Raw genomic sequence first — 72,089 nt, 5'->3', positions numbered from 1 at the left:
TACGTCCTGTGCCTGCTCCCCGCACCCGCCCTGAAATGTGTGTCACCAGTCCGGTGCCACCTGTGCCAGCTCCACGCACCAGGCCTCCAGTGCGCATCCCCAGTCCGGTACGTCCTGTGCCGGCTCCCCACACCCGCCCTGAAGTGGGTGTCATCAGTCCGGTGCAACCTGCGCCGGTGCCCAGTCCAGGCATGGTGTCCAGTCCCGCTCCATGGCAGGGGCCTTCCTCTGCGCCGGTGCCCAGTCCAGGCACGGTGTCCAGCCCAGCTCCATGGCCGGAGCCTTCCTCTGCGCCGGTGCCCAGTCCAGGCACGGTGTCCAGCCCAGCTCCATGGCCGGAGCCTTGCTCTGCGCCGGTGCCCAGTCCGGGACGGCGGCCAACCCAGCTCCATGGCCGGAGCCTTCCTCTGCACCGGTGCCCAGTCCAACTAACACGTTAGTTCTATTAGCTATGCTGACTATGACATTACTTTAGCTAATATGGTGACAACAATCTAGGCTGTGTGTGGCATTTTGTCTTGGATTTTTTTTTTGGCCAGGTCACATACAGCTGATGTGTTGTGCATTGAAGTCCACAAGCAGAGGAGGAGAGCGCATGGTTGCGAGAAGGAATACAACGTGGCTGTGTGTTTACGTGTGATCAGGGGTGTATTCATTCTGCCGATTCTGTTGAAAAACGTTTCTTAAGTGGAAGCAAACGGAACAAAACGGGGATAAACATACTTGAATTTGTCCGATAGAAACTCTTGTTTGCAACTGTTGGACTAATGATTACATCCTATATCAGCTTGATGCAGGCAAGAGTGTGCAAGGCGGTATTGAATGTCACTGTCTGTCCATGTGTCAAATTTGTCTCTCTGTCCTATGTGCACCTGCGTTGTAAACTGTCATTCATAGGCTAGGTTGTAGCGACCTCATGATGGGTATAGGGAACATTTGAGTATCATGTAGTAGCCTAAACCTGTCCATGTTACATTGAGCTGGGTGAGTGGAATATGAATGACAGTCCTTCAATATGCTGTAATAGAAATAAGGCCATGCGCATGACATCTTTTTGTCATCCCTCATCTTTAAACTGCACTGACCGTCACTGGTCCAGTTTGTATCGTAGTGATTGTACGTTCGCCAATAAAATGGAGGGTAGAGGCAGTTTACTTACTCGTCGACGTAGTCACGTCAGGGGTCCAGCTCATTTTCCTCTTTTGCTCGGTTTCTTCCTCTTTCAAGTCACAAGGGTTAGGGCCTGGTCCAGAGTGAGCAGTATGTCCACTCTGCCGACTCGTTGAAGTAGAAATCGTCCAAATCGAGGTTAGTGATCCTGTTCTGATGCCCAGAAGCTCTTTTCGGTCATAGGAAATGAAAATATTATGTACAAAAAAGTTAAGATCAGTGTAAAAAAACACAATATAGCTGAATTGGTTAGGAACCTGTAAAATGGCAACTATCCACTGCAGCACCATCCTTTTTTAATACATGTGTAGATTGCATCTCACATTCCAGTGTTGTAATTTGTAAACAAGGCTACATGCAATTTCTCTTAATGTGACTCCATACAGGCAATGGCAATGTCCGCTTTAGGTTTAATGCTGGGAACCACTTGTGGATTTGACAGCTCTAATGCAGTTCCACCTCCGACACCGTCAAAACATCAGCAATGTTTTGTGGATATGGGCCCAATTTTCTAACATAGGTCTATAGTATTGCAATACATGATTGTCTCACCTGAGCTTCAAAACCAAAAGGTTACGTGTCTTGATTGTCGACAAATAACCAGTCATTAGCATCAGCGCACAAAGGCAGACATGCATATCCACATTAGTATATACAAAGCATCTCAGAAAAGGTCCTAGGAATCCTGTTAGGCATATTTGTTAACAACTTGACGCATGAAGTCAACACTGTGTATCACATTGTTAAAAAAATATGCCTAAATTGGGCAATTAAAGGCATCTAGGGCTTATGTTCACTTTGTGTTCTAAGAAAATTATAGATATTTCAAACGTTGATTGCAACGTTGTATGCAGCATTATTTGCAGGCGACTTGATACCTACTGTGCCAACGCGATTTAGAGTTAAACAGTGTGTTGACATAACGGTAATATTGTGAAAATTCCGCTTTTAAAAACCATCAGAATTAGTTTAAAAAAGGTCATGCATGCATATTAGGCAATAATTAGGCATCAATTACGAGTAGGCAAAGCGATTGTGTTAGGCAAAAATGATATCAACGTTTTTATCATTCTAACATTTAATGTACATTTAATGTACTCCTCCTCTCCTCTGTATGTACCTGTCTGAAGCCTGCTATGGAGTTCAAAGTTGGCGATGCCTCATCGCGACAATGTCAGTGAGCTTCATCACTATCTTTCCTTTGCGGTACCTCAAATTGTCATGATTACCATCTGAGAAACTTTTATGAGTTGATTTTAATCATTGTCTGAGCAGTGTCTTAACATCCTAAAACCTGCTCTGAGCTGGGAGTTTTTTTGTCTTAAAACAGTTTTTTAATCCTAGGAGATTTTCTGAGATGATTTGTGGATAAGGCCATTGTACTCCAGAGAAGTGACATGATATCCATACTTGGTATTGGCTGCGAACATGATTGATTTTCATCAAAAAATGAATGTGTAAAACTGAGTTTATTTTTGTATCCTGCATTTTGAAAATGCATAGCCGTTTATGGCTGTAGGCTTAATTACATTTTCTCGAGGTTTGAACCACTCAATTTTGGGGGTCGCGGGGCTAGAGGTTTGAGAACCCACTGCTCTAACTAACCACCATATACTAAAATATCCACACAAGCCACTAGCCAGCCAGCCATATATTATGAGTTAAAAAATAATAAATATTAGGCTATATTATGAAGTGATTATTTAAGAGCATAGAAGATAAATCACAATCAGTAAAAACATTTTTTAGCTAGCTAACTTGCAGATTTACATTAGTCGTCTCCTCAATGATCAACTGATAGCCTATCCTCTTTTCCCATGTCAATCATGTCTTTAGGAGGCACTGTAAACTAGCTTGCTTACAATTTGTGATGAGAAATACATGTAAAAAAGTTTGCTACAGATGCAGTTAGTATGTTCTGGTATTTATTTTATTTTGATCACCTGCCCCCTGAAAGGTTTGTGGAATGCCCCTCAGCAGCATAGGGTTCACAGATGAAAGAACTGTCTCCTTCCTCTATGCAAGACATACAGTGCAGTGCTCCAGTTTCCCTGCCTGCCTGCATTCCTAGTCTCATATTCAGGAGATCTCTGCTCTACTCTGCTCTGGGCTTTGACTGGGACCGGTGCCTCCGCGCTGCCTACTCCTGCGTGTAGATGGGGCTGGGGACAGGGATAAAAGATACAGACGACTGGTGGTATCTGGGGTGGATGGATGGAGCTGGGCTTGTTTCATGCCTTTGCTGTTTGGCATCCGCCCACCTTCTCCCTGGATCCACTGGCAAGAAGAGAAGTCTCATACGCCTTGTGTTCTGTGGGACTGAGATGTGGAAATCACACTCTGCCTTGGCAGCATAAGAACAGAACCTTTCTGGAGGCTTAGAGAGAGCATGAAAAATAGTGTGTGAGAGAGAGAGAGAGAGACAAAGATCATACTTTTTGGAGAAATGTCCTCGGGTCTGATGAAACAAAAATAGAACTGTTTGGCCATAATGACCATCGTTGTGTTTGGAGGAAAAAGGGGGAGGCTTGCAAGCCGAAGAACACCATCCCAACCGTGAAGCATGGGGGTGGCAGCATCATGTTGTGGGGGTGCTTTGCTGCAGGAGGGACTGGTGCACTTCACAAAATAGATGGCATCATGAGGCAGGAAAATGATGTGGATATATTGAAGTAACATCTTAAGACATCAGTCAGGAAGTTAAAGCTTGGTCGCAAATGGGTCTTCCAAATGGACAATGACCCCAAGCATACTTCCAAAGTTGTGGCAAAATGGCTTAAGGACCTCAAAGTCAAGGTATTGGAGTGGCCAACACAAAGCCCTGACCTCAATCCTCTAGACAATTTGTGGGCAGAACTGAAAAAGCGTGTGCGAGCAAGGAGGCCTACAAACCTGACTCAGTTACACCATCTCTGTCAGGAGGAATGGGCCAAAATTCACCCAACTTATTGTGGGAAGCTTGTAGAAGGCTACCCAAAATGTTTGACTCAAGTTAAACAATGTAAGGCCATGCTACCAAATATTAATTTAGTGTATGTAAACTTCTGACCCACTGGGAATGTGATGAAAGAAATAAAAGCTGAAATAAATGATTTTCTGACATTTCACATTCTTAAAATAAAGTGGTGATCCTAACTGACCTAAGACAGGGAATTGTTCATATAATTAAATGTGAGTTTAAATATATTTGGCTAATGGGTATGGAAACTTCCTAATTCAACTGTACATGTAGGTAGAGTTATTTAAATGACTATGCATAGATTATAAACAGAGAGTAGCAGCAGTGTAAAAGAGGCGGGGAGACAATGCAAAAAGTCTGGGTATCCATTTGATTAGCTGTTCAGCAGTCTTATGGCCTTGGGATAGAAGCTTTTAAGAAATATTTTGGACCCAGGCCTGGCGGTCCGGTACCGCTTGCCATAAGATAGCAGAGAGAACATTCTATGACTAGGGTGGCTGGAGTCTTTGACAATTTTTAGGGCCTTCCTCTGACACCGCCTGGTATCGAGGTCCTGGATGGCAGGAAGCTTGGCCTTGCAGGAAGCTCCGCCTTGCGTTCGGAGGCCGAGCAGTTTCCATACCAGGCAGTGATGCAACCAGTCAGGATGCTCTCGATGGTGCAGCTGTCACGACTTCCACCGAAGTCGGCCCCTCTCCTTGTTCGGGTGGTGTTCGGCGGTCGACGTCACCGGCTTTCTAGTCACCACCGGTTTCATTTTCGTTTTGTTTTGTCTGTATTACACACACCTGGTTTCAATTCCCATATCATGTTCCTTATTTAACCCTCTTGCATACCTTTCTGTTCTGTCCGTGATTGTTGGTGTCTTAGTGGTTGTTGTAGGTGTTAGTTTGTATGTATTTTCCTTATTGGAATATTGCTTGTTTGTTTTATTGAGTAAACTCAGTTGTTTAGCTCTAACCTGTGTCCTGCGCCTAACTTTGCTACATCTCTGCACCGAATCGCTGACAGCAGCTGTAGAATTTTTTTGAGGATCTGAGGACCCACGCCAAATCTTTTCAGTCTCTTTAGAGGAAATAGGCTTTGTCATGCCCTCTTCACAACTGTCTTGGTGTCTTTGGACCATGATAGTTTGTTGGTGATGTGGACACCAAGGAACTTGAAGCTCTCAACCTGGCACCACACGGCCAGGTCTCCCACCTCCTTCCTATAGGCTGTCTCATCGTTGTCGGTGATCAGGCCTACCACTGTTGGTTGTGTCATCTGCAAGCTTAGTGATGGTTTTGGAGTTTTGCCTAGCCCTGCAGTCATAAGTGAACAGGAGTACAGGAGGGGACTAAGCACGCACCACTGAGGGGCCACTGTGTTGAGGATCAGCGTGGCGGATCTGTTGTTACCTACCCACCTGAAGGCGGCCCGTCAGGAAGTCCAGGATCCAGTTGCAAAGGGAGGTGTTTAGTCCCAGGGTACTTAGCTTATTGATGAGCTTTGAGGGCACTATGGTGTTGAACGCTGAGCTGTAGTCAATGAATATCATTCTCACACCGTGTTGAGGATCAGTGTGTCGGATGTGTTGTTACTTACCCTTACCACATGGAGGCGACCCGTCAGGAAATCCATTATGAGCATTTTAAATGGGAAAATATAGTGGGGGTGATTATTTGGTCACTTAAAGGTTATTATACATGAGAAATAGGATAACTGTGCAAGACTAACTGTTTTTGCTGATGCCAATGCTCAGTTGGAACATACTCCACAACCTCAGGAAATTAGACGGCATGCCACACGTCAGCTGGCTAGTTTAGGAAAACTGACAGTAAGGAAGTTGATGAGATGGCATAACTTGATGGTGTATGTGCTTATAGCACATTCAATCATAATTAATATTGGGATTGCATAGAAACATTCCATAGACTTAAAAGATGTCCATCTGAACTGAATTATGAACCATATTTCTTCAAGTTGACGGAGACTTTGCCTCAGTTACATCATGGGGACAAATAATGTTTGTCAGACATCAGAACAACCAAACTGTGTTCTGACTCAATGTTTTTTTAATGTGACTAAGAAACGTGACTAAGAAATGTGAGCATGCGCAGACCAGCTGTCTGATGTGTTTACGGACATATTCAATCGCTCCCTATCCCAGTCTGTAGTCCCTACATGCTTCAAGATGGCTACCATTGTTCTTGTACCCAAGAAGGCAAAAATACCTAAACTAAATGACTATCGCCCCGTAGCTCTCACTTCTGTCATCATGAAGTGCTTTGAAAGACTAGTCAAGGATCATATCACCTCCACCTTACCGGCCACCCTAGACCCACTTCAGTTTGTATACCGCCCTAACAGGTCCACAGACGACGCAAACGCCATCACACTGCACACTGCCCTATGCCATCTGGACAAAAGGAATACCTATGTAAGAATGTTGTTAATTGACTACAGCTCAGCATTCAACACCATAGTACCCTCCAAGCTCATCATCAAGCTGGAGGCCCTGGTTCTCAACCCCAACCTGTGCAATTGGGTCCTGGACTTTCTGACGGGCCGCCCCCAGGTGGTGAAGGTAGGAAACAACATTTCCACTTCGCTGACCCTCAACACTGGGGCCCGATCAAGGGTGTGTGCTCATCCCCCTCCTGTACTCCCCACGACTGCATGGCAATGCAAGCCTCCAACTCAATCATCAAGTATGCAGACGACACAACAGTAGTGGGCTTGACTACCAACATCAACGAAACAGCCTACAAGGAGGAGGTTAGGGCACTCGGCGTGTGGTGTCAGGAAAACAACCTCTCACTCAACGTCAACAAAACAAAACAAAGGAGATGATCATTGGACTTCAGGAAACAGCAGAGGGAGCACTCCCCTATCCACATTGAAGGGACAGCAGTGGAGAAGGTGGAAAGTTTTAAGTTCCTCGGTGTACACATCACAGACAAACTGAAATGGTCCACCCACACAGACAATGTGGAGAAGAAGGCACAACAGCGCCTCTTCAAACTCAGGAGGCTGAAGAAATGTGTCTTGTCACCCAAAACCCTGACAAACTTTTACAGATGCACAATCGAGAGCATCCTGTCGGGCTGTATCTCAGCTTGGACGGCAACTGCACCGCCCTCAACCGCATGGCCCTCCAGAGGGTGGTGTGGTCTGCATAACGCATCACCGGGGGCAAACTACATGCCCTCCATGACAGCTACAGCACCGATGTCACAGGAAGGCCAAAATATTCATCAAGGACATCTACCACCCGAGCCACTGCCTGGTCACACCGGTACCATCCAGAAGGCGAGGACAGTACAGGTCCATCAAAGCTGGGACCGAGATGCCGAATAACAGATTCAATCTCAAGGACTTCAGACTGCTAAAAAGCAATCATTAACTCATTAACGCTGCCTACATTTGAGACCCAATCACTGGCCACTTTAATCAATGGATCACTAGTCACTTTAAACAATACCACTTTAAATAATGCCACTTTAGTAATGTTTACATATCTTACATTACGCATATCACATGCATATACTGTATTTTATACCATCTATTGCACCTTGCCTATGCCGCTCGGCCATCGCTCATCCATATACTTATACGTACATATTCTCATTCACCCCTTTAGATTTCTGTGTATTAGGTAGTCATTGGAGAATTTTTTGATTACTTGTTAGATTTCTGTGTATTAGGTAGTTGTTGGGGAATTGTTAGATTACTTGTTAGATTTCTGTGTATTAGGCAGTTGTTGGGGAATTGTTAGATTACTTATTAGATATTACTGCACAGTCGGAACAAGAAGCACAAGCATTCCGCTACACTCACATTAACATCTGCTAACCATGTGTATGTGACAAGTGCAATTTGATTTGATTTGATTTGAAAATCTTGTTGAGATTAGTAAAAATGCTATACAAATTGCCATTCTATAATGGTGTTGCTGGTTTGACCTTGTTGACTTCTCAATTGCCTGGTAGAGTTCGGTTATTTCCCCCAAAATTATATTGGAAATTTCTATTTTATTTGTTAGTAATAGGAATTTAAGATAAAACATTTTTCATCATGTTTTTCAAGAAGAGACAGTTGAAGGTAAAAGAACCATGATCGTAAGGTTCTAATTGAAACCTTTATGTTGCCATAAAGAACCCTTTCATAAGGTTTTATAAAGGTTCTGGGAACTGGTGACAGGTTGTCACTTATCAAACCAATCAACTATTTTGCATAGATGGAGCTCCAAACAGAGGTTATGTTTCTGAAAAATGTTCAGCAACAAGCTAGCTATCATAAGATACAAAACTAACGGCAAGCGTTAGAAGCCAGCCCTGCCATTGAAATGCAAAATGTGAAACTGAAGTTCTTTAGGCTTCCAATATTCAAGACAACAAAATAAGATTTGGAAGGATGGCCTTGTGAAACTACAGGACACATCATGGCATGTGTCATTTGGCCAGTGCATAAGACAATAACAGTCAGGCAGTTGATAAGACGGAACATCTTTATGGTGTATGTTCTTGTTATGTTCTGTTAATTACTGATGTCCCCTTTAAGAATGGAGCACCCTTGGTCATGCGCAGTGTTGTTCTATGTTATTCTGGTACTAACTGATTCCAGTAAAATGTGAAGCTCCAGTACCATTCTTGTATTCAGAGTCTTTCTTATTATATAAATAAGTAATAAGAGCTAAGACACTACAATGGCGACGAGGATGATTACCTGCAGTGTGCATCACGAATGCATATGGAGCTCGTAGGAAGAGAGGAAGATTTTGACCCTGTAGCACAACAGCTAGCAAGCAGTGACGACGAGGGGAGAGCTAACGAGAACGAGGCGGCAGATCAAAGACCCGTGGAGCCAGAGGTAAAGAAAATGGCTAGCATCGGGAAAATAGATGTGTTTGATGACACGCAAGAAAACTGGGCAACTTACATTGAACGACTGGAACAGTACTTCATTGCAAACGACATTGCTGATAACAAGAGAGTACCAGCGTTGTTGAGTTTAATTGGCCCAAAAACGTACAGTTTGCTAAGAGATCTGACTGCCCCTCTGAAGCCCTCAAATAAAACATTCACAGAGATTGTGGAGATATTGCAAAATCACCTATCACCTAAACCACTCCTCATCGCGGAACGTTTTCGTTTCCACAAGAGAGATCAGAATGAGGGTGAGGGTGTTAGTACATATGTAGCAGAGTTGAAGAAACGGTCTGAACATTGCCAGTTTGGAGAGAACCTAAATGACACATTAAGGGATAGATTTGTTTGTGGACTGAAACATGAACACATTCAAAAACGTTTGCTCACAGAATCAGATCTCACGTTTGCAAAGGCTGTTGAAATTGCTGTGACTATGGAAATCGCGACGAAAGATGCATTTGAGTTGCAAAGTAAAAGAAATACTGACCTATCACAGACTTCCCTGCACAAGTTTTCGCGCAGCCGACAGCGCCCCCGTGTGGCCGAAAAATGCAACAGGTGTGACAGAGATGGTCACAGAGCAGAGGACTGCCGTTTCAAAGACGAAATTTGTCACAAATGCAGTAGAAGGGGGCACATTCAAAGAGCATGCAGAGCAAAATTCAGTCACAACAGGAAAACTGAGAAAATTAAAGGGTCTGTGAATGTACTAGCAGAGAACAGTGGCAGTGATTCAGATGAACGATTAATTGGTACAATGGAGTTAAACACAGTGACTTCTCCCAGCAGTAGCATAATATGGGTGACACCAGATATCGAAGGCAAACCCCTCAAAATGGAGCTGGACACAGGATCTGCAGTGTCTATAATTTCCACTACTGTCTACAAGGAGCACTTCAAAGCTATCAAGCTGAAGAACACAAATGTGTTGCTGAAGACCTACTCAGGAGAGAGATTGAGCCCAATGGGGGCGTTGCAGGTCAGAGTGAGCTATGGGGGGCAAACACAGCAGTTACAGCTGTATGTCGTGCCTGGAACTGGCCCCCCATTATTTGGCAGGGAATGGCTTTCAAAAATAAAGCTGAACTGGTGTGATTTGAAAATGCTCCACACGTTCCAGTCCAAAGAGAAAGACACAGACCAAACACTGGAACACTTGCGGAAGAAATACAACACAGTTTTCAGTGATCAGATGGGAACAGTAAAAGGCTTCACAGCAAAACTTGTACTGAGAGATGACGCAACCCCAAAATTCTGCAAAGCCAGATCGGTTCCATACTCCCTGAGACCAAAGGTGGAAGCGGAAATCGATCGCTTGCAGGATACAGGGATCCTGACGAAAGTGGACAGAAGCGAATGGGCCACACCCATAGTTCCTATTGTGAAGAAAGACGGGTCTGTTAGAATGTGTGGGGACTTCAAGGTAACTGTGAATTCAATGTTGCATGTGGACCAATACCCCTTGCCACGTCTGGAGGACATCTTTGCTGCACTAGCTGGTGGGAAGCACTTCAGTAAAATCGATCTGAAACAGGCTTACCTGCAGCTACCGGTTGAAGAGAGCTCCAAACAGTACCTGACAATAAACACACACAAAGGTCTATACAGGTATAACCGCCTGGTTTTTGGCATCGCATCGGCCCCAGCCATTTGGCAACGAACTATTGACCAGATTTTGCAAGGAATCCCAGGAACCCAGTGTATCCTGGATGACATGATCATAACAGGACGCACCGACAAAGAACACCTGGCTAACCTGGAAGAGGTCCTGAAAAGACTGAAAGAGTATGGTCTACAGGCAAACTTACAGAAGTGTGAGTTCTTCAAAGACAAGATTGTCTTCTGTGGACATGAAATTGACCGCAATGGATTGCACAAAACACAGGACAAAATCGAGGCAGTGGTACAGGCACCACGACCACAAAATATCACAGAAGTGCGATCTTTTGCGGGACTGATCAATTACTACAGAAGATTCCTCCCAAACCTTTCAGCAGTACTCCAGCCTCTAAATCAGCTCCTGGAAAAGAATAGGACATGGCGGTGGACAGAACAGTGTGAAAATGCATTTCTGGAGGCAAAACGGCTCATCACATCTGAACAGGTCCTGATGCATTACGACCCTGAACTGCCAGTGAAATTGGCTTGTGATGCGTCCCCTTATGGCTTAGGGGCCGTCCTTTCACACACACTGAAAGATGGGTCAGAGAGGCCAGTTGCATTCGCGTCACGAACATTGAACGATGCAGAGAAAAACTACTCACAAATCGACAAAGAAGCACTGGCGCTAGTGTGGGGCGTCAAGAAATTCCACGCATACCTATATGGCAAGCGTTTCACACTGGTTACGGATCACCAGCCGTTGCTTTCCATTTTCAGTCCAAAGAAAGGCATTCCGGCAATGACAGCAGCCAGGTTACAGCGATACGCCTTATTCCTTGCCAGTCATATGTATGACATTGAGTTTAAGCCGTCGTCCCTCCACACAAATGCAGATGGATTATCCAGACTGCCGTGTACAAGAGAAAGACAAAGGAGTGTGGATGCAGTGGACATTTTCCATACCGCTCAGCTCGAGGCACTACCGGTCACAAGCACAGTTATCAAACAGGAGACAAGGAAAGATGTGACCTTGTCAAAAGTGTACACCTACACCATGTCAGGATGGCCAGCTACTGGCAGAAAGGAGCTGACTCCGTATTTCCAGCGGAGAAATGAAATTACAACGTACCAAGGATGTTTGATGTGGGGAATGAGAGTCATGATACCCCAGAAATGCCAACATCAGGTTTTGCAGCAACTACATGAAGGTCATGTTGGAATTGTCAAAATGAAGCTGCTCGCAAGGAGCCACTTCTGGTGGCCAGGTCTGGATCAACAGATAGAAAATATGGCAAAGAACTGTAGCGGATGTTTGGAAACCCTTCACATGCCTGCTCCTGTCCCAGTCCACCCTTGGGAATGGCCCACAGAGCCATGGCAGAGAATTCATGTGGACTACGCTGGTCCCTTTGAAAAGCACATGTTTCTGGTTATAGTTGATGCCCATTCCAAATGGCCAGAGGTGTTTTGCACTGACTCCTCCACCTCAGCTCAGACGATAGAGTGTCTCAGAACAACGTTTGCACGCTTCGGATTGCCTCTGCAGCTAGTAAGTGACAACGTGCAAGCTTTTGTAAGTGACGAGTTTACAAGATTCATGTCAGTAAATGGAATCAAACACTCAACCTCAGCTCCGTACCACCCTGCCACCAATGGGCTGGCAGAACGCTTTGTGCAAACCCTAAAGCAAGGACTCCGTGCAGCAAAACGAGACGAAGGGACTTTGCAAACAAAACTGGCCAAGTTCCTGGTCTCCTACCGAAACACCCCACATGCCACGACAAATGAAAGCCCAGCAGCACTGATGTTCGGGAGGCCTCTCCGCACACGGCTGGACATCATGAAGCCTAACAGGCGTAATGAAGTGCTGAACAAACAAGCCAAGATGCTCTCCGGTGGCCGGGAGCGCCATCTCCAAACAGGACAGGAAGTGATGGTGCGAGACTACAGAGGAGGAGGGAAATGGACAAGAGGGACCGTACATACACAAACGGGACCCAGAACTTACCAGGTTCAAGTGAGCCCAGACATAATGTGGCGGCGTCACATTAACCAAATGCATTCCACGGAAAACAGCACAACAATCGAGAGAGAACAGGCACAGAGAGCTCCTGAGAGTGACACACAGGGAACTGTAGAGGGCGGTGGAGCAGTAAAGAGACCCCAGGCTGAAAGAAGGGAACGTGTTGATGAAGGTGCTGCTATAGCAGAACCTATAAGGGAGCAAGCACACACTGAGGATGTTCAGGAGCCTCCAGACAATCCTAGGCGCTACCCAGAACGAAGGCACCGTCCACCAGACAGACTGGACTTATAAACAAACAAACAAAAACTAACTGTTCAAGTTCAATTTAAAAGATGCAAAATAACTACAACAAGTTCTGGGAAGTGTTTCAGTTGTGGTTTGGTAAAAGTAACTCTGATTGTATAAGAGAGGGAATGTTATGTTCTGTTAATTACTGATGTCCCCTTTAAGAATGGAGCACCCTTGGTCATGCGCAGTGTTGTTCTATGTTATTCTGGTACTAACTGATTCCAGTAAAATGTGAAGCTCCAGTACCATTCTTGTATTCAGAGTCTTTCTTATTATATAAATAAGTAATAAGAGCTAAGACACTACAGTTCTAATGGCATTTCATAGGAACATTCCATAGACTTGTACAAATGTCCATCTGAACTGAATTATGAAACAATGATTCAAGTTGAGGGAGACAGTTACATCATTGGGACACATAATATTTGACAGACATCACCCTGCAGTATTCTGCCCAATCATATTGTTTGTATAGTTTGTTATTGTCTCAGATTCCAGAGGGACCTGTTAGCACTGACCTGCAAGGCTCTGTAATAATGACACTTACATCACTCTACCAATTAAAGGTGTCAAACAAGAACACACACACGCATGCGCACACACACACACAGTCAGACACACACACAACACACACACAGTCAGACAGACACACACAAACACATACACACATATATACATCTAGTAACTGTAATTTCATCTCTCTAGCACTCATGATTCTCAAAGAGCATATTGCATCAACAAAACTCAACCTGTGCTCTGTGACTGATGTCACTGGCACAATATTGTAAGTGAACACCTCTTTAATGATGTTAGTTTGACTTAGTTTCTCACATCAGAGGGTCCTGTTATTACCTGTATGTATGCAAGGCTCTGGAATAATGAGGTCCAAAACTCTAAGGAATTTGACCAATTAAAGGTGTTAGAGACACACAAACGCTTTCCTCCAGGGACCCAATAAGGCCGCAATAGAGCATAAACATTCAAAGTGAACCTGATCTGAAACTCGGTAACCTGCATGGAAAATAAACATCTTAATCAATAGTAGGAAAGTTCCCCTTGAACCGAGGCCAAGGGTGACCCTGACTTTGAAGTACCAGGCAGGGCTACGTCATTGTGAGAGCATGAGTCTGACTCACCTCTGCTACACATTTGACATTTCAGTCATTTAGCAGATGGGGGGGGGGTCGATTTCTGAGGAGTGATTTCCGTTTAGCCACTCTACCATAAAGGCCTGATTGGTGGTGTGCTGCAGAGATGGTTGTCCTTTTGGAAGGTTCTCCCATCTCCACAGAGAAACTCTGGAGCTCTGTCAGACTTACCTTTGGGTTCTTGGTCACCTCCCTGGCCAAGGCCCTTCTCCCCTGATTGCTCAGTTTGGCCGAGCGCCCATCTCTAGGAAGAGGTCTTGGTGGTTCTAAACAACTTACATGTATGCATGATAGAGGCATCTGTGTTCTTGGGGACCTTATGTGCTAGAGAAATGTTTTGTTACTCTTCCCCATATCGGTGCCTTTGTAACAGATGTATAATGTACTCTCCATGCGTTGTGTTTTCTCAAAAGAAATCACTTCGGCCAGTGGTCCCAGTTGAGCATCATTTATTTCTGTTGTTAAATAGGAAACAGCACGTTAGTTGTGCAGGGCTTAACGGTATTGATGGCTGTCGATGGCAAAATCTGTAGCATGAAGACAACTGTGTTAGCAGTGGCTTATGTGACCATGACATCGGTGTATGCTAGCTAACACACTTATTTACAGCAATCATATGCCAAAGCACATCCCAGAAAGCCCCTCAATCCCTAACAGGTACCATATACCCACACATGTATAAATCAGTAACGTACAGCAAACTTGTACACATTGTAAAATAGAAAATAGAAAACAGTATTCAGAACGTGACTTACCCCTTGCATCACATTTTCCTACTGGGAAGACCTGACATTCGCGATCTCCCCCTATCTGCAAGCGGGGCCAATCACAACACACCTTATTGTCATCAGAGTTGAACTAACCAATAAGAATGCTTGAACATTAAATACACATTTCTTTAGAGGCAAGTGGAAAGATAACCAACCCTGTTACACCTTGACATAATCCTGTCTCTGAGCTCTACAGACAATTCCTTCGACCTCATGGCTTGGTTTTTGCTCTGACATGCACTGTCAACTGTGGGACCTTATATAGGCAGGTGTGTGCCTTTCTAAATCATGAATTTCCACATGTGGTATCCAATCAAGTTGTACAAACATTTCAAGGATGATCAATAGAAACAGGATGCAACTGAGCTCAATTTCGAGTCTCATAGCAAAGGGTCTGAATACTTATGTAAATAAGGAATTTCCGTTTTTTAGAAAACATTTCTAAAAACCTGTTTTCACTTTGTCATTGTGGGGTATTGTGTGTAGATTGATGAGGAATTTAATGCATTTTTTAATAAGCCTGTACAGTAACAAAATCTGGCAAAAGGGAAGGATTTTTTTTTACACATATTTAACCCCTTTTTTTGCATAGGCACAAAACTACCTCTATACTTCCATTCATTTTTTAAACCGGTAACGGTTACCTTCAGATGAGTCCCATGACTCTTGTGGGGGTAGTAGAGCAAAATGGAGAACACCATGGTGTTCATGAGAATCTTCCCTTTTCACATTAGTTTGTAGCCCAAACGGTTTGGATGCTACAAACAGAAGTTGGCACATTGATGGTACTGACTTCAGGTGAGTCCCCTGGGGTCATATTAATTTGTAGGCCAAACTGTCCGGACACTACAGACTATTTTGTGAGAAGATTTTCGGGATGTCTCATGGTCTGTCAAATACCGCTGTAGATCGGCCACCTTTCACCGCAGCTGTTGATGGCCGCCGTAGGTGGATGCAGTGGATTGAAACGCAGCTCATGCAGACATTCCCAAGAGGGATTTTTTTATTATGTTTCTTACTTTGTCGCACCGGTGCTACACTAGACTCTAGGGGATTTAATCAAGATATTCATGAAGACGTAGGTTTTCAGACTACACCTCCCCTAACGTCACTCAAGTCTCAATCCTACACCCCTCTCTATGGGTTAAGGTTAGGTTTAGGGTTAGACAGATAACAAGTCATTTTCACAAATATAGAACTGAACTGGTATTTTTTTATATGGCCTCTCTCAGTTGGAACATCCAGATTTCATGGGGCATGGTCCAGGATCAACACATCTAAACAATGATATAGGATCAACACTGATATATGACGAGCCAGGATCAACACTGATATATGAAGATCCAGGATCAACACTGATATATGTCCATCCAGAATCAACAATGATATATGTCCATCCAGAATCAACACTGATATATGAAGATCCAGGATCAATACTGATATGTGAAGATCCAGGATCAACACTGATATGACAATCTCGGATCAACAACTATATAATAAGATCCAGGATCAACACTGATATGACAATCTCGGATCAACAACTATATAATATGATCCAGGATCAACATAGACACATCTTACATGCTAAATGCTTGTTTCACAAAAGCAGCACTGATTTCACGACGTGAAGCAGGCCTCTGATAAGGCCTTTTCAAGTTGTTTACTCAAAGTAGACAGTTTGCTTTTTGAGATGTTACAACCTTCATACTGTAACCCTAATTGGTAGCACTTTATAATAACACATTGTATATAGCATTTATAATGGATTAGTAAATAGTTTATTCATCATTTAGTAATAAATGTGTACTTGTTATTTACTTTTATTTTATTTTATTATTTTCTTTACCCTTATTTTACCAGGAAAGTTGACTGAGAACATATTCTCATTTACAGCAATGACCTGGGGAATAGTTACAGGGGAGAGGAGTGGGGATGAATGAGCCAATTGTAAGCTAGGGATGTTAGGTGACAGTGACGTATGAGGGCCAGATTGGGAATTTAGCCAGGACACCGGGGTTAACACCCCTATTCTTATGATAAGTGCCATGGGATCTTAAGTGACCAGAGAGAGTCAGGACACCTGTTTAATGTCCCATCCGAAAGACAGTACCCTAGACAGGGCAATGTCCCCAATCACTGCCCTGGGGCATTGGGATATTTTTCTTTGACCAGAGGAAAGGGTGTCTCCTAATTGACCCTCCAACACCACTTCCAGCAACATCTGGTCTCCCATCCAGGGACCGATCAAATCAAATCAAAGTTTATTTGTCACGTGTGCCGAAAACAGCAGATGTAGACCTTACAGTGAAGTGCTTACTTACAGGCTCTAACCAACAGTGCAAAAAAAGGTATTTGGTGAACAATAGGTAAGTAAAGAAATAAAAAACAACAGTAAAAAGACAGTGAAAAATAACAGAGGCGAGGCTGTATAAAGTAGCGATGCTATACACAGTAGCGAGGCTACATACAGGCACCGGTTAGTCGGGCTGATTGAGGTAGTATGTACATGTAGATATGGTTAAAGTGACTATGCATATATGATGAACAGAGAGTAGCAGTAGTGTAAAAGAGGGGTTGGCGGGTGGTGGGTGGCGGGACACAAATCTCTGACTTCCGACATCAGTGCTTTCAAGACAACTGGGGGAAAAAACAGCCGGCCTTTTCCTAGAGCCCAGACTTTCCGACCTGAACTTCACTGTCGTCTTGATTTGACCTTGTGTTTGTCCAAGTTCCCAGTTGTCTTGAAAGCACCATTAGGTTCATTGTTTAGCTACCTAGCTACATGTCAAAAAAAATACTGATTACATGGCCCATCAAGTTAGCCAGGTGTGTCTAGGGGTATTTACAGTCATCTATTGTATTTCATGAACATGTGTACATGTTTAGACAATAGTGACGCAGCCACTTAGATAGATGTGACTGGGGGGTGGTTACAGCATTCATTTCACATGACCCAGTGTGTTTGCGTAAGAATCATCTAATAATTATAAAATATTTATTCAATATTTATCTGGACACATTTTTGATATTGCTACTATGCAAATATGCAAGTAATCATTTCCCTATACCGTTTACACCTGTATCCTGTGCATGTAACTTTGATTTTATTTGATACAGTCTGTGTTTTCCAGAGACGGTAATGTGAAGTACAACATGACTTGCAACAACAAAGACGTTACTTCAAACAAGGAACATTTTTCCTTTGACCTCATAGAACAGTAATAGAACAGTATGTACTGTGATTATTTTAACTACGATGCAGGATGCTCCTCAGTGGTGCTGTTTCCCTGAAACATGGGGAAGCTCCAAAATTGCCTGACCTGGAAGCCTGTGTTTCAGACATAAGGATGGCGTGCCATTTTCTTTGCTTTTTCAATCACTTTTTTCAATTTTTGCCTAAAATGACATACCCAAATCTAACTCAGGACCAAAAGCAAGGATATTTAAAAATATATATATTTCACTAGGCAAGTCAGTTAATTAAGATCAAATTCTTATTTACAATGACGGCAAACACCGGCCGAACCCCCCGGATGATGCTGGGCCAATTGTGCGCCGCCCAAGGGACTCCCAATCACAGCCAGTTGTGATTGCCTGAATTCGAACCAGGGTGTCTGTAGTTATATCCATATTCTTGATACCATTTGAAAGGAAACACTTTGAAGTTTGTGGAAATGTGAAATTAATGCAGGAGAATATAACACATTACATCTGGTAAAAGATTATGCAATTTTTGGGATGTTTCATCATCTTTGAAATGCAAGAGAAAGGCCATTATATGACTTAGTACTCTAGGTGCACTTTTGATTTTGGCCACTAGATGGGAGCAGTGTATGTGCAAAGTCTTGGACTGATCCATAAGCCATTACATTACTGTTCAAAATGTTGTATCAAGTCCGCCCAAATGTGCCTAATTGGTTTATTGATACATTTTCAGGTTCATAACTGCACACTTTCCTCAAACAATAGCATGGTCTTATTTCACTGTAATAGTTACAGTAAATTGGACAGTGCAGTTAGATTAACAAGAATTTAAGCTTTCCGGCCATGTCAGATATGTCTATGTCCTGGGAAATTTTCTTGTTACCTACAACCTCATGCTAATCACATTAGCGCACTTTAGCGCAATCGTCCCGCGGTGGGGATACAGATCCTGTAGAGGTTTTTAAAGACCTGGAGAATAAATCCTCCTCCTTACAGCTGCTCATGTCCCTTAATGTTAATAATTATGTGGTTGTTACTGACAAGAAGCACATGGCTGAGCTCTTTAAAACCTCTTTCAGCTAGGGGGCACTATTTTTATGTTTGGAAAAATAACGTTCCCAAGGTAAACGGACTATTTCTCAGGCCCAGATGCTAGAATATGCATATAATTCACAGATTAGGATAGAAACACTCTAAAGTTTCCAAAACTGTCAACATATTGTCTGTGAGTATAACAGAACTGATTTTGCAGGCGAAAACCTGAGGAAATCCAACCCGGAAGTGCCTTTTATTTGGAAAAATCCCTGTTGCATTGCTTGCCCATCCTCCATTTAAAGGGGTATCAACCAGATTCCTTTTCCAATGGCTTCCTCAGGCTGTGACCAGGCTTTAGACATAGTTTCAAGCTTTTATTTTGCAAAATGAGCGAGATTTATCAAAACGCGTCATGTGTCCTTTGATTAGTTCATGCGACCGAGAGTTGTAGCTCGACATTTTCTTTCTCTGTAGTATTGAATAGTTTACCGTCCGGTTGAAATATTATCGATTATGTATGTTAAAAACAACCTGAGGATTGATTATAAAAAACGTTTGACATGTTTCTACGAACATTACGGATACTTTTTGGAATTTCCGTCTGCCTTTCAGGACCGGAACGAGCCTGTGGTTTTCTGAACATAACGCGCAAACCAAATGGAGGTTTTTGGTTATAAATAAAATATTTTTTGAACAAAAATAATATTTATTGTGTAACTGGGAGTCTCGTGAGTGCAAACATCCGAAGATCATCAAAGGTAAGCGATTAATTTTATTGCTTTTCTGACTTTCGTGACCAAGCTAATTTGCGGCTAGCTGTTCTTACTGTTTTGTCTAGTGATTGATAAACTCACAAATGGTTAGATTGCTTTCGCTGTAAAGCATATTTTCAAAATGTGACACGATAGGTGGATTAACAACAAGCTAAGCTGTGTTTTGGTATATTTCACTTGTTATTTCATGATTATAAATATTTTTTCTTTTTTTTTTTAATTTGGTGCTCTGCAATTCAGTGGTTGTTTACGAAAATGATCCCGCTAAAGGGATCCGTGCGTCAAGAAGTTAATCGCCACTTCATTAAGTCAGGATTCCTATTTGACCCATGCTACCTTGCCCGTCCAACATTTCCTCATCTCCCACCCCTTCTAATGTGACTAGCACCGATGCTCCTCCCTCTTTTTCCCCTGTCCCGCTACAAAGTTTCTCCCTGCAGGCAGTCACTGAGTCTGAGGTGCTAAAGGAGTTCCTTAAACTTGAACCCCAAAAAAACATCTGGGTCAGATGGTTTAGACCCTTTCATCTTTAAGGTTGCTGCCCCCATCATCGCCAAGACTATCTCTGACCTTTTTAACCAATCTCTCCTCTCTGGGGAGGCTCCCATTGCTTGGAAGGAAGCAACGGTGCATCCTTTATTTAAATGGGGAGATGACTGTTTTCGGCACACAGTCGTTTCTATTTTGCCCTGTTTATCGAAAGAGTTGGAAAAACTTGTCAATAATCAACTGACTGGCTTTCTTGATGTCTATAGTATTCTCTCTGGTATGCAATCTGGTTTCCGCTCAGGTTATGGATGTGTCACTGTGTCACTGATGTCACCATTACCCTTGATTCTAAGCAATGCTGTGCTGCTATTCTATTGACTTGGCAAAAGCTTTTGATACGGTAGACCATTCCATTCTTGTGGGCCGGCTAAGGAGTATTGGTGTCTCTGAGGGCTTGTTGGCTTGGTTTGCTTACTACCTCTCTCAAAGAGTGCAGTGTATAAAGTCAGAACATCTGCTGTCTCAGCCACTGCCTGTCACCAAGGGAGTACCCCAAGGCTCGATCCGAGGCCCCACGCTCTTCTCAATTTACATCAACAACATAGCTCTGGCAGTAGGTGTGATTACTACCTCTGATGGTTTAGAGCTTGAGGTAGTCACCTCAAACGAGTACTTTGGGAGTATGGATAGACGGTACACTGTCCTTCTCTCAGCACATGTCAAAGCTGGAGGTTAAAGTTAAATCTAGACTTTGTTTCCTCTATCGTGATCGCTCCTCTTTCACCCCAGCAGGCAAACGAACCCAGATTCTGATGACCATCCTACCCATGCTAGATTACGGAGAAGAATTTATAGATTGGCAGGTAAGGGTGCTCTCGAGCGGCTTGATGTTCTTTACCATTCGGCCATCAGATTTGCCACCAATGCTCCTTACAGGACACATCACTGCACTCTATACTCCTCTGTAAATGGGTCATCATTGTATAAGGATGACAACACCCAATGGTTGATGCTTATTTATAAAACCCTCTTAGGCCTCACACCCCCCTATCTGAGATATTTACTGCAGCCCTCATCCTCCACATACAACACCCGTTCTGCCAGTCACATTCAGTTAAAGGTCCCCAAAGCACACACATCCCTGGGTCGCTCATCTTTTCAGTTCGCTGCTGCTAGCGACTGGGACGCTAGCTAGGTGGCTTGCAGAAAAAATGACTTACTAGGCACCGTATTTGTCATCTTCCCTCTTGGTGCTGGAATTGACTGTAGCTGAGTTTCTAACATAAGCTAAATCCAACTCTTTGTTTCGAATCCTCTTCGCTATATTCCGGATGAAACATGTATGGTTGAATGTCACCATGTAGCTAATAGAACATTTAAAAAATGCTCCATTGAATTTGTGTTGATGAGAGGAGTCACTTGAAGCCATTTTTTGCCAAAAGGATTGTGTTGTTAGAAACCACCTCCTTTTCAAAAAAGCCTTGGGGGAGGGACCGGGGCCAGAGTATGAACCACCGCCTAACATAAGTTGTAGTCTTTTAGAGACTGTAAAATAATTATCTGCTTGTATATTTAACAATGAATCCGCCAATAGGAACATCGCTGAAAGACGTCCAATGACTCTATCGAACAAAGACAACCATATTGTATAGTGCGATCAGTATAAAATAAAGCCTTCGCGAAATGTCACAAAGCAGGACTACATTTCTATTTTTTTGGCAATTATGTATGAAACACATCTCACTTTCCTAGAAATGCCTCGGACATAATGAAAACAAGCCCACATTCCCAAAGTGTCACGACTTCCGCCGAAGTCGATCCCTCTCCTTGTTCGGGCGGCGTTCTGCGATCGACGTCACCGGCCTTCTAGCCACCGCCGATCCACTTTTCATTATCCATTTGTTTTGTCTTTGTTTTACACACCTGATTTCAATCCCACAATTACTTGTTCATTATTTAACCCTCTGTTCCCCCATGGCTTTTTGTGAGTGATTATTTGTTGTATTTTCGGTCTGTCATGGTGTGCGTGTATTTGTTACTTTGTATATTTGACATTTTGTGCCAAAATACGTTGATTACTCATATCTGCAGTCCTGCGCCTGACTCTCTACACCAGCTACACCTAGGACCCATTACACCCATGCTGAAATTCCCCTTTAACTTCTACTTGGTCACCATCCCGGATCCTGGAGCATCCTCATCAGTAAAAAAGCTGACTAGCATAGCCTAGCATAGCGCCACAAGTAAATACTAGCATATAAATATCATGAAATCACAAGTCCAAGACACCAAATGAAAGATACACATCTTGTGAATCCAGCCATCATTTCCGATTTTTAAAATGTTTTACAGCGAAAACACAATATGTATTTCTATTAGCTAACCACAATAGCAAAAGACTCAACCGCATATTTTCACAATTTTTTTACCGCATAGGTAGCTATCACAAAACCGACCAAATAGAGATATAATTAGTCACTAACCAAGAAACAACTTCATCAGATGACAGTCTTATAACATGTTATACAATAAATCTATGTTTTGTTCGAAAATGTGCATATTTGAGGTATAAATCATAGTTTTACATTGCAGCTACCATAAAAAATATCACCAAAGCAGCCGGAATAATTACAGAGAGCAACGTGAAATACCTAAATACTCATCATAAAACATTTATGAAAAATACATGGTGTACAGCAAATGAAAGATAAACATCTTGTGAATCCAGCCAATATTTCAGATTTTTTAAGTGTTTTACAGCGAAAACACAATATAGCATTATATTAGCTTACCACAATAGCCAACCACACAGCTACATTTATCAGCAGCAAAATGTAGCGATTGCAAAAACCAGCAAAAGATATTAAATGATTCACTAACCTTGACAAACTTCATCAGATGACAGTCCTATAACATCATGTTACACAATACATATATGTTTTGTTCGAAAATGTGCATATTTAGAGGTACAAATCCTGGTTTTACAATGTGAATACGTAGCCAAACTGCACAAAATTCTCCGGAGATATTTTGGACAGTCACCTAATCTAATCAAAGAACTCATCATAAACTTTACTAAAAAATACATGTTGTACAGCAAATGAAAGATACACTAGTTCTTAATGCAATCGCCGTGTTAGATTTTTAAAAATAACTTTAGTACGACATTAAGCTTACGTTATAGCGAGACAGCGCCTGCAATGAGGGCGGAAAATAGAACTAAACATTTTCCACAGAAATACGAAATAACATCATAAATGGTTCCTACTTTTGCTGAGCTTCCATCAGAATCTTGTACAAGGAGTCCTTTGTCCAGAATAAATCGTTGTTTGGTTTTAGAATGTCCTCTTCTCCTGTCGAATTAGCAACCATAGCTAGCCAAGTGGCGCGAAGATGTCCATCTTCACCAAACGCAGAGAACGGAAAACGCCAAAACTCCCGATAAACGTTCAATAATCTGATAAAACTATATTGAAAAAACATACTTTACGATGATATTATCACATGTATCAAATAAAATCAAAGCCGGAGTTATTAGACGTCTATACCGAACGCTTTTCAGAAGCCAATGCTGATATCCTTCCCGCGCCTTGCTGAACAAAGGAAATTGGGGTCACGTCATTCCAAGAGCTCTTGTTCGACCTCAGATCAAGCTAGACACCCCATTCCACCTTCCACTGCCTGGTGACATCTAGTGGAAGGCGTATAAAGTGCATGTATATCCATATATTTCAAGCAATTGAATAGGAAAGCCCTGGAACAGAGCCTCGATTTCAGATTTTTCAATTCCTGTCAGGAAGTTTGCTGCAAAATGAGTTTTGTTTTACTCACAGATATAATTCAAACGGTTTTAGAAACTTGAGAGTGTTTTCTATCCAATAGTAATAATAATATGCATATTGTACGAGCTAGCCATAGAGTACGAGGCAGTTTAATTTGGGCACGATTTTTTTCAAAGTGAAAACAGCGCCCCCCTATTGAGAAAAGGTTTTAATACCACAGCTAATAGTTTGCGTGCCAGAACATTCTATAACAGCATCCCCTTTCATAGACCTAACGTTACACTATTTGAACACCATTTTTAATACATCTAGTGCGTACATAATCAATGCAATGATAATAACATCGTCATTGAGATAAAATCACTATGTCTCTAGTCTATTGTCTATGTCTATTGTGCATTGATTGGTATAAAACAGATAGCCTACCTTACTTTTATTAGTTCAAAACAATCAGCTTGCTTGCAAGAGAAAATGTTGCTCTCAAAAAGACCCAAAAAGAAAGGCTGATTTAGAAAATAGAAGTTTCCCTGAAGAATGGACAGAGACATATCATCTTACCACATTTCTCAGATGCTTAACCAGTGCGTCTTGTTTGCACCAAAACTGTCTCTGCTTGCAAATTAGTCGATCTGTCATATAATTCCAGTCAATGTAGCCTACATTCAAAAGTTACCTTTCCACTCCAGAGAAAGGCCCGATGCAGAACAATTTAAGCTTTAACTGCTGGCTACTCTTCTGTGGTTTAACCCAACAAGAGAAGGTCACAAGTGAGTCCCTAAAAGCTGCCTGGGTTTAAATATCTTGTATTTTACAGAAAGTTTTCCACATTGTTAGGCTATTAGATTACTTGCCAAGCAAAATATATATTTTTTCTACACCATGGCCAGCTAACATGTGGAGTGCCGACATGTCTCCTGATGCTGTGGGTTCTGGTCCAAACTGAGCAATGACAAAACCCAAAACAGTTAGTCTTACACAGTTATGCTATTTCCCATGTAAAACATTGAGCAAATCATCACCAGTACTGTATTTTTTCCATTAAAATGTCAGTAAGGCTGAAGGACAAGCTAGGTGGCAACATCCAATCTTGCCATACCTTACATCATGCTTTCACAAATGATTTGTTTATCCAACCGTTTTTTTTTTCTTAATTTCTGTGCTCACTTGTCTATGTTTTGTGTGTGTGTGTGTGTGTGTGTGTGTGTGTGTGTGTGTGTGTGTGTGTGTGTGTGTGTGTGTGTGTGTGTGCGTGTGTGCGTGTGTGCGTGTGTGCGTGTGTGTGTGTGTGTGCGTGTGTGTGTGTGTGTGCGTGTGCCGAGAGACTCCGGGGAGGGGATTGGCTGTCAGTCATTCAGGGATAAATAGAGAGGCAGAGCTCAGAGTTTGTCAGAAGGCGGACCTGACAGGGTCACACACAGGACCAAGCAGGAGCAGGACCTCAGCATTTTGACCTTTTACTACAAATGGAGAAACATGAAGATGTTCAATACTGTTTTCAAGATAGAAACTCTTCTTGCAGAAAGGCTTCGCTATCGACATCTATCTACATAACACTGTACATCTTCTTCTCATTGATTTCAGCAGTTACAGTATTTTTGAACGTACTGGTGATCATCTCCATCTCTCACTTCAAGCAGCTCCACACTCCAACCAACCTGCTCATCCTCTCTCTGGCTGTGTCAGATCTCCTGGTGGGATTGATTGTGATACCAGTAACGACTGTAGCGATAATGGAACAATGCTGGGGTTTTGGGGAATATTTCTGTGTGTTTTATTTCTACATCACTTGTTTATGTGCGTCTTTATCTCTGGGCAATTTGGTCTTGATATCTATTGACCGCTATGTTGCTGTGTGTGATCCCTTATTGTACCACTCTAAAATAACAATAACAAGAATGATGTGTTGTATATTCATTACCTGGTGTTGTTGTATCATATATTATGCTGCAATTATAAACATTTTTGTAAATGTACAGGTACCAAGTAGGTGCTTGAAAGAATGTTTTATTGTTGAAGGAACAACCTGGGGTAATATAATTGACACTGTTATTACAATGGTTGTCCCTTGCTCTATTATTATAACACTTTATATGAAAATCTTTGTGGTGGCCAGATCACAGGCCAGAAAGGTATTTTCTAAAGAGGCTGCCAGTGTGTCTGGTGTTAAAACTGTACAGGCAAATAAGTCTGAGACAAAAGCAACAAAAACTCTAGCTATTGTTGTTTTCACCTATCTAAGCTGTTGGATTCCATTTCATTTGTATTTATTTTTTCTTTTAATTGACAATTTATCGTCATTCATCATCAGCTTTCTGCCACTTGTTAATTCCTTAATTAATCCAATAATTTATGCTTTCTTTTATCCATGGTTCAAAGTGACAGCTAAACGTATTTTAACTCAGGTGAAGTTAAGGCGTTCATAGTTCCTATGTTTTTATTCCTACATTTGACAAACAGGTTTGATATAGTTATGTTATACTGTTTTGTTGTAATTGCTTCCTTCATGTAACAATACGCTGACATGACTTATCTCAGTGTTGTCATCATAGATACATGTGGTGTTGATACAGAATGATTTGACTGGATTTGAATGGAATGCCTTGGAGATGGCAAAAGAAGGACAAAGGTTGTTTTATAAAAGACATTGTAATAATTTTGGGGTGTATATTCCAAATACCAAAGTCTCTGGTTGTTGCATGTTATTTAATGATAAATGGTATGTAAGATTTCTAAAAGTAAATTTTGAGGACGTCATGGATCATTCTATATGTTCTTTAACATCGCCCTCTAGTGGCTCATGGGACAAAATGCCTTTAACAAATGTAGTAAAGTTGAAATGTAAAACACTGCATGATATCAGGTAAAGTCCAGGTCTCACTCAATGGTGTATTGTAGTAGTTGATGGTCATATGTAAGAATATGCGATTATGGGTAACACTTTATAATAGCATTCAGTAATAAACCATTTCTAAGGTATTTACAGTTTGTTCACCATTTATTATCATTATTATTAAGCCCACATTTGTTAAATGTTAGTCAGCTAGGTATTCTGACATTTATAAATAACTACTATATGCATTAATGATTCAACACAACAGAACAGGAGACCACAGCAGCCACTTCAACCTCAACATACTGGGTATGAACTCTACCACTACTCTCACTACATCACTGCTGCCTGGTCAGGGGTCACACCAGAGCAGCTCTGTCAGATGCTGTTGAGTCTGAAAGAATATAGAGATTAGTAAGACTTTATAATAACACTTTGTAATAAACAATTTATAATTGATTAGTAAATAGTTTATTCATCATTCATTTATCATTACTCCCAGATTTGTTTTAGTAAGCTAGTTATTCACTCATTTATAAACAACTTTTATAGTATGTAATAATGATTCAGAATATCATTCATAAGATGTTTAATAAATGTCCTTATAAACCATTTACAAATCATTAGTAACGTTTTTTTGCAGACTAATCTAAAGTGAGGACTAGTCATACTTTTTTAAATGCTTTATAAATATTTTGAGTGATCAGTGTAATTTATCACAAAAAGATGGACATGCTATTGGTAGATATTCCAGCAGTACCTGATGCTCCTTAAGGACTCAAAATGACCTAGAACATATCAATGGTTAAACAATAAGCACACAACACAGAGGATGTTAAAGGAAATATATTGAACATTTTATTCCAAAACAGTCACACTGTTGTAGTAGTGTGCTGAAGGAAGTCATGTTTTTTTTCTTCTTCAAATCCTAACATTTGCGTTTGTTGGCAGTGACTACCAAAATCAAAGTGTGGATTGCAGTCACTCATTAGAGGAAATCATAGACTGATTACAGAGTAAGGGAACCAATATCTAAATACATAATTGAACTGAACATTACATTTAAACAGAAGGCGCTGTGAATTTTACTACCTTTAATACACTACAAGTGAAGTTGTCCAAATACTTATGACCTTTTCAAATGGGGGGACTAGATCCATAAGATGTTTTCTAAAATGTCACATCATATAAAACATTTTATCTCAAATCCAAAATGCTGGAGAAAAAAGCCTCATTTAAAAACCGTTTTACTGCAGAGTTTTATTCCCACTGGGTACACACTGGTTGAATCAACGTTGTCAGGATGAAGGGGTTGGTGCTGTTCAGTGGGAACGGGCAATCTATGTGGCAGCGGAGCGATGATCCAGTCTTGACAGAAACGTCCTTGAAATTGATTTAGAGGGCCTCACCGGGAGGTCGACAGCGCTCCTCTTCTGTAGAGGGCGTCACCGGGAGGTAAACAGCGCTACTCTTCTGTAGAGGGCCTCACCGGGAGGTAAACAGCGCTCCTCTTCTGTAGAGGGCGTCACCGGGAGTTCAATAGCGTTCCTCTTCTGTAGAGGGCGTCACCGGGAGGTAAACAGCGCTCCTCTTCTGTAGAGGGCCTCACCGGGAGGTAGACAGCGCTCCTCTTCTGTAGAGGGCCTCACAGGGAGGTAGACAGCGCTCCTCTTCTGTAGAGGGCGTCACCGGGAGGTAAACAGCGCTCCTCTTCTGTAGAGGGCCTCACAGGGAGGTAGACAGCGCTCCTCTTCTGTAGAGGGCGTCACCGGGAGGTAAACAGTGCTCCTCTTCTGTAGAGGGCGTCACCGGGAGGTCAATAGCGTTCCTCTTCTGTAGAGGGCGTCACCGGGAGGTAAACAGCGCTCCTCTTCTGTAGAGGGCCTCACCGGGAGGTAGACAGCGCTCCTCTTCTGTAGAGGGCCTCACCGGGAAGTAGACAGCGCTCCTCTTCTGTAGAGGGTGTCACAGGGAAGTAGACAGCGCTCTTTTTGCTGTAGAGGGCCTCACCGGGAGGTCGACAGCGCTCTTTTTGCTGTAGAGGGCCTCACCGGGAGGTCGACAGCGGTCCTCTTCTGTAGAGGGTCTCACAGGGAAGTAGACAGCGCTCATTTTGCTGTAGAGGGCCTCACCGGGAGGTCGACAGCGCTCTTTTAGCTGTAGAGGGCCTCACCGGGAGGTCGACAGCGGTCCTCTTCTGTAGAGGGCGTCACAGGGAAGTAGACAGCGCTCCTCTTCTGTAGAGGGCCTCACCGGGAGGTCGACAGCGCTCCTCTTCTGTAGAGTGCCTCACCGGGAGGTAGACAGCGCTCCTCTTCTGTAGAGGGCATCACCGGGAGGTAAACAGCGCTCCTCTTCTGTAGAGGGCGTCACCGGGAGGTAGACAGCACTCCTCTTCTGTAGAGGGCCTCACCGGGAGGTAGACAGCGCTCCTCTTCTGTAGAGGGCCTCACCGGGAAGTAGACAGCGCTCCTCTTCTGTAGAGGGTGTCACAGGGAAGTAGACAGCGCTCTTTTTGCTGTAGAGGGCCTCACCGGGAGGTCGACAGCGCTCTTTTTGCTGTAGAGGGCCTCACCGGGAGGTCGACAGCGGTCCTCTTCTGTAGAGGGTCTCACAGGGAAGTAGACAGCGCTCTTTTTGCTGTAGAGGGCCTCACCGGGAGGTCGACAGCGCTCTTTTTGCTGTAGAGGGCCTCACCGGGAGGTCGACAGCGGTCCTCTTCTGTAGAGGGCGTCACAGGGAAGTAGACAGCGCTCCTCTTCTGTAGAGGGCCTCACCGGGAGGTCGACAGCGCTCCTCTTCTGTAGAGGGCCTCACCGGGAGGTAGACAGCGCTCCTCTTCTGTAGAGGGCATCACCGGGAGGTAAACAGCGCTCCTCTTCTGTAGAGGGCATCACCGGGAGGTCGACAGCGCTCTTTTTGCTGTAGAGGGCCTCACCGGGAGGTCGACAGCGGTCCTCTTCTGTAGAGGGTCTCACAGGGAAGTAGACAGCGCTCTTTTTAATGTAGAGGGCCTCACCGGGAGGTCGACAGCGCTCCTCTTCTGTAGAGTGCCTCACCGGGAGGTAGACAGCGCTCCTCTTCTGTAGAGGGCATCACCGGGAGGTAAACAGCGCTCCTCTTCTGTAGAGGGCGTCACCGGGAGGTAGACAGCACTCCTCTTCTGTAGAGGGCCTCACCGGGAGGTAGACAGCACTCCTCTTCTGTAGAGGGCCTCACCGGGAAGTAGACAGCGCTCCTCTTCTGTAGAGGGTGTCACAGGGAAGTAGACAGCGCTCTTTTTGCTGTAGAGGGCCTCACCGGGAGGTCGACAACGCTCTTTTTGCTGTAGAGGGCCTCACCGGGAGGTCGACAGCGGTCCTCTTCTGTAGAGGGTCTCACAGGGAAGTAGACAGCGCTCTTTCTGCTGTAGAGGGCCTCACCGGGAGGTCGACAGCGCTCTTTTTGCTGTAGAGGGCCTCACCGGGAGGTCGACAGCGGTCCTCTTCTGTAGAGGGCGTCACAGGGAAGTAGACAGCGCTCCTCTTCTGTAGAGGGCCTCACCGGGAGGTCGACAGCGCTCCTCTTCTGTAGAGGGCCTCACCGGGAGGTAGACAGCGCTCCTCTTCTGTAGAGGGCATCACCAGGAGGTAAACAGCGCTCCTCTTCTGTAGAGGGCATCACCGGGAGGTAAACAGCGCTCCTCTTCTGTAGAGGGCGTCACAGGGAGGTAGACAGCGCTCCTCTTCTGTAGAGGGCGTCACCGGGAGGTAAACAGCGCTCTTCTGTAGAGGGCATCACCGGGAGGTAAACAGCGCTCCTCTTCTGTAGAGGGCGTCACCGGGAGGTAGACAGCGCTCCTCTTCTGTAGAGGGCCTCACCGGGAGGTAAACAGCGCTCCTCTTCTGTAGAGGGCCTCACCGGGAGGTAGACAGCGCTCCTCTTCTGTAGAGGGCATCACCAGGAGGTAAACAGCGCTCCTCTTCTGTAGAGGGCATCACCGGGAGGTAAACAGCGCTCCTCTTCTGTAGAGGGCGTCACAGGGAGGTAGACAGCGCTCCTCTTCTGTAGAGGGCGTCACCGGGAGGTAAACAGCGCTCCTCTTCTGTAGAGGGTGTCACCGGGAGGTCGACAGCGCTCCTCTTCTGTAGAGGGCATCACCGGGAGGTAAACAGCGCTCCTCTTCTGTAGAGGGCGTCACCGGGAGGTAGACAGCGCTCCTCTTCTGTAGAGGGCCTCACCGGGAGGTAAACAGCGCTCCTCTTCTGTAGAGGGCCTCACCGGGAGGTAGACAGCGCTCCTCTTCTGTAGAGGGCCTCACCGGGAGGTAAACAGCGCTCCTCTTCTGTAGAGGGCCTCACCGGGAGGTAAACAGCGCTCCTCTTCTGTAGAGGGCCTCACCGGGAAGTAGACAGCGCTCTTCTTCTTCTGAGAGCGACAAGAGCGGGTTTCAGAGATACAGCCACGAGTGAGAAAAGGAACTCTGAGATGGTTACGATTCACCTGAACGGGACAGCCTTCCCTGGGTGGTGGGACATGAAACTGTCCGTTGTCAGGGTGTGGAGACAGCTCCAGCACCAGTCCATTGTAACGACCCGGTTTACGCCAGTTCTCTGCTTTGAAGTCCAGGGTGAGGGATCCGTGCTCTGCACTGTTAGCCAATTTTGTAATTTTACCACTAACACACTGTATTAATTGTTTTTGCATTGTCGGGAAACGTGAAAAGAGTCTCTGGCTCATTAACATATTTTAAGGTGCGTCCTGTATGATTGTAAATTTGTGGGTTCTGTAGCAATTATTGTTAGTATATTATAATATTTGTTCATCATTTTCTTTACCTTTATTTAACCAGGCAAGTCAGTTCAGAACAAATTCTTATTTACAATGACGGCCTACGAAAAGGCAAAAGGCCTCCTGCAGGACAGGGGCTGGGATTAAAAAAATAAAATAAATGAAAATATACGACAAAACACAGATCACGAGAAGATTGACACCAAAACACGACATAAAGATTGACCTAAAACAAAATAGCATGGCAGCAACACATGACAACACAACTGTCAGTAAGAGTGTCCATGCTTGAGTCTTTGAATGAAGAAATGGAGATAAAACGGTCCAGTTTGAGTGTTTTTTGAAATTCGTTCCAGTCGCTAGCTGCAGCGAACTGAAAGAAGTGCGACCCAGGGATGTGTGTGCTTTGGGGACCTTTAACAGAATGTGACTGGCAGAACGGGTGTTGTATGTGGAGGATGAGGGCTACAGTAGGTATCTCAGATAGGGGGGAGTGAGGCCTAAGAGGGTTTTATAAATTAGAATCAACCAGTGGGTCTTGTGGCAGGAGAGAGAATAAAGTGGACGGTTGATGTCAAAAAGTGATTGATGAGTTTTCCTGTGTCCTGTTTTTATGACCTTTTAAGGACATCCTGTCCGGATGTTCTCACACTATTTAGGGTGTGCTTATGTAACTTGATAGTGCAGCTGTTTCTTTGAAGTAAAGCACATGTCTGAAATGAAAAGTAATGGCCTGGTGATTGATTTGTCGTGAAGGGACCTTGTTGAACTTAGAGAAAATGTGTTTGAACATTTGAAACAGATGGGAATGGTTGTAATTAACTTATGGAGCTGCTGTGTAGTGAGCTTGTGAGTAATTTCCGGGTAGGACTGCATGACTATAAGAAAGTGTTAGACTTTTCCTGGGAACACTACAAGCGACAACTAACCACAAGAGAGATACACCACAGAAAACTACAGAAAACATGTCTCCTAGAGACGAATTCTAGGTGTATTTTGTCCTTCATGTCTGGGCGACAATGATAAAACAGTCGATGCCATTCTTTGTGATGCACCTGATTGTTTTAATGGTAGGATTGATATGAGTGAAGGCCATATGGGTTATATTTTCCAACCGGGCGATTCAACATTGAAGATTTTCACACACAACTTTCTCAGCGACCTTTTTCAGCCAGTGTCTGATAATGGCGACGGAGGAGATGGCTGCCGTTTTACAGTCTCCTAACCAATTGTGCGTCTTTTTTCACATTATTTATAACTTATTTTGTACATAATGTTTCTGCCACAGTCTCCTATGACCGAAAATAGCTTCTAGACAGCAATTACTCACCTCCTAAAGATTTTCTCTTTAAAAGTCGGACGCAAAGGATTTACTTCAGACACTCGGCACGGCCCAAAGGCCAGAGATTTGCATGAGAAAGAGACAGAGATATCGGAGATGTAGGTCGGGGTGCCATGTAAAACTCTAGACCATCTTTACTCCACACACAGACACGCATTCAAAGCTCTCCCTTGCACTCTATTTGGTCAATCTGACCATAACTCTATCCTCCTGATTCCTGTTTACAAGCAAGAACTAAAACAGGAAGCACCAGTGACTCGGTCAATAAAGAAGTGGTCAGATGACACAGATGCTAAGCTACAGGACTGTTTTGCTAGCACAGATTGGAATATTTTTGCGATTCTTCCGATGGCATTGAGGAGTACACCACATCAGTCACTGGCTTAATCAATAAGTGCATCGATGACGTCGTCCCCACAGTGACTGTACGTATATACCACAACTAGAAGCCATGGATTACAGGCAACATCTGAACTGAGCTAAATGGTGGAGCTGCCTGTTTCAAGAAGCGGGACTCCAACGCGGAAGCTTTTAAGAAATCCCGCTATGCCATCCGACAAACCATCAAACAGGGAAAGCGTCAATACAGTACTAAGACTACATTGTACTACACCGGCTCCGACGCTCGTTGAATGTGGCAGGGCTTGCAAACTATTACAGACTACAAAGGGAAGCACAGCAGAGAGCTGCCCAGTGGCACGAGCCTACCAGACATGCTAAATTACTTCTATGCTCACTTTGAGGCAAGCGACACTGAATCATGCATCAGAGTATCAGCTGTTCCGGACGACTGTGTGAACAAGGTCTCCGAAGCCGATGTAAGACCTTTGAACAGGTCAACATTCACAAGGCCGCAGGGCCAGATGGATTACCAGGACGTGTACTCCGAGCATGCGCCAACCAACTGGCAAGTGTCTTCACTGACATTTTCAACCTGTCCTTGACTGATTCTGTAATACCAACTGTAATACCAACGTGTTTCAAGCAGACCACCATAGTCCCTGTGCCCAAGAACACTTAGGTAACCTGCCTAAATGACTACTGACCTGTAGCACTCACGTCTGTAGCCATGAAGTGCCTTGTTAACTAAAAAATATAAATAATTTTGAGAATGCTATTCATTGACTACCCCTTAGCGTTCAACACCATAGTGCCATCAAAGCTCATCACTAGCTATGGACCCTGGGACTAAACACCTAATCTCTGCAACTGGATCCTGGACTTCCTGTCGGGTCACCCCAGGTGGTAAGAGTAGCTAACCACACATCCGCCACATTCATCCTCAATACGGGGGCCAATCAGGGGTGTGTGCTCAGTCCCAACCTGTTCTCCCTGGTCACTCATGACTCCAAGGCCAGGCACAACTCCAACACCATCATTTAATTTGCCAACGACACAACAGTGGTAGGCCTGATCACAGACAACGAAGAGGCAGCCTAGAGGGAGGAGGTCAGAGACCTGGCCGTGTGGTGCCAGGATAACAACCTCTCCCTCAATGTGATCAAGACAAAGGAGATGAAAAGGAGGACCGAGCACGCCCCCATTCTCATCGACTGGGCTGTAGTGGAGGTTAAGAGGTTCAAGTTCCTTGGTGTCCACATCACCAACAAACTATCATGGTCCAAACACACCAAGACAGTTGTTGAGAGTGCACGACAAAGCCTATTTCCCCTCAGGAGACTGAACATATTTGGAATGGGTCCTCAGATCCTCAAAAAGTTCTACAGCTGCACCATCAAGAGCAACCTGAAGTTTGCATCACTGCCTGGTAATGCAACTGCTCGGCCTCCGACCGCAAGGCACTACAGAGGGTAGTGCGTACGGCCCAGTATATCACTGGAGCCAAGCTTCCTGCCATCCAGGACCTCTATACTAGGCAGTGTTAGAGGACGTTCCTAAAAATTGTAAAAGATTCCAGCCACCCTAGACATAGAGTTCTCTCTGTTATCGCACAGCAATAGGTACCGGAGCGCCAAGTCTAGGTCCAAGAGGCTTCTAAACAGCTTCTATCCCCAAGCTATAAGACTCCTGAACAGCTTATCAAATGGCTACCCAGTCTATTTGCATTGCCCCCACCCCTCTTTTACACTGCTGCTTGATAAAAAAAATGTATTTAAGTAGTCTAGTCAGATAAGAACTAATTCTTAATTACAATGATGTTTTACCGCTGCCAATCCCTCCCCTAAACCGTACGACACTGGGCCATTTGTGCGCAGCCCTATGGGACTCCCGATAAAAGCCGGTTGTGATACAGCCCAGGATCGAACCAGGGTCTCTAGTGACGCCTCTGGCACTGCGATGCAGTGCCTTTGACCGCTGCAACACTCTAGAGTCCTACTCTCTGTTTATTATCTATACATAGTCACTTTAATAACTCAAACTACATGTACATATTAACTCAATTACCTCGACTAACCTGTGCCCCCGCACATTCACTCTGTACTGATACCCCCTGTATAAAGCCTCGCTACTGTAATTTCACTGCTGCTCTTTAATTATTTGTTTTTTTATTTTCTACTTATCTGTCTTTTATTTAAGGTAGTTGATATGATGAAACAACTAAAAACAGTTTGTCCACCATCGTGAACACTTACGAAGATGGTCCTTTCTGTCCTAAAGACAGAATTTGGGCTTAACGGCAAGAAAGTTGATCTGTCATCAAAAGGAAACATACAAAACCTGGAAGGCCATGGAGAGCCAGAGTGGAAGAGGCAATGTCTGAGGCCCTCACAGCTTGAAGATGGGGATTTGGAGACTGATGGGGGTGTCGGGTTACAATAGGTCCTGAAAAGGAGGAAAATGCTGATTCATCTTTTTCTCTAAGAAAATAATAATAAACAGTCTTTCCTCCAAAAAATGATTATACATATAAACATGTATTGTGTAGTAAGGTGTTGTATTGTGTAATAATAACATGCATGATGTTTTATTTATTTTATTTAGCTAGGCAAGTCAGTTAAGAACAAATTCTTATTTACAATGACGGCCTACCAAAAGACAAAAGGCCTCCTGCAGGTACGGGGGCCGGGATTAAAAATAAATATACGACAAAACATTTTACATAAAGGTTCAGAAAAAAAACATTAGTGTTACAGTTTCATATTGTATAAGTGTCATGATCGTTATATAAATAATCGGACCAAGGGGCAGCGTGAGTAGAGTTCCACATATTTATTACAGTGAAACCTCAAAACAACAAAGAATTAACGAACGTGCAGTACGTAGCGCACATAGGCACTAAACAAAACAATATCCCACAACGCAGGTGGGAAAAGGACCACACTAAGTATGATCCCCAATTAGAGGCAACAATCATCAGCTGCCTCCAATTGGGAACCATACTCACACCAACATAGAAATTAAAGACAAGGGCTCTCCCGAGGGCTGTCTATGGTCAGGGCGTGACAATAAGGAACTTTTTAATAATAGTAATATGTATGCATTTATTTACTAAAGATTTAGAAGAAAATAAAAAGATTTTAAAAGAAAATTGTATTTACCTTAAATAAATGACAGCTCTCTCTCTCTCTACTCAAGAAAAATTGGTTCGTTGGGGTGTGTTTGTGTGTCTGAGCCCAGGCTGCGTGGATGGTGTCAGGTTACAGTAGGACCATGAAATGGATCAAATGCCTTTTTTCTAAGAAAATAATAATAAACAATATTCATTCCTACAAAAAATAATTTAAGTGTAGTATTTGTTTGACAATAATATATGCGATTTATATCAAAAATGTGAAGAAAAAAAACATTTAAAACAATATGTTCTATAGTCTAATATTGCATTGTAAACTTTTAATAATTGTAATATGTATGCATTTCTGTACTAAAGATTTAGAGGAAAATAAAAGGTTGGAAAGAAAATTGTATTTACCTTCAATGAATAACAGCTCTCTCTCTCTCTCTTTCTACACAAGACAAATTTGTTCGTTAGGATGTGTGTTTATGTGTGTCTGAGGCCAGGCTGCATGGTTGGTGTCAGGTTACAAGCTATGGGTGTTACAAGCAGAGAGGTGGAAGTCACACATATGCCCAGGCCGTGAGCGGGCACACTGGACCAATCCCCACTCTTACACTAGCCCAAGCCAATGGAATGTACCAGATGCTCAGCAGGCTCTGCTCACACTTACTGGCCTGAGGCCAAACCACACAAACAACAACATTGGAGACTTTATGGAACACAAAGCCTTCACTATCTCATCTTGAAATAACCAAGGGCTGAGGTCATCTGCCTTTGGCCTAAAGAGCAGGAACCTGGACTTCATCAAAGAAATCGGAAATACAGACATTGTCCTCCTACAAGAAACATGGTATAGAGGAGACGGACCCACTGGTTGCCCTCTAGGTTACGGAGAGCTGGTAGTCCCATCCACCACACTACCAGGTGTGAAACATGTTATAGAGGAGACGGACCCACTGGTTGCCCTCTAGGTTACGGAGAGCTGGTAGTCCCATCCACCACACTACCAGGTGTGAAACATGGTATAGAGGAGACGGACCCACTGGTTGCCCTCTAGGTTACAGAGAGCTGGTAGTCCCATCCACCACACTACCAGGAGTGAAACATGTTATAGAGGAGACGGACCCACTGGTTGCCCTCTAGGTTACAGAGAGCTGGTAATCCCATCCACCACACTACCAGGTGTGAAACGGGGACTCGGGGTATGCTAATTTGGTATAGAGCAGACCTAACTCGCTCTATTAAAATAATCAAAACAGGAACATTTTACATTTGGCTTGAAATTCAAAAGGAATTTATCTTAACAGAGAAAAATGTCATCCTGTGTGCTACCTATATCCCTCAACTAGAATCTCCAAAACGAAGATATATGGTTAAACCACTTCTCCAATCTTTTTGGCTCTATAATAAAGAACAAACAGCAAAAACATGTACATGATCAAATACAAAATCTTAGAATCAACTATTAAAGACCAGAACCCACTGGATTCTCCAATTACCTTGAATGAACTACAGGCCAAAAATAAAAACCTCCAACCCAAAAAAGGCCTGTGGTGTTGATGGTATCCTCAATGAAATGACAAAATATACAGACAACAAATTCCAACTGGCGATACTAAAACTCTTTAACATCATCCTTAGCTCTGGCATCTTCCCCAATATTTGGAACCAAGGACTGATCACCCCATTCCATAAAAGTGGTGACAAATTTGACCACAATAACTACTGTGGGATATGCGTCAACAGCAACCTTGGGAAAATACTCTGCATTATCATTAACAGCAGACTCGTACATTTCCTCAGTAAAAACAATGTACTGAGAAAATGTCAACTTGGCTTTTTACCAAATTATCATACCACAAACCACGTATTCACCCTGCACACCCTAATTGACAAACAAACAAACCAAAACAAAGGCAAAGTCTTCTCATGCTTTGTTGATTCCAAAAAAGCCTTCGACTCAATTTGGCATACCAATTAAGATCTGGTGAGTTGGGGTGTGTGTGTTTGTGTATCTGAGGCCAGGCTACGAGGATGGTGTCAGGTTACAATAGGACCCTGAAAGGAATCAAATGCCTTCTTTTCTAAGAAAATAATAATAAACAGTCATTCTGTCACGGCTGTTGAAAGAACTGGGCCAAGGTGCAGCGTCGTGAGCGTACATTTTCTTTTTTATTTGAAAAGACGCCAAACAAAGCAATAAATACTACAAAACAAACCGTGAAGCTAAAGGCTATGTGCCATAAACAAAGTCAACCTCCCACAAAGACAGGTGGGAAAAAGAGCTACCTAAGTATGGTTCTCAATCAGAGACAGCGATAGACAGCTGTCCCTGATTGAGAACCCTCCCCGGCCAAAACATAGAAATACAAATAATAGAACATAGAATACCCACCCCAAATCACACCCTGACCAAACCAAATACAGACATAAAAAGGATCTCTAAGGTCAGGGCGTGACACATTCATACAAAAAAGAATGGTACATTTGAACATTTATTGGGTATTAAAGTGTAGTATTGTTTATTAATAATATGTAACGTTTAGTAAAAAACATTAGTGGTATAGTTTAATATTGCATAGTAACTTTTAATAACAGTAATATGTATGCATTTCTGTACTAAAGATTTAGAAGAAAATATAAAAGAGAAAATTTAATTTACCTTTAATGGAATCTCTGTCTGTCTGTCTGTCTGTCTGTCTGTCTGTCTGTCTGTCTGTCTGTCTGTCTGTCTGTCTGTCTGTCTGTCTGTCTGTCTGTCTGTCTGTCTGTCTGTCTGTCTGTCTGTCTGTCTGTCTGTCTGTCTGTCTGTCTGTCTGTCTGTCTGTCTGTCTGTCTGTCTGTCTCTCTGAACTGTGTATCTCTCTCTCTCTCTACACACAAGAGAAATTAGTTCGTTGGAGTGTATATGTGAGCGTGTGTGGTGTTTCTTTGAAACAACTGTTTTTTTAAACCTGTTTAATCTTTAAAATTTAAAAAGAGTTCTCAGTGACCCAAATTTTAATGTTCGAAAGGTTAGTCGTCTAGGGGGTCCATTAAACACAAGGGAACTATATGTACAGAATGGGGTGTCCCTAGTGTCTTCGAATCACCTGTTTATCCTGTCTTTTACAATTAAATGTTTTTATTTAACCTTTATTTAACTAGGAAAGTCAATTCAAACTTCTTAGGGATATACCCCTTTTTTTCAATTTTTGCCTAAAATGACACACCAAATCCAACTGCCTGTAGCTCAGGCCTTGAAGCAAGGATATGCATATTCTTGGTACCATTTGAAAGGAAAGACTTTGGAGTTTGTGGAAATGTGAATTGATTGTAGGAGAATATAACACAATAGATCTGGTAGAAGAAAATACAAAGAATAAAACAACAGTTTTTTTTCTACCACATTCTTTGAAATGCAACAGTAAGGTCCCACATCTAGCCATCACTCTGATTGTAATTCCGATGGTGTTTTTTTCCCAGTATTAGTAGCCATATTACAACTTCAACATTTGCAAAACAACCAGTTTTCATAACTTCATAACTCTGAATATTCTTATAATTTTTGTCCAAAAGGAAAAGGCATGCTGTCGCAAAAGGGTAGCGCCTACATTTTGCGACAGACACAGGGTTTCCGGATACTACCGTAAAGCCCAGCTCATTGGCTATCTAGCTACCTTTGACCCCGATTGGTGCTTATTTGACAAAGTTAGAGTCGTTCAAGTGAAGACCGCCCGCGTGCCATGAAGGCGTCGCTCTCTGACCAAATATGGTGTCCTATAGGATATACTACACCCCTAATTATATAGTGAAGACTTGTTACGTTCTAGAATCTCTGAGGAATACATACCAATGTGATTTGACTCGTTGAAACAACGTTTAGGGTGAGATTTTCACAGATTCCTTTCTTTGCAAATTGAACGTGTGGATCGATCGTGCTATATGGACCTTTTTAGGAATTAAAAATTATTTTATCTAAGAAAACTACACTTCATGTTATCTCTGGGACCCTTTGGATGATAAATCAGAGCAAGATTTCAGAATGTAAGTACACATTTCACTTTCAGAGGTGAATTTATCAAACCTATCGCGGTGAAAAAAGTGTTGTGTTGTTAGGAGCTCTCCTCAAACAATAGCATGGCATTTGTTTTCGAAGTAATAGCTGTTGTAAATTGGACAGTGCAGTTATATTAACAAAAATTTAAGCTTTCAGCCGATGTAAGACACTTATATGTACCGACATTTGTTATTTCTCTAAAATCTGCCATCTTGACACATGGAACTGCATGATTTACAACTGTCCCATTGACGGGATGCGGATCTAAAGAACAAACTCTTATTTACAATGACGGCCTACCCCGGCCAAAGCCCCTCAGACTCCCAATCACTGCTGGATGTGATACAGCCTGGATTCGAACCAGGGACTGTAGTGACGCCTCTTGCACTGAGATGCATCGCCTTACACCGCTGCGCCACTCGGGAGCAAATAATAATGTTGAACCTTTAACCTTTTAAAAATAGTTCTCGGAGGGGAGCGGCATCCTAGGATGTCCGAGGATGGAATGTCCAGGGAATGTTTGTCAATATTTTTTTTTAAATAAAATAAAAAAACTACTCCAGAAGCCTCACACCCTCCTATTTGAAGGGCATTGTAGTCTTAAAGATGGGTATTTTATTTATGACTTAACCCTCCTGCTGTGTTCCGGTCGAATTGGACAGATTTATACGTTTTCTCTCTGAAAAATGTAGTTAATTTTATCTGATTGTTATAAGGTTACATGACTTTGTCCACACAGGGCATCTAAAGACACAAAATACATTTTGATGATTTTCATTACATTTCGGGTGTTTTATTTAACTTATGGAGCTGCTGTGTAGTGAGCTTGTGAGTAATTTGCATGACTATAAGTAAGTGTTAGACTTTTCCTGGGAACACTACAAGCGAAATCTAACCACAAGAGACATAAACCACAGAAAACTACAGAAAACATGTCTCCGAGACGAATTCTAGGTGTATTGTGTTATTCATGTCTGGGCGACAATGATAAAACAATCGATGCCATTCCTTGTGATGCACCTGATTGTTTTAATGGTAGGATGGATATGAGTGCAGGCCATATGGGTTACATTTTCCAACCGGGCGATTCAACAGTGAAGATTTTCACACACAACTTTCTCAGCAACCTTTTTCAGCCAGTGTCTGATAATGGCGATGGAGGAGATGGCTGCCGTTTTACAGTCTCCTAACCAATTGTGCGTCTTTTTTCACATTATTTATAACTTATTTTGTACATAATGTTTCTGCCACAGTCTCATATGACCGAAAAGAGCTTCTAGACAGCAATTACTCACCTCCTAAAGATTTTTTCTTTAAAAGTCGGACGCAAAGGATTTACTTCAGACACCCGCCAAGACCCAAATCCCAGAGATTCGCATAAGAAATAGACAGAGATATCGGAGATGTAGGTCGGGGTGCCATGTAAAAGTCTAGACAATCTTTACTCCACACACAGACACGCATTCAAAGCTCTCCCTTGCCCTCTACTTGGTAAATCTGACCATAACTCTATCCTCCTGATTCCTGCTTACAAGCAAAAACTAAAACAGAAAGCACCAGTGACTTGGTCAATAAAGAAGTGGTCAGATGACACAGATGCTAAGCTACAGGACTGTTTTGCTAGCACAGATTGGAATATGTTTGCGATTCTTCCGATGGCATTGAGGAGTACACCACATCAATCACTGGCTTAATCAATAAGTGCATCGATGACGTCGTCCCGACAGTGACTGTACGTATATACCACAACTAGAAGCCATGGATTACAGGCAACATCTGAACTGAGCTAAAGGGTGGAGCTGCCTGTTTCAAGAAGCGGGACCCCAAAGCGGAAGCTTATAAGAAATCCCGCTCTGCCCTCCGACAAACCATCAAACAGGGAAAGCGTCACTACAGTACTAAAACTACATTGTACTACACCGGCTCCGACGCTCGTCGAATGTGGCAGGGCTTGCAAACTATTACAGACTACAAAGGGAAGCACAGCCGAGAGCTGCCCAGTGGCACGAGCCTACCAGACATGCTAAATTACTTCTATGCTCACTTCGAGGCAAGCAACACTGAATCATGCATGAGAGCATCAGCTGTTCCGGACGACTGTGTGATCACGGTCTCGGAAGCCAATGTAACACCTTTGAACAGGTCAACATTCACAAGGCCGCAGGGCCAGACGGATTACAAGGACGTGTACTCCGAGCATGCGCTGACCAACTGGCAAGTGTCTTCACTGACATTTTCAACCTGTCCTTGACTGAGTCTGTTATACCAACGTGTTTCAAGCAGATCACCATAGTCCCTGTGCCCAAGAACACTTAGGTAACCTGCCTAAATGACTACTGACCCGTAGCACTCACGTCTGTAGCCATGAAGTGCTTTGAAAGGCTGGTCAAGGCTCACATCAACACCATTATCCCAGAAACTCTGTACCCACTCCAATTTGCATGTCGCCCCAACACATCAATAGATCTCTATTGCACTCCACACTGCCGTTTCCAACCTGGACAAAAGGAACACCTTTGTGGGAGTTTCAGAAATATGGTCACTTGGTGCAAGACTCTGGACATTTACTTGGGCTTCTGCAAGTTTCATGCTTTCTGTTGCTTTCTCCTTCTTCGTATGATCGACTCCACTTTGAGTACATTGCAAATACTGAGGACATCCACTCCCCCATCTCATTGTTTTAGGCTAGCTGGAAAACACTACTTTTAAGTTGAATTTGCAATGTTGTAAATTATAAATGAACAGCAATGTTCTGCGTAACTGCCTCGACTTGAATTGGGGACTAGATATAGAAATACCATTTTAGAAATACCATGTAGTCCGTCATTGTAAATAATAATTTGTTCTTAATAACTGATTTGCCTTGTAGGTTAAATAAAGGTTAAATAAAAAATATAAATCATTTTGAGAATGCTATTCATTGACTACCACTCTGCGTTCAACACCATAGTGCCATCAAAGCTCATCACTAGCTATGGACCCTGGGACTAAACACCTATCTCTGCAACTGGATCCTGGACTTCCTGACGGGTCACCCCAGGTGGTAAGAGTAGCTAACCACACATCCGCCACATTCATCCTCAAAACGGGGGCCACTCAGGGGTGTGTGCTCAGTCCCTTCCTGTTCTCCCTGGTCACTCATGACTCCAAGGCCAGGCACGACTCCAACACCATCATTTAATTTGCCGACGACACAACAGTGGTAGGCCTGATCACAGACAACGAAGAGGCAGCCTAGAGGGAGGAGGTCAGAGACCTGGCCGTGTGGTGCCAGGATAACAACCTCTCTCTCAATGTGATCAAGACAAAGGAGATGAAAAGGAGGACCGAGCACGCCGCCATTCTCATCGACTGGGCTGTAGTGGAGCAGGTTAAGAGTTTCAAGTTCCTTGGTGTCGACACCACAAACTATCATGGTCCAAACACACCAAGACAGTCGTTGAAAGGGCACGACAAAGCCTATTTCCCCTCAGGAGACTGACAAAAACTTGGCATGTGTCCTAAGATCCTCAAAAAGTTCTACAGCTGCACCATCGAGAGCATCCTGAGGTTTGCATCACTGCCTGGTAATGCAACTACTCGGCCTCCGACCGCAAGGCACTACAGAGGGTAGTGCGTACGGCCCAGTATTTCACTGGGGCCAAGCTTCCTGCCATCCAGGACCTCTATACTAGGCAGTGTTAGAGGAAGTTCATAAAAATGGTCAAAGATTCCAGCCACCCTAGTCATAGAGTCCTCTCTGTTACCGCACAGCAATAGGTACGGAGCGCCAAGTCTAGGACCAAGAGGCTTCTAAACAGCTTCTATCCCCAAGCCATAAGACTCCTGAACAGCTTATCAAATGGCTACCCAGTTTATTTGCATTGCCCCCACCACTCTTTTACACTGCTGCTTGATAAACATTTTTATTTAAGTAGTCTAGTCAGATAAGAACTAATTCTTAATTACAATGACGTTTTACCGCTGCCAATCCCTCCCCTAAACCGTACGACACTGGGGCCATTTGTGCGCCGCCCTATGGGACTCCCAATAAAAGCCGGTTGTGATACAGCCCAGGATTGAACCAGGGTCTGTAGTGACACATTTGACCGCTGCGCCACTCTGGAGCCCTACTCTCTATTTATTATCTATACATAGTCACTTTAACTCTAACTACATGTACATATTAACTCAATTACCTCGACTAACCTGTGCCCCCGCACATTCACTCTGTACCGATACCCCCTGTATATAGCCTCGCTACTGTTATTTCACTGCTGCTCTTTAATTATTTGTTTTTATTTTTGACTTATCAATTATTTTTTTTATGGTGGTTGATATGATGAAACAAGTACAACAGTTTGTCCACCATCGTGAACACTTACGAAAGACAGAACTTGGGCTTCATGGCAAGAAAGTTGATCTGTCATCAAAAGGAAACATACAAAACCTGGAAGGCCATGGAGAGCCAGTCTGAGGTCCTCACAGCTTGAAGATGGGGATTTGGAGACTGATGGGGGTGTCGGGTTACAATATGTCCTGAAAAGGAGGAAAATGCTGATTCATCTTTTTCTCTAAGAAAAAAATTATAAACAGTCTTTCCTCCAAAAAATGATTATACATATAAACATGTATTGTGTAGTAAGGTGTTGTATTGTGTAATAATAACATGCATGATGTTTTATTTATTTTATTTAGCTAGGCAAGTCAGTTAAGAACAAATTCTTATTTACAATGACGGCCTACCAAAAGACAAAAGGCCTCCTGCAGGTACGGGGGCCGGGATTAAAAATAAATATACGACAAAACATTTTACATAAAGGTTCAGAAAAAAAACATTAGTGTTACAGTTTCATATTGTATAAGTGTCATGATCGTTATATAAATAATCGGACCAAGGGGCAGCGTGAGTAGAGTTCCACATATTTATTACAGTGAAACCTCAAAACAACAAAGAATTAACGAACGTGCGGTACGTAGCGCACATAGGCACTAAACAAAACAATATCCCACAACGCAGGTGGGAAAAGGACCACACTAAGTATGATCCCCAATTAGAGGCAACAATCATCAGCTGCCTCCAATTGGGAACCATACTCACACCAACATAGAAATTAAACACTAGGGCTCTCCCGAGGGCTGTCTATGGTCAGGGCGTGACAATAAGGAACTTTTTAATAATAGTAATATGTATGCATTTATTTACTAAAGATTTAGAAGAAAATAAAAAGATTTTAAAAGAAAATTGTATTTACCTTAAATAAATGACAGCTCTCTCTCTCTCTATGCAAGAAAAATTGGTTCGTTGGGGTGTGTTTGTGTGTCTGAGCCCAGGCTGCGTGGATGGTGTCAGGTTACAGTAGGACCATGAAATGGATCAAATGCCTTTTTTATAAGAAAATAATAATAAACAATATTCATTCCTACAAAAAATAATTTAAGTGTAGTATTTGTTTGACAATAATATATACAATTTATATCAAAAATGTGAAGAAAAAAAACATTTAAAACAATATGTTCTATAGTCTAATATTGCATTGTAAACTTTTAATAATTGTAATATGTATGCATTTCTGTACTAAAGATTTAGAGGAAAATAAAAGGTTGGAAAGAAAATTGTATTTACCTTCAATGAATAACAGCTCTCTCTCTCTCTCTTTCTACACAAGACAAATTTGTTCGTTAGGATGTGTGTTTGTGTGTGTCTGAGGCCAGGCTGCATGGTTGGTGTCAGGTTACAAGCTATGGGTGTTACAAGCAGAGAGGTGGAAGTCACACATATGCCCAGGCCGTGAGCGGGCACACTGGACCAATCCCCACTCTTACACTAGCCCAAGCCAATGAAATGTACCAGATGCTCAGCAGGCTCTGCTCACACTTACTGGCCTGAGGCCAAACCACACAAACAACAACATTGGAGACTTTATGGAACACAAAGCCTTCACTATCTCATCTTGAAATAACCAAGGGCTGAGGTCATCTGCCTTTGGCCTAAAGAGCAGGAACCTGGCTTCATCAAAGAAATCGGAAATACAGACATTGTCCTCCTACAAGAAACATGGTATAGAGGAGACAGACCCACTGGTTGCCCTCTAGGTTATGGAGAGCTGGTAGTCCCATCCACCACACTACCAGGTGTGAAACATGGTATAGAGGAGACGGACCCACTGGTTGCCCTCTGGGTTACAGAGAGCTGGTAATCCCATCCACCACACTACCAGGTGTGAAACGGGGACTCGGGGTATGCTAATTTGGTATAGAGCAGACCTAACTCGCTCTATTAAAATAATCAAAACAGGAACATTTTACATTTGGCTAGAAATTCAAAAGGAATTTATCTTAACAGAGAAAAATGTCATCCTGTGTGCTACCTATATCCCCCAACTAGAATCTCCAAAACGAAGATATATGGTTAAACCACTTCTCCAATCTTTTTGGCTCTATAATAAAGAACAAACAGCAAAAACATGTACATGATCAAATACAAAATCTTAGAATCAACTATTAAAGACCAGAACCCACTGGATTCTCCAATTACACAGAATGAACTACAGGACAAAATTAAAAACCTCCAACCCAAAAAAGGCCTGTGGTGTTGATGGTATCCTCAATGAAATGACAAAATATACAGACAACAAATTCCAACTGGCGATACTAAAACTCTTTAAATCATCCTTAGCTCTGGCATCTTCCCCAATATTTGGAACCAAGGACTGATCACCCCATTCCATAAAAGTGGTGACAAATTTGACCACAATAACTACTGTGGGATATGCGTCAACAGCAACCTTGGGAAAATACTCTGCATTATCATTAACAGCAGACTCGTACATTTCCTCAGTAAAAACAATGTACTGAGAAAATGTCAACTTGGCTTTTTACCAAATTATCGTACCACAAACCACGTATTCACCCTGCACACCCTAATTGACAAACAAACAAACAAACCAAAACAAAGGCAAAGTCTTCTCATGCTTTGTTGATTCCAAAAAAGCCTTCGACTCAATTTGGCATACCAATTAAGATCTGGTGAGTTGGGGTGTGTGTGTTTGTGTATCTGAGGCCAGGCTGCGAGGATGGTGTCAGGTTACAATAGGACCCTGAAAGGAATCAAATGCCTTCTTTTCTAAGAAAATAATAATAAACAGTCATTCTGTCACGGCTGTTGAAAGAACTGGACCAAGGTGCAGCGTCGTGAGCGTACATTTTCTTTTTTATTTGAAAAGACGCTGAACAAAACAATAAATACTACAAAACAAACCGTGAAGCTAAAGGCTATGTGCCATAAACAAAGTCAACCTCCCACAAAGACAGGTGGGAAAAAGAGCTACCTAAGTATGGTTCTCAATCAGAGACAGCGATAGACAGCTGTCCCTGATTGAGAACCCTCCCCGGCCAAAACATAGAAATACAAATAATAGAACATAGAATACCCACCCCAAATCACACCCTGACCAAACCAAATACAGACATAAAAAGGATCTCTAAGGTCAGGGCGTGACACATTCGTACAAAAAAGAATGGTACATTTGAACATTTATTGGGTATTAAAGTGTAGTATTGTTTATTAATAATATGTAATGTTTAGTAAAAAACATTAGTGGTATAGTTTAATATTGCATAGTAACTTTTAATAACAGTAATATGTATGCATTTCTGTACTAAAGATTTAGAAGAAAATATAAAAAGAGAAAATGTAATTTACCTTTAATGGAATCTCTGTGTCTGTCTGTCTGTCTGTCTGTCTGTCTGTCTGTCTGTCTGTCTGTCTGTCTGTCTGTCTGTCTGTCTGTCTGTCTGTCTGTCTGTCTGTCTGTCTGTCTGTCTGTCTGTCTGTCTGTCTGTCTGTCTGTCTGTCTGTCTGTCTGTCTGTCTGTCTGTCTGTCTGTCTGTCTATCTCTCTGAACTGTGTATCTCTCTCTCTCTCAACACACAAGAGAAATTAGTTTGTTGGGGTGTATATGTGAGCGTGTGTGGTGTTTCTTTGAAACAACTGTTTTTTTAAACCTGTTTAATCTTTAAAATTTTTAAAGAGTTCTCAGTGACCCAAATTTTAATGTTCGAAAGGTTAGTCGTCTAGGGGGTCCCTTACAAACAAGGGAACTATATGTACAGAATGGGGTGCCCCTAGTGTCTTTGAATCAACTGTTTTTATCCTGCCTTTTACAATTATTATTTTTTATTTAACCTTTATTTAACTAGGAAAGTCAATTAAAACTTCTTAGGGATATACCCCTTTTTTTCAATTTTCGCCTAAAATGACACACCAAATCTAACTGCCTGTAGCTCAGGCCCTGAAGCAAGGATATGCATATTCTTGGTACCATTTGAAAGGAACGACTTTGGAGTTTGTGGAAATGTGAATTGATTGTAGGAGAATATAACACAATAGATCTGGTAGAAGAAAATACAAAGAATAAAAGAACAGTTTTTTTTCTACCACATTCTTTGAAATGCAACAGTAAGGTCCCACATCTAGCCATCACTCTGATTGTAATTCCGATGGTGTCCACAAGACAGCAGCAGTGTATGTGCAAAGTTTCAGACGGGTAACTTGAAATATGAGCCATGGCATTTAGTGTGAAGTCACCCAGGTACATTTGGGCAAATCGACAGTTGCATTCATAATACATTTTTCTGCAAGAATATCGTCAAATCTGTATACTTGGACTTTGATTTAACTTTTCCAGTATTAGTAGCCATATTACAACTTCAACATTTGCAAAACAACCAGTTTTCATAACTTCATAACTCTGAATATTCGTATAATTTTTGTCCAAAAGGAAAAGGCATGCTGTCGCAAAAGGGTAGCGCCTACATTTTGCGACAGACACAGGGTTTCCGGATACTACCGTAAAGCCCAGCTCATTGGCTATCTAGCTACCTTTGACCCCGATTGGTGCTTATTTGACTAAGTTAGAGTCGTTCAAGTGAAGACCGCCCGCGTCATCGGCGTGCCATGAAGGCGTCGGTCTCTGACCAAATTTGGTGTCCTATAGGATATACTACACCCCTAATGATATAGTGAAGTCTGGTTACATTCTAGGATCTCTGAGGAAAACATAGGAACGTGATTTGACTCGTTGAAACAACGTTTAGGGTGAGATTTTCACAGATTCCTTTCTTTGCAAGTTGAACGAGTGGAAAAACAAAATCGATCGTGCATGCTATATGGACCTTTTTAGGAATGAAAAATTATTTTATCTAAGAAAACTACACTTCATGTTATCTCTGGGACCCTTTGGATGATAAATCAGAGCAAGATTTCAGAATGTAAGTACACATTTCACTTTCAGAGGTGAATTTATCAAACCTATCGCGGTGAAAAAAGTGTTGTGTTGATAGGAGCTCTCCTCAAACAATAGCATGGCATTTTTTTCGCAGTAATAGCTACTGTAAACTGGACAGTGCAGTTATATTAACAAGAATTTAAGCTTTCAGCCGATATAAGACACTTATATGTACCGACATTTGTTGTTTCTCTTAAATCTGCCATCTTGACACAAGGAACTGCATGATTTACAACTGTCCTGTGACGGGATGCCGATCTAAAGAACAAACTCTTATTTACAATGACGGCCTACCCCAGGCCAAAGTCCCTTTGGGACTCCCAATCACTGCCGGATGTGATACAGCCTGGATTCGAACCAGGGACTGTAGTGACGCCTCTTGCAATGAGATGCATCGCCTTACAACGCTGCGCCACTCGGGAGCAAATAATAATGTTGAACCTTTAACCTTTTAAAAATAGTTCTCGGAGGGGAGCGGCATCCTAGGATGTCCGAGGATGGAATGTCCAGGGAATGTTTGTCAATAAAAAAATTCTAATAAAATAAAAAAACTACTCCAGAAGCCTCGCACCCTCCTATTTGAAGGGCATTGTAGTCTTAAAGATGGGTATTTTATTTATGACTTAACCCTCCTGCTGTGTTCCAGTCAAATTGGACAGATTTATTCGTTTTCTCTCTGAAAAATATAGTTAATTTTATCTGATTGTTATAAGGTTCCATGACTTTGTCCACACAGGGCATCTAAAGACACAAAATACATTTTGATGATTTTCATTACATTTCGGGTGTTTTATTTAACTTTTGTACACCTGTGGTGTTCCCAGTCAAAAATGGCCGGTCATTAGAAATAAACAGGTGAGACTACAATTAGTTTATAAAATTCAGTTCAGGCACATGCCCAATCATCAGATGGACACACTTCCTCTCCCAGACCCCCACATGCATGTGTGTTTGAGCACACGCACGCACACACACACACACACACACACACACAAACCTCACTCCCCTTCTTGACTTCCATGACAACCCTCATGGGAACCTTTACCCAATAGAATCTTTCCCCCACTGGAACCACACCTGTTGGCATTCTCACAAACAATCGTAACATTGTTTCAATAATATATAGAGCTTTTCTCGCAGCTCTGGTATATAAAGCTTTTTTGAGGCCTTGCTCACAATTCAGTCTGTGGCAGCACAATGACCAAACGATATACTGTATGTGAGGCTCTTGATGATATCTTTGATCATGACACTGGTGTGGAGGACCAGGAAATTGACAGTGAAGATGCATTAGAGGAGAAAGTCCATGATAAATAGCACAATTGTTTCATCTGAGTATTTGTTATAGTCAAAATAATCCATACCCTATGCTTTTTTTACTCAAAAACAAGTTGTTTGAGCTTAGGTTAAAGAGGCCTACAGGCCATAAATAGCAAATAGAAGTTCAAAACTTGTAATGTTCACAATAACTTAAGTTGATAAAAATATCTAACACAACATTAGGTGATAATATATATATAATTATGGATACTGTATAAAATCAGCTATGATGGGGCAGTCACAGAATGAATGTACATTTTTAACCAGGATAGTCATTTAGGAACAAATTCTTATTTAGAATGACAGTCTAGGAACAGTGGGTTAACTACCTTGTTCAGGGGCAGAACGACAGACTTTTACCTTTTCAGCTAGTGGATTTGCGCTAGCAACCTTTAGGTTACTGGCCCAACGCTCTAACCATTAGGCTACCTGTCGCCACTTTGAAATGAACACAAAAGGAGGGTTACAGGAGGGTTAAACAGATCATTTTACCCCCTTAAAAACCTTTTAATGCAGTGGGCTAAATCAGGGGCACACAGAGTGTGTCTTGCTAGTCTTAAACAAATCGACTGTGAAACAAAAGTATACACCTCACAAATGTCTTCATTTTTGAGTTTGCATCCCAATATGATACTGTAAATACTTCACAGAAGACTGAAATGTAACAAAAAGCCTACTGTGTTTATTGAGCTGTACACTGAGATGCTCAGTTGGTCAATATTCCCCTCCAGTAATTCCCCAACATCTTGTCAATATTAACATGTGCCCCAAAAAACGGAGCAGATATCTTATACCAATCTATCTTTATAGACATGTATCCATAACAAGGCCTAGGCAGTCCTTACGGTGTCCAAAAATCTCTCTAAAATGTCAAATTGTTTAAGCATGTTCATGCATTTAACTTGTCAAAAAGAATGTTTATGACCAAATTCATATTCTTTTTTGTAGACAATAATTGTTTAATGTTTTCATGAGTGTTTGAGATGAGGTCACTGAATGGTCAAAAACCTTTTCATATAGAAGTACGTTTGTAGCACAACACATCACAACATATCTTACAGGTCGGCCCTCTTTCACTCTCTCATCATGTCACAAGCTGACAGGCTCCCAGAGGCAGGGTTATAAAAGGCTCCAGCTCACCCAACTGCCCCTCCCCATCTCCAACAGCCATCAGCCATCAGCCCAGAACATCCTGAAGACAGAACATCTAAAAGATGATCTGGGAATATTTTATTCCTCATGGAATTTCTCAGTAAATGAGGCGAGAACATCATTTATATATTGTAATTTAAAAAAATTGACCCAAAAGAGAACACATGAGCAAAGCAAGGCATGACCCACATAGAATTAAAACAACATTATTCTTAAATGAAAAATATAATCTAATAAACAAATGTTTGCATAACCAAAGAAATGAATACTGGCTCCAACATTGTATTTAGCTAGGTATAAAACTTTCATTTTGGCAGTAAGGTCATTGAGAATATGACAGTAGACAATACGAATCACCCAGCGATCATACACTGTTTACCAGGGGGCAGGGCTACCGATGTTAAGGCTAATCTGAAGATGGTGCTGGCTAAGGCTAAAACTGGCGAGTGTAGAGAATATAGAGATATTGTTATCCACGTCGGCACCAACGATGTTAGGATGAAAGTCAGAGGTCACCAAGAGCAACATAGCTTCAGCGTGTAAATCAGCTAGAAAGATGTGTCGGCATCGAGTAATGTCTCTGGCCCCCTCCCAGTTAGGGGGAGTGATGAGCTCTACAGCAGAGTCTCACAACTCAATCGCTGGTTGAAAACTGTTTTCTGCCCCTCCCAAAAGATAGAATTTGTAGATAATTGGCCCTCTTTCTGGGACTCACCCACAAACAGGACCAAGCTTGGCCTGCTGAGGAGTGACGGACCCCATCCTAGCTGGAGGGGTGCTCTCATCTTATCTCTCATCTTATCTACCAAAAGCTCTAACTCCTCTAGCTCCACAATGAAATAGGGTGCAGGCCAGGCAGCAGGCTGTTAGCCAGCCTGACAGCTTAGTGGAGTCTGCCACTAGCACAGTCAGTATAGTCAGCTCAGCTATCCCCATTGAGACCGTGTCTGTGCCTCGACCTAGGTTGGGCAAAACTAAACATGGCGGTGTTCGCCTTAGCAATTTCACTAGGATAAAGACCTCCTCCATTCCTGCCATTATTGAAAGAGATCGTGATACCTCACATCTCAAAATAGGGCTACTTAATGTTAGATCCCTCAGTTCAAAGGCAGTTATAGTCAATTAATTTATCACTGATCATAATCTTGATGTGATTGGCCTGACTGAAACATGGCTTAAGCCTGATGAATTTACTGTGTTAAATGAGGCCTCACCCCCTGGTTACACTAGTGACCATATCCCCCGTGCTTCCCGCAAAGGCGGAGGTGTTGCTAACATTTACGATAGCAAATTTCAATTTACCAAAAATAAAATGACGTTTTCGTCTTTTGAGCTTCTTAGTCATGAAATTTATGCAGCCTACTCAATCACTTTTTATAGCTACTGTTTACAGGCCTCCTGGGCCATATACAGCGTTGCTCACTGAGTTCCCTGAATTCCTATCGGACCTTGTAGTCATAGCAGATAATATTCACATTTTTGGTGATTTTAATATTCACATGGAAAAGTCCACAGACCCACTCCAAAAGGCTTTCGGAGCCATCATCGACTCAGTGGGTTTTGTCCAACATGTCTCTAGACCTACTCACTGTCACAGTCATACTCTGGACCTAGTTTTGTTCCATGGAATAAATGTTGTGGATCTCAATGTTTTTCCTCATAATCCTGGACTATCGGACCACCATTTTATTACGTTTGCAATCGCAACAAATAATCTGCTCAGACCCCAACCAAGGAGCATCAAAAGTCGTGCTATAAATTCTCAGACAACTCAAAGATTCCTTGATGCCCTTCCAGACTCCTTCTGCCTACCCAAGGACGTCAGAGGACAAAAAACAGTTAACCACCTAACTGAGGGACTCAATGTAACCTTGTGCAATACCCAAGATGCAGTTGCACCCCTAAAAACTAAAAACATTTGTCATAAGAAACTAGCTCCCTGGTATACAGAAAATACCCGAGCTCTGAAGCAAGCTTCCAGAAAATTGGAACGGAAATGGCGCCACACCAAACTGGAAGTCTTCCGACTAGCTTGGAAAGACAGTACCGTGCAGTATCGAAGAGCCCTCACTGCTGCTCGATCATCCTATTTTTCCAACTTAATTGAGGAAAATAAGAACAATCCTTAATGTATTTTTGATAATGTCGCAAAGCTAACTAAAAAGCAGCATTCCCCAAGAGAGGATGGCTTTCACTTCAGCAGTAATAAATTCATGAACTTCTTTGAGGAAAAGAACATGATCATTAGAAAGCAAATTACGGACTCCTCTTTAAATCTGCATATTCCTCCAAAGCTCAGCTGTCCTGAGTCTGCACAACTCTGCCAGGACCTAGGATCAAGAGAGACACTTAAGTATTTTAGTACTATATCTCTTGACACAATGATGAAAATAATCATGGCCTCTAAACCTTCAAGCTGCATACTGGACCCTATTCCAACTAAACTACTGAAAGAGCTGCTTCCTGTGCTTGGCCCTCCTATGTTGAACATAATAAACGGCTCTCTATCCACCGGATGTGTACCAAACTCACTAAAAGTGGCAGTAATAAAGCCTCTCTTGAAAAAGCCAAACCTTGACCCAGAAAATATAAAAAACTATCGGCCTATATCGAATCTTCCATTCCTCTCAAAAAAAATTTAAAAAGCTGTTGCGCAGCAACTCACTGCCTTCCTGAAGACAAACAATGTATACGAAATGCTTCAGTCTGGTTTTAGACCCCATCATAGCACTGAGACTGCACTTGTGAAGGTGGTAAATTACCTTTTAATGGCATCTGTCACGTTTCTGACCTTATTTTCCTTTGTTTAGTCTTTATTTAGTTGGTCAGGACGTGAGTTGGGTGGGTATAGTCTATGTTGTCTGTTTCTATGTGGGGTTTCTTGTTTGGCCTGATATGGTTCTCAATCAGAGGCAGGTGTTAGTCATTGTCTCTGATTGGGAACCATATTTAGGTAGCCTGTTTTGTAGTGTGTTTTGTGGGTGATTGTTCCTGTTCGTATGTTCATATGTTCTGTGTTCACTAGTTCGGGACTGTAGCGTCTTCGGTTATTTCTGTCAGTTTGTTGTTTTGTTCGTTGTTTAAGTGGCCTATTAAAATTATGGATTATCATCACGCTGCATTTTGGTCCTCCTCTCTTTCACCCGAAGACAACCGTTACAGCGTCAGACTGAGGCTCTGCATCTGTCCTCGTGCTCCTAGACCTTAGTGCTGCGTTTGATACCATCGATCACCACATTCTTTTGGAGAGATTGGAAACCCAAATTGGTCTACACGGACAAGTTCTGGCCTGGTTTAGATCTTATCTGTCGGAAAGATATCAGTTTGTCTCTGTGAATGGTTTGTTCTCTGACAAATCAACTGCAAATTTCGGTGTTACTCAAGGTTCTGTTTTAGGACCACTATTGTTTTCACTATATATTTTACCTCTTGGGGATGTCATTCGAAAACATAATGTTAACTTTCACTGCTATGCGGATGACACACAGCTGTACATTTCAATGAAACATGGTGAAGCCCCAAAATTGCCCTCGCTAGAAGCCTGTGTTTCAGACATAAGGAAGTGGATGGCTGCAAACTTTCTACTTTTAAACTCGGACAAAACAGAGATGCTTGTTCTAGGTCCCAAGAAACAAAGAGATCTTCTGTTGAATCTGACAATTAATCTTGATGGTTGTACAGTCGTCTCAAATAAAACTGAAGGACCTCGGCGTCACTCTGGACGCTGATCTCTCTTTTGACGAACATTTCAAGACTGTTTCAAGGACAGCTTTTTTCCATCTACGTAACATTGCAAAAATCAGGGTATCATCGGATGGGGCCACAGTGTCTCCTGACCCCTCCTGTCTCAGCCTCCAGTATTTATGCTGCAGTAGTTGATGTGTCAGGGGGCTAGGGGCAGTCTGTTATATCTGGAGTACTTTTCCTGTCTTATCCGGTGTCCTGTGTGAATTTAAGTATGCTCTCTCTAATTCTCTCTTTCTCTCTTTCTTTCTCTCTCTCGGAGGACCTGAGCCCTTGGACCATGCCTCAGGACTACCTGGCATGGTGACTCCTTGCTGTCCCCAGTCCACCTGGCCGTGCTGCTGCTCCAGTTTCAACTGTTCTGCCTGCGGCTATGGAACCCTGACCTGTTCACCGGACATGATACCTGTCCCAGACCTGCTGTTTTCAACTCTCTAGAGACAGCAGGAGCGGTAGAGATACTCTCAATGATCGGCTATGAAAAGCCAACTGACATTTACTCCTGAGGTGCTGACTTGCTGCACCCTCGACAACTACTGTGATTATTATTATTTGACCATGCTGGTCATTTATGAACATTTGAACATCTTGGCCATGTTCTGCTATAATCTCCACCCGGCACAGCCAGAAGAGGACTGGCCACCCCTCATAGCCTGGTTCCTCTCTAGGTTTCTTCCTAGGTTTTGGCCTTTCTAGGGAGTTTTTCCTAGCCACCGTGCTTCTACACCTGCATTGCTTGCTGTTTGGGGTTTTAGGCTGGGTTTCTGTACAGCACTTTGAGATATCAGCTGATGTAAGAAAGGCTATATAAATAAATTTGATTTGATTTGACAGGTGTATCTGCCGTCCCATTAGCTAGAAGAGGCCCACCTGTTCTTGCCTTCCATTTTTGAAGCCATCTATTTTCATTTGCTAGAACGGCCAATATAACATAATCAGATTAGGGCCCTGGGTGGGGCAGCAGTCAAAAGCACTGCTAAGGCTCCACTACAGCCTGAGGTTTGATCCCAGGCTGTGTCACATCTGGCCGTGACCGGGAGCCCCATAGGATGGTGCACAATTGGCCCAGCACCGTCCGGGGTAAGGAAGGGTTTGGGACTTTCCTTCGCTCATCGTGCTCTAGTGACTCCTTTTGCCTGCAAGCTGACTCCGGTGGTCAGTCGAACTGTGTTTCCTCCAACACATTGGTGCGGGCTGACATCCGGGTCAGCCGTGTCATAAAAAGTAGGTGGACAGGCGGGTCATGTTTCGGAGGAGGCATTACTCAACCTTCACTTTTCCCAAACCAATTGAGGAGTTGCAGAGATGAGAGACCTAATTCGGGGAGAAAACCGGGTAAAAAATATGCTTGTGGCAATACCACCCTGAACATAACTGTTCAGGGTTGGGCCTAGTTACTACTGGGACGGGAGACCACCTGGGAATACCAGGTGCCATAAGCAAAAAAATATATGTATAAAGAGAAGAAGAGGCAAAGCAAGAGATTTCACTATCGCCTAAATCTGTCTAAAATAAGCCCAATGCTTATTTTGCACCTAAGCTTGTTGCCTGCCTTCGTGCCTTTGGGACAATGACTCCCATTGTTAGCAGTGGTGGAAAAAGTACCCAATTGTTATTCTTCAGTAAAAGTAAAGATAGCGTATTAGAAAAAGTAAAAATGAAAGTCACCCAGTAAAATACTACTTGAGTAAAAGTCTAAAAGTATTTGGTTTAAAAGTATCAAAAGTAAATGTAATTGCAAAAATATACTTAAATGCCCCCATTATTTATCCTACGTTTCGGACTTGGTGTACAGGGAGAATACTGTAAGAACGGCCAATGTTCTGTCGCTGTCCATTGAAAAAGTGCTGAACAACTAGGCGTATTGTCTGTCTTAGCTCGCTCATTAATGTCTTAATCAAAATTACAGCTTGCCTCTTATCCGCTCATCGTTCCTTAATGACGTAGCTTGTATATCTCAACTGTTATATTTCTTATATAGTATATCTCATCAGTATCTTATTCATCATTTTAGTCAATGTTGGAATGATGCATTTCTTTGTTTTTCTTACTTTGTGTATTATATTTAGCTCATGTGCTTTTCTCCACGAGGAGGGGATACTTGGTCTGTAACCATGTTTGCAAGTGGAAATTTCTATCGGTGTCCATTTCGAAAGTGCTGAAGGAAGGCCTGTCTCGTCACAGCTCGTTTGCTTGCACTTGTTTATACTTAAAGCTAAGTATTAATGATATAAGCAAGTCAGTCATATCAGCTATGGTTTTATAAAAGTAAATGAGGCTGAATTAACTTTTTTGCTGCCAAGTTAGGCTCCTCTGATAACCAGGTGTAGCGGTGGTAAGGATTCACTCCATGGTGCTGAAAGGAAAGCTCTGCTGTCTGGACAGCTTTATGTAAGCCACAACAGTTTGTGGGCACCGTTTGTCACCGTTATAGTGCAATTAATGTATTGTTTAGTGTTGTGTTGTGGCTTCGCTGGCATGCATCTCAACAAATTGGTTAAGTTTACCCCACCAAGATGTGCATGCTAAAATCCCCACTGCATAAAGTACACACTTTTAGTTTTGGTTGTCCTATGCTACCTGACTAAAATGCTTGCTCGCTAGCATAACTTCCTTTCATAGGCAACGATAAGCCAGCTAGTTAACATTAGATTTCTACATCTAGCTACATATTGAACTTCCATCCTCTCAGGCAAGGGGCACAATGTATTAATTTATGGTTAGATCAGAATCACTGTTATAATCATTGGCCAGTATGGAGAATTAAGTCTCCATCCATGGCAAATTTAGCAAAGGGCCAATTTTTAGCTAGCTAGTGTCCACTTTAATAATTCTTGCTGCTTCAAGTTCAGTAGCCATACCTCTCCTCTCCTAGTTGGGCGTGTGAGATCAGGTGTGCGTGTGGTCTCAATTAAAAAGAGTAGGCTATATCCTATGCATGTGCAGAGAAGCACGGGGCAGTTGTCTTTCCAAAGAAATGTACTTCCTAAATATGACTAAACTATAGTTTACTACATTGCCTAGAAATAAATATTCACCACCCATATTTGTCTCTGAAAATTGTCCCGCTCCTAGAAGGTAGGCTATATGCAAAACATAGCGCAAGAGAAAGTGCAAGTGTCCTCTCTCTCTCCTACTCTGCTCTCTTCAAACTACGTCTAGCCTATTGGCTGATATAGCCCACTAACACAGATAGCCTAATATAATGCGCCAGATGAGAATCTATTTCTTAGGCCAATTCTGCGCATTTTGATATTTCCTATAGGGCACACAATTTCTTGCACCATGGCTTGTAAGCGAGCTGCTTCACGTATGTTTAAAACCTCTAAAAGGCTAAGCATTTGGGGGTTAATAAACTAAAATATGTATTTTTTTTATGTACGACCATGGATCATTTAGCTATTTGATTTAGAATTTTAGGACCCTTTTAGGTATCCAGAATCTGTCGGATGCCGGTCTAGAGGCACGAAAAATGATGTCTGTCAGAGGACAGATCTAAAACCTCTCTTCAAAGTTACTAGAGGTCAAATCTGGAAGCGAGAAAGCGGTGGAGCACTATTCTATCACAACACAGCAGCAACTCCCCCAGCTAAAAGAATGGTTACATTTCCAGCAGTGTTGAGCAAACAAAACGACATCATTGGGCAAGCCAACAACCAACAATAATATGGGGCAATTTTTTCATTTGTGCACATTAAATGGCAAAATTCAAATCAACGTAAATAAATAATTGCCATGTGTTAGTCACTGTAGAAGTAGCGCTAATGCTCTGTTTTTTCATACATTTAATGTTAGCTAGCCTGTAGCTATGTTACTTAGCAACCAGTCTAGCAACACAACTTTTGTCTGAACTAGTTTTTCTGGCGGAATGTATTTATTATGAATTTATTTCTTAAAGCAACATTTTCAATTTAGATGTGTCGTACCTTTCCTTGCTGTGTTGGCAACCGGTTTATAAAAACAATAATGCACCTTGGGGGTTAGTGGTATATGGCCAATATACTACGGCTAAGGGCTGTATCCAGGCAAACTGTGTTGCATCGTGCACAAAAACAACCCTTAGCCGTGGTCTATAGGCCATACACCACACCCTTTACTACACTTGTTGAAGGCATTGTGTCCCAATTCAGTAACTAAAGGGCAATGATAAACAACATATGGCACCTCCAAATGTACTTTTAGAATACTTATATACTAGGTATCATTAAATAACATGGAACAACCATAGATTTTGGTATTTGGAATATACAACCCAAAATGACTACAATGTCTTTTATAAAACAAGTTTATGCCTTCTTATGCCATCTCCAAGTCATTCCAATCCAATCCAGCCAAATCATTATGTATCAAAACCACATGTATCTATAATGACAGTACTGAGAAGAGTAATGTCAGTGTATTGTTACATGAAATAAGCAATTCGAGTAATTGTATAACATAACTACATCAAACCTACGCTTGTAGATTTAAAAATATATATATGTTTATAGGATCTATGTATGCCTTAACTTCAGAGTTAAAATATGTTTAGCTGTCACTTTGAACCACGGATAAAAGAAAGCATAAATTATTGGATTAATTAAGGAATTAACAAGTGGCAGAAAGCCGATGATGAATGAAAAATTGTCACTTGAAAAAACAAACATATTTATGAACAAAAATGGAATCCAACAAATGAGATAGTTGAAAACAACAATTGCTAGAGTTTTTGCTGCTTTTCTCTCAGACTTATTTGCCTGTACAGTTTTAGCACCAGACACACTGGCAGCCTCTTTTGAAAATACCTTTCTGGCCTGTGATCTGGCCACTACAAAGATTTTCATATAAAGTGTTATAATAATAGAGCACGGGACAACCATTGTAAATACAAGGCTAATGATATTAACCCAATTTAACTCTTCTACAATAAAACATTCCTTCAAACACCTACTGGGTACCTGTATATTTACAAAGTGTTTTATAATAGCAGCACGGTACATGATACAACAAAACCAGGTAATGGATATAGAACACATTGTTCTTGGTATTGTTATTTTAGAGTGGTACAATAAGGGATCACACACAGCAACATAGCGGTCAATAGATATCAAGACCAAATTGCCCAGAGATAAAGAAGTACATAAACAAGCAATGTAGAAATTAAACACACAGAAATATTCCCCAAATCCCCAGCATGATTCCATTATCGCTACAGTCACTACTGGTATCACAATCAGTCCCACCAGGAGATCTGACACAGCCAGAGATATGATGAGCAGGTTGGTTGGAGTGTGGAGCTGCTTAAAGTGAGAGATGGAGATGATCACCAGTACGTTCAAAAATACTGTAACCGCTGAAAACAATGAGAAGAAGATGTACATTGTTATGTAGATAGATGTCGATAGCAAAACCTTTCTGCAGGAAGAGTTTCTGTCTTGAAAACAGTATTGAACATCTTCATTTTTCTCCATTTGTAATAAAGGGTAAAAAAGCTGAGGTCCTGCTCCTCCTTGGTCCTGTGTGTGACCCTGTCAGGTCAGCCTTCTGACAAACTCTGAGCTCTGCCTCTCTATTTATCCCTGAATGGCTGACAACCACTCCCCTCCCCGGAGTCTCTCTGCACACACAATAGAGCACAGAAATGACAAAAAAAACATTTGGATAAACAAATAATTTGTGAAAGCATGACGTAATGTATAACAGGATTGGATGTTGCTGTGCCCAGCTAGCCTGTCCTTCAGCCTTACTGATAGTTAGAGATGAGAGAAAAGGTACATTTTCTTTCAAATCAAATCAAATGTTATTTGTCAAAGAGGTGTGGACCTTACAGTGAAATGGTTACTTACAAGCAGTTAACCAACAATGCAGTTTTATGAAAAAATAAGTTTTAAGTAAAAAAAAGATAAATAAAACATTGAAAAAAACCAGTAGCAAATAATTAAAGAGCAGCAGTAAAATAACAGTAGCGAGGCTATATGCAGGGGGTACCGGTACAGAGTCAATGTGCGGGGGCACCAGTGAGTCGAAGTAATTGAGGTAATACTGTATGTACAGTTGAAGTCGTAAGTTTACATACACTTAGGTTGGAGTCAATAAAACTCATTTTTCAACCACTCCACAAATTTCTTGTTAACAAACTATAGTTTTGGCAAGTCAGTAAGGACATATACTTTGTGCATGACACAAGTAATTTTTCCAACAATTGTTTACAGACAGATTATTTCACTTATAATTGTAACGAACGTCGTAATCCTCCTCGTCTGAGGAGGAGCAAGGATCGGACCAAATCGCAGCGTGGTATGTATCCATATTTATTCGAACACTTATTAAACACGAACAAAAACAATAAACAAAACGAAACCAACGACGCTACAGTCCTGAACATGTGAACCTATAAAACAAAGAACGCAACGAACAGGAACAATCACCCACAAACAAACAGTGAACACAGCCTACCTAAATATGGTTCCCAATCAGAGACAACGTAAAACACCTGCCTCTGATTGAGAACCATATCAGGCAAATCAGACACACCTAAACCAATGAGACACATAACATAGACTACACCCACCCAGCTCACGTCCTGACCAACTAAACAAAGACTAAACAAAGGAAATAAGGTCAGGAACGTGACAATAATTCACCGAATCACAATTCCAGTGGGTCAGAAGTTTACTTAAACAAAGTTGTTTGTGCCTTTAAACAGCTTGGAAAATTCCAGAAAAGTATGTCATGGCTTTAGAAGCTTCTGATAGGCTAATTGACATAGTTTGAGTCAATTGGAGGTGTACCTGTGGATGTATTTCAAGACCTACCTTCAAACTCAGTGCCTCTTTGCTTGACATCATGGGAAAATCAAAAGAAATCAGTGCAGACCTCCACAAAAAGGCCCCTCAACAACCTGAAAGGCCCCTCAACAAGCAAGAAGCCACTGCTCCAAAACCACCATAAAAAAAGCCAGACTACGGTTTGCAAATGCACATGGGGACAAAGATCATACTTTTTGGAGAAATGTCCTCTGGTCTGATGAAACAAAAATAGAACTGTTTGGCCATAATGACCATCGTTGTGTTTGGAGGAAAAAGGGGGGGGCTTGCAAGCCGAAGAACACCATCCCAACCGTGAAGCATGGGGGTGGCAGCATCATGTTGTGGGGGTGCTTTGCTGCAGGAGGGACTGGTGCACTTCACAAAATAGATGGCATCATGAGGCAGGAAAATGATGTGGATATATTGAAGTAACATCTTAAGACATCAGTCAGGAAGTTAAAGCTTGGTCGCAAATGGGTCTTCCAAATGGACAATGACCCCAAGCATACTTCCAAAGTTGTGGCAAAATGGCTTAAGGACCTCAAAGTCAAGGTATTGGAGTGGCCAACACAAAGCCCTGACCTCAATCCTCTAGACAATTTGTGGGCAGAACTGAAAAAGCGTGTGCGAGCAAGGAGGCCTACAAACCTGACTCAGTTACACCATCTCTGTCAGGAGGAATGGGCCAAAATTCACCCAACTTATTGTGGGAAGCTTGTAGAAGGCTACCCAAAATGTTTGACTCAAGTTAAACAATTTAAGGCCATGCTACCAAATATTAATTTAGTGTATGTAAACTTCTGACCCACTGGGAATGTGATGAAAGAAATAAAAGCTGAAATAAATGATTTTCTGACATTTCACATTCTTAAAATAAAGTGGTGATCCTAACTGACCTAAGACAGGGAATTGTTCATATAATTAAATGTGAGTTTAAATATATTTGGCTAATGGGTATGGAAACTTCCTAATTCAACTGTACATGTAGGTAGAGTTATTTAAATGACTATGCATAGATTATAAACAGAGAGTAGCAGCAGTGTAAAAGAGGCGGGGAGACAATGCAAAAAGTCTGGGTATCCATTTGATTAGCTGTTCAGCAGTCTTATGGCCTTGGGATAGAAGCTTTTAAGAAATATTTTGGACCCAGGCCTGGCGGTCCGGTACCGCTTGCCATAAGATAGCAGAGAGAACATTCTATGACTAGGGTGGCTGGAGTCTTTGACAATTTTTAGGGCCTTCCTCTGACACCGCCTGGTATCGAGGTCCTGGATGGCAGGAAGCTTGGCCTTGCAGGAAGCTCCGCCTTGCGTTCGGAGGCCGAGCAGTTTCCATACCAGGCAGTGATGCAACCAGTCAGGATGCTCTCGATGGTGCAGCTGTCACGACTTCCACCGAAGTCGGCCCCTCTCCTTGTTCGGGTGGTGTTCGGCGGTCGACGTCACCGGCTTTCTAGTCACCACCGGTTTCATTTTCGTTTTGTTTTGTCTGTATTACACACACCTGGTTTCAATTCCCATATCATGTTCCTTATTTAACCCTCTTGCATACCTTTCTGTTCTGTCCGTGATTGTTGGGGTCTTAGTGGTTGTTGTAGGTGTTAGTTTGTATGTATTTTCCTTATTGGAATATTGCTTGTTTGTTTTATTGAGTAAACTCAGTTGTTTTGCTCTAACCTGTGTCCTGCGCCTGACTCCGCTACATCTCTGCACCCAATCGCTGACAGAATCACGGACCATTCAAATGGAGTCAGCAGGTGCAGCCAGCCCTTCTCTCCCAGTAGAGGAGCGCGTCCAGCAGCACGCGAACATGTTACAAAGTCTCGGGACAGCCATGGATCGCGTGCTGCAAACAATGGACAGATGGGAGAGAGGAGGCTTTCCTGTAAATCCTACATCATCACCTCCACCCGCACCTCAACCTACACCGATGTCCACCCCTCCGTCGTCAGGACCCACTGGGATTCGGCTCTCGCTCCTGGGAGCGTATGACGGAACAGCTGCCGGGTGCCAGGGGTTCCTACTCCCAGCTGGAGCTCTACCTGGCAGCTGTTCAGCCGGCCCCTTCGGGATGCGAGAGAGTGAGCGCCCTCATCTCCTGCCTGACTGGAAAAGCCCTGGAGTGGGCCAACGCCATCTGGGGAAGGGAAGGCCCGACTCTGGATGACTACGAGGACTTCTCCCGTTTTACATTACCGCTTCTCAGTTTTTGATCATCCACTTGAAGGGAGAGCGGCGGGAGAGCGATTGTTCCATCTGAGACAGGGGATGAGGAGCGCTCAAGAGTTCGCACTGGACTTCAGAACTCTGGCAGCTGGTGCGGGATGGAATGAGTGGGCCTTTATCGACCACTACAGGTGTAGTTTACGAGAGGAAATTCGTAGGGAGCTAGCCTGCAGGGACACCACTCTCAACCTGGACCAGCTGGTGGACTTGTCTATCTGGCTGGATAACCTGTTGGCCTCCCGCGGACGTCCGGATCGGGGTCCGTCCGTTCCATTTCCCAGCACCTTGGATCCAACACCGATGGAGTTGGGAGGGGCTGCTATGAGGGGGGCCGGAGGGGGGACCATTCCCTGCACCAGCTGTGGGTGCAGAGGGCACACTGCTGGTCGGTGCTGGGGTGGTTCTCCAGGAAGTCGAGGTAGCAGGCGGAGCACTGGTGGGTCATCCCAGGTGAGTAGGCACACAACTCACCCAGAGCCCCCTGTTGCACACATGTGGTTACCTATAGAATTTCCTGAGTTTTCCCCGCATTCCCAGCATAAGGTGCTAGTAGATTCAGGCGCAGCTGGGACCTTTATTGACCGCTCCTTGGCACATAGATTAGGGATCCCTATTGTTCCTGTTGATGTTCCCTTCCCTGTACATGCCTTAGATAGTCGTCCTTTGGGGTCGGGGCTAATTAGGGAGGTCACAGCTCCCATTACTATGATAACGCAGGGGGATCACGAGGAGAGAATTAGTCTCTTCCTGATCGACTCTCCTGCGTTTCCTGTTGTGTTGGACCTTCCCTGGTTGGCCTCTCATGATCCTATTATTTCGTGGCAACAGAGGGCTCTCAAGGGATGGTCCTGTCAGTGTTCGGGGAGGTGTGTAGGTGTTTCCTTAGGTGCCACTACGGTGGAGAGTCCTAACCAGGTTTCCACCATGCACATGCCCCCCGAGTGCCGATTTGGCACTCGCCTTCTGTAAAAAGATGGCGACTCAATTACCACCCCATCGACAAGGGGATTGTGCGATAAATCTCCAGGTAGGCGCTGCACTTCCCAGGAGTCACGTGTATCCTCTGTCACAGGAGGAGACGGCGGCTATGGAAACATATGTCGCCGAATCTCTGGGACAGGGATACTTTCGGCCTTCCACTTCACCTGTCTCCTCGAGTTTATTTTTTGAGAAGAAGAAGGATGGAGGTTTGCGCCCGTGTATTGACTATCGAGGTTTAAATCAGATTACGGTAAAATACAGTTACCCGCTACCTCTCATCTCCAGTATGACAGAGTCATTGCACGGGGCGCGCTTCTTCACAAAATTGGACCTCAGGAGCGCTTACAACCTGGTGCGTATCCGGAGAGGGGATGAGTGGAAGACGGCATTTAGTACCACTTCTGGGCACTATGAGTACCTCGTAATGCCGTATGGGTTAATGAATGCTCCATCAGTCTTCCAATCCTTTGTGGATGAGATTTTCAGGGACCTGCACGAGCAGGGTGTAGTGGTGTATATAGATGACATTCTAATATACTCCACTACCCGAGCCGAGCATGTGTCCCTTGTGCGCAGGGTGCTTGGTCGACTGTTGGAGCATGACCTATACATCAAGGCGGAGAAATGTCTGTTCTTCCAACAGTCCGTCTCCTTCCTAGGGTACCGCTTTTCCGCGTCAGGGGTGGAGATGGAAAATGACCGCATTTCAGCCATGCGTAATTGGCCGACTCCAACCATGGTAAAGGTGGTGCAGCGGTTCTTAGGGTTTGCCAACTACTACCGGAGGTTTATCCGGGGCTTTGGTCAGGTAGCGGCTCCCATTACCTCCTTTCTGAAGGGTGGACCGGTGCGACTGCAGTGGGTCAGCTGGGGCAGACAGGGCTTTTGGTTACCTGAAGGCTCTGTTTGCCTTGGCTCCCATACTGGCTCATCCTGATCCCTCCTTGGCATTCATAGTAGAGGTGGACGCGTCCGAGGCTGGGATAGGAGCTGTGCTGTCTCAGCGCTCGGGTACGCCACCAAAGCTCCGCCCCTGTGCTTTCTTTTCAACGAAGCTCAGCCCGGCGGAGCGAAACTATGATGTGGGGGACCGGGAGCTGTTGGCTGTTGTCAAGGCTCTGAAGGCATGGAGACATTGGCTTGAGGGGGCTAAACACCCTTTCCTCATTTGGACTGACCACCGCAATCTGGAGTACATCCAGGCGGCGAGGAGAATGAACCCTCGCCAGGCAAGGTGGGCCATGTTTTTCACCCGCTATGTTTTCACCCTATCCTACAAACCAGGTTCCCAGAACGATAAGGCAGACGCACTGTCCCGGCTGTATGATACAGAAGAGCGGTCCACGGATCCCACTCCCATAATTCCAGCTTCTCGCCTGGTGGCACCGGTGGTGTGGGAGGTGGACATCGAGCGGGCGTCACGTGCAGAGCCCACTCCCCCTGAGTGTCCAGCTGGGCGTCTGTACGTTCCGTTTGATGTCCGCGATCGTTTGATCTGTTGGGCTCACACGTCACCCTCCTCTGGTCATCCTGGCATCGGTCGGACGGTGCGCTGCCTTGCTGGGAAGTACTGGTGGCCAACTTTAGCTAAGGACGTGAGGGTTTATGTTTCCTCCTGTTCGGTATGCGCACAGTGCAAGGCACCTAGACATCTGCCCAGAGGGAAATTACAACCAATTCCCATTCCACAACGACCGTGGTCACACCTATCGGTGGATTTCGTGACAGATCTTCCCCCGTCGTGGGGTAACACCACGATCCAGGTCGTTGTGGATCGGTTTTCTAAGTCCTGCCGTCTCCTTTCTTTGCCCGGTCTCCCTACGGCTCTACAAACTGCGGAGGCCCTGTTCACCCACGTATTCCGGCACTACGGGGTGCCTGAGGATATAGTTTCTGATCGGGGTCCCCAATTCACGTCTAGAGTCTGGAGGGCGTTTATGGAATGCCTGGGGGTCTCGGTCAGCCTTACCTCAGGTTTCCACCCCGAGAGTAACGGGCAGGTGGAGAGAGTCAACCAGGATGTGGGTAGGTTTGTGCGGTCCTATTGCCAGGACCGGCCGGGGGAGTGGGCGGTTTAAATCCCCTGGGCGGAGATGGCCCAAAACTCCCTCCGCCACTCATCTACCAACCTATCACCGTTTCAGTGTGTGCTGGGTTATCAGCCGGTCCTGGCACCATGGCATCAGAGCCAGATCGAGGCTCCTGCTGTGGATGAATGGTTTCGGCACTCGGAGGAGACATGGAACGCTGCCCATGTGCGGCTACAACGGGCCGTCAGGGGGCAAAAGGCGAGTGCCGACCGCCACCGCAGTGAGGCCCCGGTGTATGCACCGGGGGATTGGGTCTGGTTCTCAACCCGAAACCTGCCCCTTCACCTGCCCTGCCGGAAGCTGGGTCCAGGGTTTGTGGGGCCATTTAAAGTCCTGAGGAGACTGAACAAGGTTTTTTACAGGTTACAACTCCCCCCTGATTATCGTATTAACCCCTCGTTCCATGTGTCTCTCCTCAGGCCGGTGGTGGCTGGTCCGCTCCAGCAGTCTGAGGTGCGGGAGGTTCCTCCGCCCCCTCTGGACATCGAGGGGGTCCCGGCGTATACCGTACGAGCCATCATGGACTCAAGGCGTCGAGCGAGGGGCCTTCAGTACCTCGTGGAATGGGAGGGGTACGGCCCGGAGGAGAGATGCTGGGTACCGGTGGAGGACATCCTAGATCCTTCATTGCTACAGGAGTTTCACCGTCTCCACCCGGATCGCCCTGCATCCCGTCCTCCGGGTCGTCCCCGAGGCCGGTGTCGGCGCGCTGCTGGAGCCGCGCGTCAAAGGGGTTGGGGGGTACTGTCACGACTTCCGCCGAAGTCGGCCCCTCTCCTTGTTCGGGTGGTGTTCGGCGGTCGACGTCACCGGCTTTCTAGTCACCACCGATCCATGTTTCATTTTCGTTTTGTTTTGTCTGTATTACACACACCTGGTTTCAATTCCCATATCATGTTCCCTATTTAACCCTCTTGCATACCTTTCTGTTCTGTCTGTGATTGTTGGTTTCTTAGTGGTTGTTGTAGGTGTTAGTTTGTATGTATTTTCCTTATTGGAATATTGCTTGTTTGTTTTATTGAGTAAACTCAGTTGTTTAGCTCTAACCTGTGTCCTGCGCCTAACTTCGCTACATCTCTGCACCGAATCGCTGACAGCAGCTGTAGAATTTTTTTGAGGATCTGAGGACCCACGCCAAATCTTTTCAGTCTCCTGAGGGGGAATAGGCTTTGTCGTGCCCTCTTGACAACTGTCTTGGTGTCTTTGGACCATGATAGTTTGTTGGTGATGTGGACACCAAGGAACTTGAAGCTCTCAACCTGGAACCACACGGCCAGGTCTCCCACCTCCTTCCTATAGGCTGTCTCATCGTTGTCGGTGATCAGGCCTACCACTGTTGTGTCATCTGCAAGCTTAGTGATGGTTTTGGTTTATTGCCTGGCCCTGCAGTCATAAGTGAACAGGAGTACAGGAGGGGACTAAGCACGCACCACTGAGGGGCCTCTGTGTTGAGGATCAGCGTGGCGGATCTGTTGTTACCTACCCACCTGAAGGCGGCCCGTCAGGAAGTCCAGGATCCAGTTGCAAAGGGAGGTGTTTAGTCCCAGGGTCCTTAGCTTATTGATGAGCTTTGAGGGCACTATGGTGTTGAACGCTGAGCTGTAGTCAATGAATATCATTCTCACACCGTGTTGAGGATCAGTGTGTCGGATGTGTTGTTACTTACCCTTACCACATGGAGGCGACCCGTCAGGAAATCCATTCTGAGCATTTTAAATGGGAAAATATAGTGGGGGTGATTATTTGGTCACTTAAAGGTTATTATACATGAGAAATAGGATAACTGTGCAAGGCTAACTGTTTTTGCTGATGCCAATGCTCAGTTGGAACATACTCCACAACCTCAGGAAATTAGACGGCATGCCACACGTCAGCTGGCTAGTTTAGGAAAACTGACAGTAAGGAAGTTGATGAGATGGCATAACTTGATGGTGTATGTGCTTATAGCACATTCAATCATAATTAATATTGGGATTGCATAGAAACATTCCATAGACTTAAAAAATGTCCATCTGAACTGAATTATGAACCATATTTCTTCAAGTTGACGGAGACTTTGCCTCAGTTACATCATGGGGACAAATAATGTTTGTCAGACATCAGAACAACCAAACTGTGTTCTGACTCAATGTTTTTTTAATGTGACTAAGAAACGTGACTAAGAAATGTGAGCATGCGCAGACCAGCTGGCTGATGTGTTTACGGACATATTCAATCGCTCCCTATCCCAGTCTGTAGTCCCTACATGCTTCAAGATGGCTACCATTGTTCTTGTACCCAAGAAGGCAAAAATACCTAAACTAAATGACTATCGCCCCGTAGTTCTCACTTCTGTCATCATGAAGTGCTTTGAAAGACTAGTCAAGGATCATATCACCTCCACCTTACCGGCCACCCTAGACCCACTTCAGTTTGTATACCGCCCCAACAGGTCCACAGACGACGCAAACGCCATCACACCGCACACTGCCCTATGCCATCTGGACAAAAGGAATACCTATGTAAGAATGTTGTCAATTGACTACAGCTCAGCATTCAACACCATAGTACCCTCCAAGCTCATCATCAAGCTGGAGGCCCTGGTTCTCAACCCCACCCTGTGCAATTGGGTCCTGGACTTTCTGACGGGCCGCCCCCAGGTGGTGAAGGTAGGAAACAACATTTCCACTTCGCTGACCCTCAACACTGGGGCCCGATCAAGGGTGTGTGCTCATCCCCCTCCTGTACTCCCCACGACTGCATGGCAATGCACGCCTCCAACTCAATCATCAAGTATGCAGACAACACAACAGTAGTGGGCTTGACTACCAACATCAACGAAACAGCCTACAAGGAGGAGGTTAGGGCACTCGGCGTGTGGTGTCAGGAAAACAACCTCTCACTCAACGTCAACAAAACAAAACAAAGGAGATGATCATTGGACTTCAGGAAACAGCAGAGGGAGCACCCCCCTATCCACATTGAAGGGACAGCAGTGGAGAAGGTGGAAAGTTTTACGTTCCTCGGTGTACACATCACAGACAAACTGAAATGGTCCACCCACACAGACAATGTGGAGAAGAAGGCACAACAGCGTCTCTTCAAACTCAGGAGGCTGAAGAAATGTGTCTTGTCACCCAAAACCCTGACAAACTTTTACAGATGCACAATCGAGAGCATCCTGTCGGGCTGTATCTCAGCATGGTACGGCAACTGCACCGCCCTCAACCGCATGACCCTCCAGAGGGTGGTGTGGTCTGCATAACGCATCACCGGGGGCAAACTACATGCCCTCCATGACAGCTACAGCACCGATGTCACAGGAAGGCCAAAATATTCATCAAGGACATCTACCACCCGAGCCACTGCCTGGTCACACCGGTACCATCCAGAAGGCGAGGACAGTACAGGTCCATCAAAGCTGGGACCGAGATGCCGAATAACAGATTCAATCTCAAGGACTTCAGACTGCTAAAAAGCAATCATTAACTCATTAACGCTGCCTACATTTGAGACCCAATCACTGGCCACTTTAATAAATGGATCACTAGTCACTTATACAATGCCACTCTAAATAATGCCACTTTAATAATGTTTACATATCTTACATTACTCATATCACATGCATATACTGTATTTTATACCATCTATTGCACCTTGCCTATGCCGCTCGGCCATCGCTCATCCATATACTTATACGTACATATTCTCATTCACCCCTTTAGGTTTGTGTGTATTAGGCAGTTGTTGGGGAATTGTTAGATTACTTCTTAGATATTACTGCACAGTCGGAACAAGAAGCACAAGCATTCCGCTACACTCACATTAACATCTGCTAACCATGTGTATGTGACAAGTGCAATTTGATTTGATTTGATTTGAAAATCTTGTTGAGATTAGTAAAAATGCTATACAAATTGCCATTCTATAATGGTGTTGCTGGTTTG

The 72,089-nt window shown here is 43.4% G+C and overlaps 1 protein-coding gene across 1 annotated transcript; it reads right to left on the bottom strand.

Annotated features, from left to right (window-relative positions):
* Nucleotides 1–29,355: 29,355 nt before the first annotated feature.
* LOC120063666 (trace amine-associated receptor 13c-like) lies at nucleotides 29,356–67,099 on the bottom strand (the record flags this gene model as incomplete). Its single annotated transcript, XM_039013961.1, has 9 exons — nucleotides 29,356–29,463; nucleotides 29,521–29,626; nucleotides 29,804–30,069; nucleotides 30,206–30,229; nucleotides 30,409–30,473; nucleotides 31,327–31,393; nucleotides 31,469–31,616; nucleotides 60,583–61,523; nucleotides 67,079–67,099. Coding segments are annotated over 9 exons (1,746 nt in total), but the record flags the coding sequence as incomplete, so codon positions are not given.
* Nucleotides 67,100–72,089: the final 4,990 nt, after the last annotated feature.

Source organism: Salvelinus namaycush, chromosome 19 (genome assembly GCF_016432855.1).
Source record: "Salvelinus namaycush isolate Seneca chromosome 19, SaNama_1.0, whole genome shotgun sequence".
NCBI lineage: Eukaryota > Metazoa > Chordata > Actinopteri > Salmoniformes > Salmonidae > Salvelinus > Salvelinus namaycush.
This window is presented reverse-complemented; position numbering and strand designations above follow the sequence as displayed.